Below are 72089 nucleotides of genomic sequence, written 5' to 3'. Positions count from 1 at the left end.
CACGCCACTGCCCCACGAGGTGTGGTGAGAGTTAAAGTCGCCACCGATGACCGCGTCGTGATTTAGGCGGTCTGCGAGGCGGCACACGAATTGGGTGTCCCAGCGTGCCGAGTAGTTCGATGTGCGCACGTACACGCTCGCGACACTGGTGTCCGTGCTCCCGATGCGCACAGTCAGGGCGACGGCCTCGAGGGTGTCACAGAGAATGTCCTCGATGTCCACTGGAGCGTGAGGGAGGTCGGCGCGCACATAAACCGAAGCCCGCGACGTGCCGGGAGGATGCGAGGGAGTGCTGCACCGGACTGCGCTACACTCTTCAAGTTCGCACTGCGTGGTGCTGTGATAGCCGACAAAACCAGGTAGGTTGAGTGTTCCGACGCGAGCGTAGGTTTCCTGCAGCAGCAAGACGTCGTACTCGCGTCGGAGGAGTTGGGTAGACAGCTCGGCGTGACGGCAGCGGAGAGAACGAACGTTCCATTGAAGAATCCGCGGCCGAAACACCTTGCCGCTAGCCATGTTGATTGAGGGCAGCGTGGGCGGCCAGGGCCGCGTTGCACAGCTCGAACACAGGGCCGGATTGCGGTATTGTCCCGATGAGGGCCTGCACGGCAGCGGCCAGGGCACTAATCACCATGTCCTTTTGCACCTCGCAGTCGGGGGCCGAGGGTTCGGCGGCCGGGGGCGAAACAACCGCGCTGTACGTCCGGCCCGGTTGCACTACCGAGGAAATACCAGTGCACGGTGCTCGAGCAGGCACGGCTTTTCCCTCGCTCTTAAGGTTCCTCTCGGCCTCACGACGAGAGAGGGGCGGGTCCGCAGAGGCCATGATTTCTAGCACCTTCCTCTCGTGTTGCCAGCGAGGGCATCGGGGCTCGGTGGCGGGATGTGGGCCGCCGCAGTGTAGGCACTTGGGGCCGGGTGCAACGCAGGCGGCGCGGGCGTGGTCGCCGCCACAGCGCGAACAGCGTGGGGAGCTGGTGCACGTCGCATGAGTGTGTCCGAAAGCGCCACAGCCAGCGCACTGGAGAGGGCGGCGACGACGACAACGTACAGGGCGGGTCTGCTTAAATAACGCCACCTCAGGTGGCGGTGCGTTACCCACAAATCGGAGAAGGACATTGCGTCCGGTACGGGCACAAGAGAGGATGGGAGCAGAGCTCTCTATGTTGTTTTTGAGGACCTCCTCGTCAAAAGCCGCGTCAACGCCGTGAAGTACGCCGGTACAGGTTCCTTTGTTGGCGGTCTTGGCGTTGACAGCCACATTCCCGATGCTTTCCACTGCCAGGAGGGCGGAGGTGTCAGCTCCGGGTGTGGTGTCAACCGCAACAACGTTGCCGCTGAAGTTAATGCGCACACGCTTCGTGCCGGGCACCTTCGAGAGCTGTGCTGCAATTGCGTCGCGGCTGAGGGAGAGGAAGTTGTTCTGCCTGCCCTTGGGGCGGTAGAGGATGGTGGCAGAGGTGCGGCGGGGCTCATTCGCGACCAGGTGTTCGATAATATCGAGTTGGTGCTGGCGGCGACCTGGTTTCTGGCGGGGCCCCTTTCCCTTGCTTGGGGGAGCTGCACTGGCTGGCTGCCTACTGGAAGGGGCATTTGTAGCTGTTGATGCCTGGCACGGAAATCCGTTTTTCTGCTGGTGCTTGCGTCGGGCCTCTTCATAATCTGCTTCGGTAGAGGCGTCCACCGTCAGTGGGCGCATGGGGCCGAAAGCAGAAGGAGGGTGTGGCGCGGTGCTAGCGGCAGAGTTCGGAGGAGCTGCGGCCGTAGCAGACGACGCGCCCGTGCTCTCCTTTGAGCGTGAGAGTGGAGGAGAGTGCTGTTGTTGTGGCGAGGAGGTGGGAGGTAAACAAACCACCCCATCAGACACCGGAGAGGCCGCTCTCTCTGGAGGACGGGTCGGACGGGTTGCGTGACCGGAAGAAGGTGGGGAAGGCTCGAGGAGGGTGGGATTTCCTGTGGCGGTCTGGGAGGCTCCCGCTTGCGCAAGAGACTCCAATGTTGCCTCGGTTGCCCTTCCAGTAGAGGTCATGCGCGTTCCTTCGCCTGGAAAAAGGGGAGAGACAGCACTACGTGCACACCCCTCTCCGAACAGGTCTTCTTGACGCCCGGCGCGGCAGGCTTGCACGGCCAGCAGGCAAGGGCAGAAAGTGGTTGCCGGCGGCGCAGAGTGAGCGCGCGCTCGCTTGGGGGGAGCTGCAAACGACGCCTGTTGTGTTGCTCGTTGGCGGCCTGGTCCGTCAGCGCAGATTCCGGTTCTGAAAAGGGCCAGACCCTTTGGGGAGGGCGACAGGGACGGAGAGGAGGACGGAGGCGTGTTGTGCTCCCAAGAGGAGGATGATGTGGGCGAGGAGGAATCGGTACTGGCCTGTTCCTCGCTGTCTGCCGGTGTTGATGCGACCGATTCTTGGTAGTCCTGCAGCTCAGCCTTGCTTCCCTCTTGTAGTGTGGGTACAAGATGGAGTTGGGAAGGCTGTGGTACTAAGGAAATGGCGGCGACGGCCTCCTCGGCTGCGGCCGTTAGCTTCGCGCTTTTCGTGGTGGCGGCCTTGATTTTTGGTGCCTGACGCCGGCGTGGTGGCAACAGTTTCCCGATCCTTCGTACATGGGGCCGAGAAGTTGGGGTGCTGGTAGATGAGTGCTTCTGAAGACGATTGGCAGCAGCCTTCAGTTTACGAGCCCGGGTAATCATCGGGGCCGCAGGCGATTGTTTGGGTGAGCTGGGGCGGCTCGTTGAGGTAGCATGCAGGCTCGCGCAGAGGGTGATCTCGTCAGGAGCGTCCTTAGAAGGGGTGTCCGTCATTACTGGTAGAGGCGATGGGCCGTACTAGGCGAGGTCATTACAGATTAAAAAAAAAAAGAACTAAGGGGAGATGAGAGGGCTCTACATTTCCTCAATATCTTGATAGCCCTGAACAGGGCTTGAGACAAAAAATGGCTCAATAGGACAAGGGAGGGAAGAAAAAATTAAAACGGCGCACGGGTGTGCGCAAAAGCTATCAAAATAAAAAACTGGGGGAGAAAAAAAAAAAAGGGAAGCATGGAAGCGCCCGTAAGGTACGGCGCCTCACTAGACGCTCGCGTGCTCCTCCAGGAAAACCGGTCGGGGACCGACCGAAAAACACGTCTGCTCTCTTCGGCGGTCGAGACGAGACTCCCTAGAGATTGCAAAGCACGCACCCATTGTACATATCCGCACATACTTCCTAGAACTACAACAAAAGTACACATGCCCTGAGTCATTTACAGATGCATCAAAGTCCAACACTTCTGTTTCAGACGCAGCCATTGGCCCATCCTTTTCAGATATTGGCGTCCTGCATCCTGATTCAAGCATTTTCACTGGTGAAGCTAATGCGATCCTTGCGGCTATTAAACACATTGTACATATAAAACCACAAAAAGTGGTAATTTACGCGGACTCTCTGAGTATGGTGAAAGCCGTCAAAACACTTAAAAATCACAAAAACCCTGTTCGTGCGTTCTTTTATTCATTGTTATGCGCAGCCTACTCATACAAGCAGCGTGTTGTAGTCTTCTGGGTGCCAGGGCACCGTGAGATGCAGGGAAACGTTTTGGCAGATCAGCTGGCTGCATCTGCCAGCAGCGATGGCGCTAATGTATCAATACCAATCTCTGCACTTGACGTGAAACCTTTCTTGAAACGAAAACTCAGAGGTTATTGCCAAAACTTGTGGGTTAGACACACAAGTAATAAACTACGTGTTAATTAGCCACAACCTCGTCATTGGCCACCTCTATCAAAATCGCGACATACTGAAGTGACACTCACAAGGCTAAGAACAGGGCATACATACTCTACACATTCATATATGCTGTCTGCGAGTGATCCACCATTGTGTGCGAGATGTGGAGAACCACTTGCAGTTCTCCATTTCCTCGTCCAGTGTAATGAGTTGGATGCTCTATGGAAAAAGCACTTATTACGGCCCTACCAACAGCAGCCCCCACTACAGCCTGGGATGCTTATCGGTAGGCATCCGATTTTTAAAATCCACTCATTCTTTACGTTTTTATATGATGTACGCAGTTTTCACTGCATATTTCAATGTCATCTGTAGCAGGACCTGTGGTGATTACATCTCCGCCATAGTCTTATTATCATGACCTTTTGACATTCACTCTCATTGCACATATTTCACGCCACTGTCAAGATTTTATTACTTACGTTTTTACTTGCATTAGCGCGAGAAATTTTAAGGCCTCTTTACAGCCACGCGTCATATCATTGTTCATATCTCTAGTTTATTGAAATGGCGATCTTCGGTCAGAAATTGGCCCTGGCGTCATTAAAAACCACTCATCATTGTCACAAGGTACCGTCTAAACATCAAAATGTTCTTCGATAACAAGATTTACGACAAAATATGGCCTCTCTCTGACTCTTCCCGAGAAATGCGAATGCCAAGAAGGTGGTCGATACCATGCATTCTTTTAGGTACGTGTGGAATACAAGCGTCGTGAGTAAATCACAACCAAAGGGAGTATCAGGGGTGCAGTCATGTTGCCAAAATTTGCCACGCTGGCTCACAGGCAACAAGCGGACTTTTATAGTTGTCCAGAGTTGCACGACGTGACAAGCGGCGGTGACGGAAGGGCCTCCGCGGCAGCAAATCCCAATGCTCGTCGTGGCCGCTTGTCACTGAAGCTGTAAAATTGCGAGCACGCAGTGGGGTCTTCAGAGAAAGAATAGCATCTTTCAAGCTAGGCAGCTTGGGCATAAAATAACATATGAAGTTAGGAGACAAATGTCGGGAACCGTCGCAGCCCTACAGATAGGAAAATACAATAAAGCTTGTTTCGAAAGTCATTTTGTAGTGACTATAGGGGTATTCGACAGCCTCCGAGACCACTTCTACGTGTGTGCTCGTCTTTGAGGCCACACAATATTTATTGTAGCGCGACGTTCGCATGCATTGATGAGCTTCCTGCAAGCTACACCACCAGAGTCGTAAGCACACGAAGGCAATGTGTCTATGCACACATTTTATGTAACACTTGAGAATCATTGGAGGAGCAAAATGTTGTTTTTCAAGTGGTCCTTCTGGTAAGCACACGCTCACTTTTTTAATGTTATATGAACGCAGGCACAAAGAGAGGTTGACTAGGCGGTGAGATCTTAAAATAACCCTCCTATATCATGATTCGAAAGTACACACAATATATGAACATAGAGGCAACAAGATAAGGAGTCCCGCTGAAGAGTAAAAACACAATAAACGCACGCAACTACACATACAATGCACAACGCAACATGGCAGTAGTTGTTTCAGCAGTGGACTACAGCATGGACCCGAAAAATAAAAATAAAAGTTAGCTACGTTTTCTTTTCGCCTTCGCACTATTTTTCTCTTACACACCTTACGTCACTCTTTCGCGAAAAACAGTCACAAGCAGTTGCTGCAGCAAAAGCCAAGCAATTATAGGTTAATGCAAGCAGTGAACGAAGCAGAAGTGTTTACTTAGAGACTACGTTCTAGCTTTAGTTAACAAATAATTTTTTTAATTCTCTACTCCTCTCTTATTACGCTCGTTAGAGTTTAAACAATTTGGGAACGGCCCAGATGACAGTACTGTGCATAGCTGCACATTTTTCAAAATCTCACTCATGCAGTGAATTCGAATACGTGTAGCAGCACAAAATAAACCTTACGCGAGCGGCGACTGAATTTTCTTGAGCCAAGAAGCAATTTTCTCGCTAACGTGCTGCGAAGCATTCTAAACAGTTTTCTTTCGTGTGAAGCAATCCAGAAAACAGTACGCGAAGAGCGCAAAAAAGACCTCTGCTTCGAACAGTACAATGCCAAATATGTTAGGTTAAGGCATCAATGGCAAGTGTAATTCGCACTTAACCAAGTCTTGATGGCGTTTGTACCTAGCAGCAGCCAAGCTGAGAGACAGACGTAACAAGCAAAGATGACGACGCACTTCGCGAACGTCATCGCACATCTTTCAGAGGTCTCCCTGCTGCTGCCTTTACTTCTTCATTTCCCTAAACGCTCATGAACAAGGAGCGTAACAACGTTGCCATCGAGTCGACGCCATGCGCACTTCCCTCGCTTTCAATTCATTCATGATCCCAGCTGATTTAATCCATGTCCAATCCCGACAATATCGCACAGTACAATCGCAAACAATAAAGACGAATTCAGGCTGCTTTCCAAGTAACAAAAAATTGGGGAACCCTTAAGCTTCGCCTATAGGAGTTGAGCGCGATAGCGAAATCCGGCCTCTATCGCACTCTTCAACCGCTAAGTGCATACTTATTCATGTTTTGTTACATACACATGCACGCACACAAACACGCACAGAGTAGATTGGACCAGCGCGCGCTATTATCGCCGGATGTTTTCGTCATGACACCTGTCAAACAAAATGCGTTAAAGGGGCTCTGAAATACTGTTTCAAGTAACTATGAAATGAATTCACTAGAAGAGCTTATTGCCTCACAGCTTGAACGCCGAAAAAAATTATAGGAATCCATCCAGTGTGAGTGAAGTTACCAAGGTTTGTCGCATGCTGCAATTACAATATATCTTCTCTCGTCGCGACGAAAGCGCTGCAAGCTAATCAGCGAAGGGTGGCAGGGCAAAGAAACTACCGCACCTCATGACTTTGAGCACTTTTTTTTTTCTTTGAATGCGTGACTTTTTCAGTGTGATCGCGCGCGGGCGCGTGAACATGTAGCGACCTCCCGCTGCCATCTCGGTAAGTTGATTTTTCGGTCACAGACGCTCAGACAATTTTTCGCTCACAATCAACGGGGCGGACGCCAGCGGCGGGTTTTCTGCGACTTGAGCTCTTAACCACTATCATGTTGAAACATATAGAGGTGTTATGTGCTATAAAAGGTGCTGTTGTAAATAACTAGTACGCGTGTTTTCTTGAAGCAGTTAGTAATGTGTTGCCGTCTTACGGCTGAGGTGAAGCTGCGTAGCTCCACCGCTTTTGACCCGAGTGACCATTCTGTAAGTTTTATGCGACTCTATGGCTTGAGTTTATAGCCACTGTCAATGACGTAACCCTCTGGTGACGCTGTGGTGGCGCTGTCCCTTAACGGAGGCATGTTGCAGTATGTGGTCTTGTCACGCTGGACTAGCTAGTGACAAGGCGGAAGCTGCGCCGGGTTGTGCGCAGTGTGTCGCCACATGGAGATATATTTTTCTCATTTTACGTTTTCGTTGAACTAACGCCGATTTTGTGTTCCAGCTCCTTTTGCTCACGGTAGTTAATGGGTGCTCCTTCATATTGTTACGGGGAAGATTTATTCACCGAGAGCTGGTCTTGCTAACGGCTTAAAGAGCGCACAGTCAAGCAGGCCAACGGGAGAAGCCCGAGAGTCCAACCCACAACAACCACGTTGTCGTCTTCTTCATTTGGGTGCCAATTCAGCTGTGTCGGGGCGACAGTTCCATACACGTATCATCACCCCGGCCCGTAAGGCACCGTCTCGGTGCCTGTTAAATGAGCGAGTCGGCGTTGCAGGGCTTGAGACGAGAAACGTGGACTACTTCCGTTCTGGGTGTAGCAGCTGATGAGTTTGTGGTAGCGGCAATCTCGTAGGTCACAGGTGTGACCTGACGAATGACTCGGTAGGGCCCAGTGTATCACAATAGTAGTTTCTCGCAGAGGCCAACACGTCGAGATGGGAGCCACAGGAGAACAAGAGATCCCGTAGAAAAAACGGCATCTCTATGTCGACGGTCATAAAGAGACTTCTGTGCTGTCTGCGATGACGATAACCGAGCGCACGGGTGATTTCATCCTGAGCGTACGAGGTGGTGGATGGGCGGTCTGATGAAAGCAGTGTGTCGAGGGGCAGTAAGGGATGACGTCCGAAGAGTACATAAAAAGAGGAGTAGCCCGCTGTTTCATGACGCGACGAGTTATAGGCGAAGGTTAAGAACGGAAGAGCTATGTCCCAATCAGTGTGTTCGGTAGATACGTACAAGGAAAGCATGTCCGTCAATGTGCGGTTTAGGTGCTCCGTAAGGCCGTTAGTCTGAGGGTGGTAAGATGTGGTGAAGTTGTGACGGGTAGCACAAGATCGGAATAGATCATCAACCACATGAGATAGAAAGTAGCGACCACGGTCTGTGAACAGGTGAGTCGGAGCGCCATGCTGGAGAATAATGTCGTACAGCAGGAAGTCGGCAACGTCGGTTGCGCAGCTGGTTGGTAGCGCTCCAGTGATTGCATACCGAGTGGCATAGTCTGTGGCCACTGCAATTCATTTATTTCGAGTTGTAGAAATAGAAAAGGGACCTAGAAAGTCCAACCCCACTCAATAAAATGGCTCGGCTGGAACTTCAATAGGTTGAAGTAGACCGGCAGGGGGAGTCGTAGGCTTCTTTCGGCGCTGGCAGAGGTCACAAGATGCGACGTAATGGCGAACAGAGCGGTACAGACCCTTCCAGAATACTCGTCGTCGAATGCGATCGTAAGTTCTGGAGACTCCTAGATGTCCAGAAGTTGGAGCGTCGTGGAATTGTCGCAGAACATCCTTTCGCAGGTGATGCGGAACGACGAGTAAACGTTCCGCTCCGTCGGGGTGTAAGTTGTGGCGGTAAAAAACGTTGTCTTGAAGCAGGCATCTGCTAAGAGAAGGGTCAGCATAACGCGATTGAAGACGGTCAATGATGGTGAGCAGCGATGGATCTCGGCGCTGTTCGTCAGCCACGTTCAGCAAGTCAGTGATGGCTAAAACGTAGGCATCGGATTCCAAATCAGTGGAGCTAGGTGGATCAACGGGGTGCCGGGATAAGCAGCCAGCATCGCTGTGCAGCTTTCCAGATTTGTAAACAACCGAGAACGTGTACTCCTGTAATCGAAGTGCCCATCGGCCGAGTCTTCCTGTAGGGTCCTTATGCGTCGACAGCCAGCAAAGCGCATGATGGTCCGTGATAACGGCGAACGGACGTCCGTATAAGTACGGACGGAATGTCGCAATAGCCCTAAAGAGGGCTTAGCGTTCCCGCTCAGTGATGGAATAATTTTGTTCCGCTTGCGACAAAAGACGGCTAGCGTAGGCTATCACACGAATGTTGCCATTCTGTATCTGAGCGAGTATAGCACCAATGCCATGGCCGCTTGCATCGGTGCGAAGCTCTGTTCGAGCCGCTGGATCAAAATGAGCCAACCGAGGTGGTAATGTGAGGGTGGTAATTAGTGACGCGAAGAAATGTTCTTGGTTCCTTCCCCAAAAAAAGGCCACACTCTTTTCGAGGAGATCCATGAGGGGCCTAGCAATATCTGCGAAGTTGAAGACAAAGTGGTGGAAGTATGAGCAGAGCCCAATAAAACTGCGAACTTCTTGTGTGGAACGCGGAACCGGGAATTCTCGGACTGCACAGACTTTGGCAGGGTCGGGTTGAACACCATTGGCATCAACAAGGTGGCCAAATAGATTGATCTGCTGACGTCCAAATGAGCATTTCAATCAATTCAGTTGGAGACCAGCGCAACGAAAAACGTCAAGAATTGCCGAGAGACGAGACAGGTGGCTTTCGAAGGAGGGCGAGAAAACTATTACAACATCCAGATAGCAAAGGCAGGTCGACCATTTGAAACCGCGAAAAAGAGAGTCCATCATACGTTCAAAAGTAGCCGGGGCACGGCACAACCCAAAAGGCATGACCTTGAATTGGTAAAGGCCGGCGGGTGTGATGAATGCTATCTTCTCGCGGTCGCGGTTGTCGACCGAAATTTGCCAGTATCCGGATCGAAGGTCAAGGGACGAGAAATAGTTGGCGCCGTGGAGGCAGTCGAGCGCGTCATCGATTCGGGGTAAAAGATAAACGTCCTTCTTGTTGATCTGATTCAGGTGGCGATAGTCGACGCAAAAGCGCCAGGTGTTGTCCTTATTTTTAACTAGGACCACAGGGGAGGCCCAAGGACTCCATGAAGGCTCATTGACGTCTTTACTCAGAATTTTCTCGACCTCCGTCTGCATTACTTGGCGCTCAGCATGTGACACGCGATAAGGGTGTTTGTGGAGTGGACTGGCGTCGCCGGTGTCGATGCGGTGGGTTACGGCACTTGTGCGGCCCAGGGGATGGTCGTCGACGTCAAAGATATCCAGGTAAGAAAATAGAACACCCCGGAGCGCCGCAACTTGGGAAGGTAAGAGGTCGCTGTATATAATTTTGTCAAGCAACGCCTTATTTTGCGACGTGATGACAGGTTTCGCCATGATCTTAGTGTCAGGTGTAAAAGAACACTTCGAACATTCATCAAGGCTGGAAAGATCGGCTAAAGTGATGCCTTGGGGAAGCACTTGGGTCGACGTAGAGAAGTTCAGATTTGGAAGTAGCACGGTGTTGCTAGTAACAACCACTATAGTATGTGGTAGTGCGATGTGGTGCGTAAGGGTCAAATCAATGAGGGGAGCTACCAGAGTCTCCATCAGGAACGGACAGGAAGGGCGACAGAGGAATGTACATAGCAGCCTGGGGCAGTAGCCGTAGAGACTCCATGGATCGTAGCCGAGTGCGACTTGAAGGAGTGAAATCTGAGCACAAAGGCAATTCGAGCCGTAAGATACCGGTAGAACAATCGATTAGGACGGAGTAGGCAGTTAAGAAGTCAATTCCAAGGATGACTTCGTGTGGGCAAGCATCGAGGACTGCGAAGAGAACGGAAGTGTGGTGGCCAGCAACAGTAACACGGGCAGTGCACATACCAAGCACCGATGTTCGACTTCCGTTGGCAACACGAACACTAGAGAACATAGCTCGTGTGAGAACCTTTTTCAGGCGAGATCGTTATGTAGAACTCATAACAGATACTTGGGCACCAGTGTCAATTAGAGCAGTAACGGCGTGGCCATCAACGAACACCTGAAGTAAATTGCGTCTTGAATTTGTAGCCGGTTGAGGGTTTTCGTTCCGAGTCGTCAATGCAGCGCCACCTCCAGGAGCTGCACTCGTCAGTTTCCCGGGGAATGGCCAGAATAAGCCGGTGACGGAGAGCGGCGGCGTTGAGGGGAGCATTACGGCCGACCCTGAGGTGACGGCGAGCGGCTAGACCAGTTTCTTTGGGCGACGACGTCAGCGTAGGACAGTTCGGAGCGTGAAAATGAACGGTGAGCTGAAGGGTCCAGAGTATGGTCATGCGGAAAACCGGGTTGGAAATAGTGTCCACGGTCCTGACGGCGATCGACATTACGAAAGCTTCGCCGGACATACCACCTGTTGCGGCAATGGCGGGAGATGTGCCCAACTCGAGAGCAAGAAAAGCAGATGGGTCGATCATCGTGCGTGCGCCACTCAGATGGATTTCGGTAGCGTGGTGAAAACCGAGGAGTCGAAGCTGCCGCAGCGACAAGTGGAGCAGAGTGGTGGTCAGCGTTGTGGACGGGAGTGCTCACGGGCTGCGGCATAAGTCTGGCGGGCTGGGGAACCTGGACGCTCAGGTTAGCAAACTCCTGACGTACGACAGCTTGAATAAGCGAGACTGTTGCCCAGTTGTCTTGCGCAGGGGGCTGATAGGAAGTGGGTGCCATGGCTTCCAGCTCCTGGCGAACAATCCTTGCGATATTGGCAGGAGGCGCAAGTGAACGGGGCGCTGCAGAATTCTCGCAAGACGAAGTCGCAGCAGTGTTTGGTAGTCTCGCGATGTGGTGGGTGATTCGCCTGCATTTAGCTTGCTCAAATCGCCGGCTTTCAGATATGATGGAGTCAACAGTGGTGCAGTTCTTGCACATTAGTATGTTGAAAGCATCATCAGCAATGCCTTTCAACACGTTGCTGATCTTGTCCGCCTCGGACTTGTTTTTGTCAGTCTTGCACAGTGCCAGTACGTCTTGGATGTCCGTGACGTACGACTCCGTCTATGATTGAGCCCGCGACGCGAGTTCCTGCCTGGCTGCCATCTGACAAACAACTGACCGACCGAACAAATCACAAAGCTTTTGCTTGCATGTGTCCCAGCTGGTTAATTCTTCTTCATGCGTCTCATACCAGGCGCGTGCCGTACCCCGTAGGTAGAATAGAATAATTGCCAGCATAAGCGTTTCGTCCCACCTGTAGTGTTTGCGGACGTGCTCGAATAATGCGAGCCATTCTTCGACGTTTGAGCTGTCCATTCCAGAAAACGTGCCAGGGTCGAGAAGATGGGGGGGAATCACAGGTGATGGAGCCGGTGCGGATGGCGAGGCCTGAGTGCCAGTTTCAGGCATCGCGGCTGGACAAAGCTGGCGTCCACCTCGGAGTTCCAGAGCCGGGTTGTGTGAAGACCCAGCACCTTCCACCAAAAGATGTTACGGGGAAGATTTATTCACCGAGAGCTGGTCCTGCTAACGGCTTAAAGAGCGCACAGTCAAGCATGCCAACGGGAGAAGCCCGAGAGTCCAACCCACAACAACCACGTTGTCGTCTTCTTCATTTGGGTGCCAATTCAGCTGTATCGGGGCGACAGTTCCATACGCGTATCAATATCTCTTTTGAAGCAGCTGCTGTGGGTGTGCAATAATTTAACGTCTTTGCAGGAATATGGCTTCAAGAATATAACCGCCATAGAAGAGGAAGCTGCCGAGGCCACAATTTTATCTTCCTATTTTCGTGTGTGAAGTCAAGAACTATGACCACTAGACGACCATGGTGGGAGAACTTTTACAGTTTTACCGCAAAACGAGCGCGGCGGTTTAAGACAAGGCACATGGATTACTTGTGAGTTTGCACAACATAAAGTTCTCGCGCTCTAAATGTAGCAACATGTAGTCGTACTGAGTTCATAGTGTTGAGTTCATATTGTGTCGAGGGTCAGAACATGACCGAAAAAGTTCTGTTAATTGACAGCAGACGATACGCCACGTTTCTGATGTAGAACGCTTTATTTTCTAGCAGTTTCGCCCATAATTCGCAACGGCATCAATATAACCAGAAGCAGGAGACAAATTGCATTATAGACACCACTTCAATCACTTAATACACACGTTGACGATTACACGTTTCAACTTCGAATGCACGGTGTTCCAAAGTTAATAGTCATGGCACTCGTCGGGATAAACGCTCCGTATTTCTTTGCCCGCCGCATACTCATTAAATTTCTCCAGACATGTCTCTTTGAAGCCCTTCTACTCATTAGTTCACAGCTCGTAACCTGGAATAAAATACATGTTAGGAAGAAAGTTAGACATTAGCACAGATAATTTCTTTGAACTCAAAATCTATTCTTGTATCAAGTGGTGGACAAAGTAACATTTTACAACTAAGGGAAAGAGGAAAATAGCTTTGTTGTAGAGTTCACTTTTGTTGTGACTTCATCCCGTCGCATGTTTTAGACATCACACTGATCAAAATTTAATTCATGTCTAAATTCTGAATTACCACTTGTTATAATTCCGCAGGAAAATCGCACTACAGACTATTTTATTGGCAGCTCAGTAACAGTACGACGATTTGTTATTTCAATATTTTCGCGATTAGAGTTTAGAATGGGGAAAGGAGAACACCATCTATTTCAATTTTTACCATTATTTCTTGTAATTGGGCTTCTCCAAGATCTCAAAACATAATAATGAGTAATGTCCATAGTGCGCTGTTCGGGATCTCTTGCTAATGCGCTCTGCCATCACTTTCTATGTTTTTTATCGTTTGAAAAAAAAATCAGTTCTATAACCACCTAAGTAATATATTCAAAGTACTTGCTCGGTAACACAGTTTAATTGTCTGAATTTTTCGATTTCTGGGGTTCGCATGCCGAAGTGACTATTACTGAATCAACAAGGCCTCCTTCGTAAATGATATGCAAATGCAATGCATGTTTTGGGTGTTCGACATCGATTTGACCTTCAATGTAGTGAGTGTATAATGATATGAACTGCGCATTTTAGAAGTGAAGCTCCTTAAGGCCTGGGTCTGTACATCCTCTGAGGTATGTAGTTGTAGTAGTAGTAGTAGGTAGCCAATCTAGTTTAGTTCTTGCAGTGTTCACTAGATGACGGTAGTTGATGCGCGATGGTATATAACTAGTAGCGGTACTTGTAGTTGATGAAGAGATTCGATATGTTATAAAACTAGGTGGTGGTACCTGTAGTTGATAATGAAAGATGCGAGCTGTTATAATAGGAATGATATCACATATGGCACGTTTCATTGGCGGAAGGCGATCGTTCGATTTAGTGTGGCGATGTACGCTAGGGGGAGCCTTCTAATAAAATATGTTCGCTGTGTGCGCACCGTAAAGCTGCACGACACCGCTACCAAGACCCTGCTGTACGAAAGCGAGAGGCCCAAGCGGCACGATGTGCACACACAGCGTTTCTCATGTCTTTAAATGATGATCTTCCCGGTGAATTACACGGAAGATTCACGGTTTATTGATGATTCTCTTCTGAGCTTCGCCCATTCATCATCATTCACCCCGTGCGTATGCTGTGATTTTTTGTGCACGTATGGCAGGGGCAGACTGCACCATCCGCTGTCACAAGGAGTATTATAAAAAAAGAAAATCAATCCCTATTCAAGTGCGTGATTCTGAAAATTCCCATTCAGAACGCACGTCTATACCTAAATCTAGCCATCTGATTTCACTTTCTTTCAAACACAACAGCACACCAGTGTATATGCTGTGTAAATTCTGTAAAAAAATTAAAGCTAAAAGTCACAGTTTCACGCATAGGCGAAGAAATGAACGCGAAAAAACAAACTGGAATGTCACAAGAAGAATGCGAAAAAGACCAAAGCCTCGAGAGTCCTGCTCACGAACAAATGACGCACAAACCCAACACAAACAGGACAAGAATGAACGTTTGCAGCTCGACACTAACGTGCTGTTCAAGCAAGAATGGCACACGCAACACACTCACAGGGTACCGACAAGACTATCGCGAACTAGCAACTGTCTTCATTTGTACGAGATCAGCGCACTCGCAAGGGCGTCTCCCCACCGCGGGGCAAAGTAAACGTGGGATAGGAGGGCTTGAGCGCGCTAATCGCAACGAGTAGGGCAGCACGTGCCCCGTTTGTGCCACTTCATTGGCAATGATAACATGTTCCTGAGATGCAAGTACTGGCTGTAGTTTTAGCAGCGCTAAAGGCGTGTTGACAGCGAGTGCGGAACATGCAAGCGAAAAGCGGATTTTCGAAGCGGTGAGGCGGCGAGCGCTCGATTGTTCTCACCGGTCGCGTTGCCTTCTCCCCGTTCTGCCGCGGGCACGCGACAATCCACCAATTAACGGTGGGTGTGTCGCCATCTTGCGGCACTACGCGATACTGCGCGCGCGCGTCTTGGGTGCTGACTGGCTGCGGCCAAAGCGGCCAACCTTTCTGAGAGGACGAAATCTGTCCTGGCGTCCTCCTCCCGAGAACCGACTGCGAATTCTCCGCTTTTGCGAATAATCCGCGCACGCTTTCCGGATCCACAATTCTGCTTTCCGGATTCGCGCTTGGTGTAAACTTGCCTTAGGTGGTGTATATCAATATGTTTCTGTTTGGAAGTTGAATGATATACCAGTCGTGGCTCAGCCATTATATCCGCCTGCTGCGGAGCTGAGGTCACTCGTTCGATTCCGCGAGCCTAGAGGACTTTTCTGAGTTACGTTTCCTTGTGGCTTTCATAGATATACAGGTGCATATACTTGGCGTGATGGCAGAAACAAACGGCGACGCAAAGAAAAATGAGCAGATGTGGTGCACAATTTTCCTTTCAAAATAACAGCATCTCGACAAGGTAGATGTGCATTGGAGAGCTGAAGGGAATGTTTAGAATGTATTATTTCAGGTACAATTTGCATTGTCTTCGTAGAACTGCCTATTACTTGAACGTGAGACGATTTCCACTTTGAAAACGTCAGGCGGTTGCAGTGTAGTCTGTTAGTTACATACCTTCAGTCCTTCCGTCTGTGCCAGGAATATAGGTTACATAGCAGCCTTCATCAGAGAATGCAACGATGTCCGTGTATTCTCGCTCATCTAAGGAGGACATGGACAAAAATGTAGTTTGTGTAACTTGGAAACAACGTATACACGTGCATATTTTCTCGATAGTAATGATCGTTCATTAGCAGGTGGAAGTACACGTTCAAAACACACGAAAATAAAGTTTATACTCTTTCGAGCCTTTCCGTTTTTGGACTAATGTTATCTTCGGAATTGAGTACAGAGGCATCGTGGTTAAGGTGAAAATCTGGCCATGTCCTGTTAGTACTTTGAGCAGGCCTGTGAAGTTGTGCATGCCCGAAAATATTTTAACCGCTATCCCTCCTAAAAAGAGCACATATAGATTTGATCAGTTGATAGTGAGGTATGACATCTCAAAACCACGATACGTGCACCCTAATACCAGCATACTGGCCGACAGAATTTTTGCTTCCATGGAAAAGGCAGCCGCCGTAGCCGGCATTCGATCACGCAACCTGCGGGTCAGCAGCCGAGCACCTTAGCCACTAGGCCACCGTGGTGGGGCAGGATCGCCCATAAGCAAGTGCAAAATAAGGAACAGGTGTAGATTAGTCGGTGGTAAACGTTGGTTCTTTATTCCTAGTTTCTTCCTAGAAAGATTTGTTTTATAAATTCTACACGTGTTTCAATATGTTTGCATCGTAACTTTGATTAAGTTGTTTATTTTAATATAGGAAACAATGCACAGCATGAAAATTAGGAAAGTTTCATTTCACATACATATGAATTTGCTGTATATTAGTGTAGGCGACATGTAAATTTTGTGTATTTTCCGTCGATAAGGCACCACCACAACATGAGCTTGACAAATGGTTGAAGTCTACTTTGTCCTTTCACGTAAAATACGCGTTCATTGACCACTTACGTCTTATTTGTAACAAAACGTGAAAAAGAGAAACCTATCACGTCTCCCATAGTGTTATTGTATACGTACAACAAGAGCGGTGTTCCATACGAACGCAGTTATCTGTAACAGCATCTCCTGCCTTGGAATGGACCCTTATAGGGTTCTTTATACAAAAGTGTCCTTAAAAACGTGAAAACCCTTTTGTTGTGTTTAGCACGTTTTGTCAGGCCCACAGTCGCAGAAGGCAGAATACAGGCTAAGAAACTGTTGGAGAGTGTATTAATAAATCAATTAGGTTGGTATAAAAATGCACGCAAAACTTTTATGCAAGCACAGCAACTATTTCCAGAGCAGCTTTTGCCTCAAGCAGATATTACCATAAGCGTTGGCAGAAATGTGATGAGAAAGATCAGATGGAAAAATCACTCAAAGATGCAGCCAGATAATACGAATGCAGTGGAAAGGTGAATGTTATTACCACAGGCCAATGTGCAGTTGCGAGATACTTTTTCTAAATACGCCAATCTTTCATGGGATACTTCAATGCGAAAATTTTAAACTGTCTGTCTTTCTGTTTGCCGATTTTCCTGTCTGTCAACCAAAACGGCTTGCATCTTTGCAATTTATTCCGTTTCTTTAATTCTGAAATACAACCCCATCTGCTGCGTCCATGAATATTGCTAGGGCTTCTGCATACGCCCTTGGGTGCGGCCCCGCCACGGTGGTCTAGTGAATAAGGTACTGAGCTGCTGATCCGCAGGTCGTGGGCCCGATTCCCTGCTTTGGCGGCTGCATTTTAAATGAAGGAAAAAATGTTGTAGGCCCCTATGCTCGAATTTGGGTGAACGGTAAAGCTAGATTCACAAGCGAGGGCGAAATCCCGCTGCTCCTTAGAGTAACATAAATCGACAAGAGTGCTCACTCGGGCCAAAAAGGGGCTGAGCTACGCAGCTTCACCCCAGCCATAAGATGGCAGCACATCACTTATTGCTTCAAGGAAACACGCGTACTAGTTATTCACTACAGTACCTTTTCGAGTGCGTTGTACGACTACGTGTTTTTTCGTATGTGATAGTGGCCTGAATCCGTCGTTATCGCCTGCGATTGTGCAGTGCGATAACGTCGGGCTGGGATTAGGCAAGCATCGGACGCGATAGAAGCGCGCATGATGTCGACGCGACGTCAACGTTGTCATGCTCCGCGTTCATGAGTATATGCGGCAATGAAAAAGTGCGGGCAGCAGCAAGGATATGCCATAAAAATGTGCGATAACGTGCCTGGCGTGCGTTATGGTCTTCGCTTGTTTCGGCAACCTCCCAGCTTGGCTGCTGGTATGTACCAATGCCATCAATATTATGTTAAACGCCTATTGCATGTGTCCTTGATGGCCTATCCTAACGTTTCTGACATAGTGCTATTAGGCGAAAAGATAATTTTTATGCTCTTCACTTCGCGTGCCATTTTCGTTAATTGCTTAACACGAAAGAAAATTGTCAGGAATGCTTCGCAGCACGTTTGCGAGAAAATTGTTTCTTGGCTCAAGAAATTGAGTCTCCGCTCACGTTGTTAGGTTTTCGATGAGCCGCTACATGTATTAGAATTCACTGCATGAGTGAGACTTCATAAAAAGTTCAGCTATGATCAGTATCGTTGCCTTTGCCGTTCGCAAATAGCTTGAAGCGCTAACGAGCGCAATAAGAGAAAAGCGGCGAATCTAGAAAAATGTTTGCTAGCTAAACCTAGGACGTAACTTTGAGCAAATGCTCCTGCCTTGTTAGCGGCTTGCATGACAACTCAAATTGCTTCGTTTTTGCTGCGGCAACTGCTCGAGGCCATTTTTCGCGAAAGAGCGATGTAAAATGTGCAAGAGTAAACTAGTGCGAAAGTGGAAAGCAAAACCTAGCCAACATTTTTCTTTTCTTTTCTCAGTTCATGCCGAAGTCAAGCACGAAGGCAACTACTGTCATGTCACGTTGTGCACTGTATGTGTAGTTCTGTGCGTTATTTGCAGTTTTATATTTCTACAGTTTTTGTTATATTGTTGCCTATGATCGATATGTGAGGTTTAACGTTCCAAGACCACTATATCATTATGAGAGACACCATGTTGAAGCGCTCCGGAAATTTGGACCACCTGGGGTCCAAATTGCCGGAAACTTGGGGTTCTTAAACATGTGCCCATATCTGAGCACAGGGGCGTACAACATTTCTGCCTCAGTCAGAAATGCAGCCGCCGCAGCCGGGATTCGATCCTGCGACCTGCAGGTCAGCAGCCGAGTACCTTAGCCACTATAGACCACCGCGGCGGGGCTATTTTTGCCTATTTGTTTATTCTTTGTGTGTATTTAGATTCATCATATGGCAGATGAATTTTCGCTTCTCACAGTGCAATGTACCCTTATTTGTGCCTGCGTTTATCAAACAATAAAAAGAAGGCAGGTGCATACCAAGAATACCACTTAAGATCAAAGTTTTAGCTCCTCCAATGATTCTCATGTTTTAATTAGGTCCTCACTTGGCCTTTTATATTATTCTATGACTGCTCAACTGACCGAATAGTCACGTGATTAGTTTAATTCGACGCAGCAGCGGAGACGTCATATGCACACATCCGGAGCTACCCTCGCAGAATCTTCTTGCATACTCTCGACTCCTATGCTTATGCAGCGTGCTTATGAAACCAAACAACGGTCGCCTCTTCCACTGTCATGCGAAACATATTTGGTCGTTGCCGCAAAACTAAAACACGTGGTCTTTAGGCCAGCTACCCGCTTCATACCCACGCCCATCGGACCAATGTTGAGAGATTTGACTCTAAATCCTCTTGATCGAGGGCAGACGACCGTGAAACGGATGGATAGAAATAGCTGTCACACATGTCCATCCGTGCCGTGAGCGGAGGAGAGTGGATGAAGCGAGAAAGGCAAGCTTCGATGACGTGCCCTTCACGTTATGCGCTGTCCGCTGCGAAAATATTTTCTCCGTTCATTCGTGTGAATCCACCTTGGAGAACCCCAGGTGGCTCAAATTTCAGAAGCCCTCCACTACCGTGTCTCGCATAATCATATGGTGGTTTTGGAACGTAACACCCCACTCATAAATGATCAATAGTCTTGCGCAGCATTTATTAAAAACCAAATGTTGCGCATAAGTGAGACATAACATCAACACGTCCAAAAACTTGGCGTGTTTCTTTGGGTTATAAATGTCATACATAAGAAACTCTAAGGAGGGTAGCGTTTATCACGCTAAGCTGACAACGCAACACTATGCACGAAAATGCGACTATTTTCTGCGCTTTCTTAATACTATACAGTGGTGGCACCTACCTGCTGCGCGTATCAATGCAGTTTACCGTCTCCAGAATAATATTCACTAATTTTCTCGCGCGAAACATGAAGTAAATAATTAATTGACTGTCCCCAGATGGCGACTAACGTCAATCGACGACATTTGCAGTGAAGCATGCAGATACAGGGCCAATTGTTTTAAATTTCGCGTTTTGTGGTTCTCTAACTCACCTGTGCAAATACAAAAACTTCTGAAGGCTTGGGGCAGTTATGTGGTCACTCAAGTTTCACAAATTCAGCTAGGAATTAAGGGGTGACAGCAAAGCAAAACTTACCCTGTGTCTTGTAATTCAGGGCATTTTCCTTGTTGTAACCATACATCTTAACAGCAGTCACTGTTTCATAATGACCATCGCTGAAAGTTTTGCCGAAGTGTGCAGATGTTAATTCAGTCTCAGTTACGAGACACAAAAAGTCGGACACGAATGCCCGTGTGAGACACTTGGTCATTCGTGACCAAATTCACATCTTTTTATTAAGTAAGAGTCACTGAAGTTTTTCATTGAAACTTCTAGAGAAAGATTGTATTGACTGATAAAAAGTAATACATTGCTTTCCCCGAAAATAGTGTAGGGCTTATTGTGCTACTATACAAAATGTTCTTCGCCGTTTCATCCCAGATATTTCTGGTATACCTACTCATTTATTACAAAGATGATAGGCATGCCACCCCCATTACGTGCGGCATCTGGCACCTGAGATGAACATAAATTTTCGAGCGTATTGTTCCTTAATAACTCAGGCCAATTCGTTACACCTCGAACAATTAAGGTATTGAGTACAACAATCATTCATTCTTCACGAGATATTAGTAGACCTATAAACTAGCTCTTCACACTTTTATCAATTCAAAAAACTGCGGCTACACCGCAATAATCTCGCAAAAACTAAATGAAGTAAGAAACCTGGAGGTCTTTCTAGTTATGTGTTCTTTCATTTCTCACTGTGTGTCTACATATTTTTTTCTTGATCTTTTTGTTTTTCCTTCCCCAAGGCGCCTATTTTGCATCTGTCTACTCGTCGCTTTCTTTTTTGTTCTAAGTTTCTGCATATGTATTTCTTTCTGTCTTGCTTTTATCTTCTATCTCTCTTCCAATTGCTATATTTCTTGTGTTTTTTTCTTCTTACTTTTATTCTTTCATTTGTTTATTCGTTATTCTTTTTCTTTTTTCCTTCTTGTCACCCTGCAATCTCTCGTTTTTGCCTGTCTTCTCTCCTTAAACTCCCACCTCCCGCCCATTTAAATCATACTACACAGAGCTATGCTATACTCAGCTAGCGCGTTTTGATAGCCGAGTTGTTCCGGCGCTCGCACTTGAATTATGCGGACACTTAGACTCCCACCTCGTCAGAGGATCATTTAGACCGAAAATTTTTTTCTTTTCCTTTCATTCTGCCTCTCCCTCTTTCTCTGTGTCATCAATTCAGAACGCTTCGTTTTAGCGAAAGCAAGTGATCACGTAAGTTAGTGAAGCAAGTGATGACGTAAGTTATTGAAGCAAGTGTTGACGCAAGCGTGTGATGAAACTCCGTCATCTTCTCTTTAGTATGACTACTACTCTCACACACACCAACACAATCTGCATTGGTTGTCTCATCCTTCACATATAATCACGCCGCTAGGTGCATGTGTTCTGAGAACAAAGAAACATACGTAGAAGAGGGCGACTTGTAACGCTTTTTTAGTGCCTGTTGATCAGCCCAAAAGTACGCATCCAACTCTGATATGCCTCCTTTGAGATGCCTAGGGCAATCAGCTCTTTCACCTTGCGCCACCGTCGAGCTAGAATCTTGCTCTGGTTGGTGCTAAACCTGACTTTAGGATCAAAATCACACGTGCCTGCTTGCCAAAACCAAACTCTAGCACTACAGTGATGCCGGCAGAAGGCATACATTCATTTAGGTTTCAATGAAGGCTAATGAGAAAACGACATGCGCACTGAAAATGATCGACCAACGCTAGGCTGCACTTTCAGTGCGAAAAGCTATGCTTCCTGCTGGTTGCTTTTTTAACACAAAACCGTTTCACGCCGGTGTAAACCACGGCTGCGCCGCCGTATTTCTGTGGCCGATATTACGTTCTAAATATTTGCTAAGGCATTCCAAAGAGAAAAACGAAAAGGAAAGGTTCTGTTAGGCGGCATCTAAACAGCGACCTCACAATTCGCAGCACATGGATCTAACAAGTGAGCCATGCAGCGTATGTTGCAAAGCGCCCTAACGCGAAGCCGTTTATACAACCGATACACCGTTTGGGGATCGTCTGAGCTCTCTACCTTTGGCGCGTTTTCATTGTCAGCAGCGAGATGGCGCAGCGTGCTCGCGTTGAGTAAGGTGCGTCTATGTGACGTATGAAGATAGCGATTGTTTGTAGAAGTAGAGGAAGAAGTGCAGAACGGAATAAACATGGTGTATGCGCCAGGCCACGTCACCCATTCATCGTAGCATCACACGAGTCGACAGGATGAAGACCTGGCGGCCACTTCATCAACCAGCCACCATCTTCGAACGTCTCAGCAAGACGCAGTGACCGAACGTGGACCACGAAAGTACATCCCAACACTACACCAAGACCAGCATCATGACAGCACCATCAGACGACCTTTACATCCCCAAGCACACCGGATCAGCGGACGACGGACCCGTACAGGACTGGTTCAACCTTTTCGAGCTCCACGCCGCCGCTGCATCCTGGTCGGAACCGGAGATGATCACCGACTTCACTGATTACATCTCAGGTGAGGCATTCGAGTTTTACCTCACCCACATCTTCGAGAACGATGAGTCTTGGCAAAAGATAAAAGAAGAAATGATCATCTGGTTTCAAGACTATAATCAAGATTCGGTTAGAATCTGCCATATCGATGCATTCAAATTCAGTAATCACATTCATACGCAGCCTTCACGCATTCGAGCACAGAGCAGAAGTTTACAATTCCCGTCAGGCGAAGTCAGCCATCTGCTCATAGAAAGACATCCGAGCCGTTTTTCTGCAAGGCCCAACCTTCCACTTGGTTTCGCATCTGCACAAATATCGCCAACGCTAACTTCTTCCATGCAAAACACAAATCAAGACAATATTCAAGCACCCAGTGTACTTTACTCTTCATCTTGCTTACGTAAGCCATCATATGGTTCTGTGCCAAGTAGCTCGTCTGGTGCTCGTCACTCTCATCGCACCCCTCAAGATATCGCCACATACGCAACAGACCACCTGAAATATCGGCCAAATAACTTTTCAAGCCACTGCCATTCCGAAAGCGGTTGTACTTCAGGAACGCTTGGCTCAATTCTCCCGCAAAGAAACAAACATACGGAATCGGAACCACGTCAAGCCATGTTTGCGGTGATGTCATCCTCAGGAACCGGAACAACCGAAAGTCGAAGCAGTACGGAGTCACTATTGTATGCAAGTCTCGCCGATGAAAACGAAAATGTATCTACTGCTTTCCTTTACACAAATCTTGCTTGCATCCCACTCGTAAATAATGCTGGCACTACCAACAGCGTCTCCTTATTCAACGACAATGACCACCCGCAATTTTCTGATCACCATCACCTAATCAAGAAAAGACGACGACGAATGAAAACTTCAACGGAAGCACGCTCCCAACTTGAACGACTTAAAAAATTAAGAACTTTGATCCAAGGGCCGTTTCAAGAAAAAAGACGTTTCATGATGAAGGAACATCGTCACAGACGCTCTCTGCGTCAGCAGTTGCACAGACGACAACACCACAGAAAACGCCCATTAATACGCGGAGCAACTTCTTGCACGCCGCCAGCACACAGGCATTTAGCCGTCACCATCTCTCAAAAAGCATGCATACTAGATACAATGCATCTGTCGCAGCCACGACTCAGAATCCAACGCATTAGGCATCCAACCTTCCAACGCTACAAGGACTCCCAACCTTCTTCGTTTTTCGCTACTATCCAGGCTGTGTCATCATCATTTTCCACGTCGAATGCATGGTTATGCTCTCCAGAACGCAACAGCCAACCTCGCCCACCTGAGGTCTCCTAGATCTCACTGGACTGCCTTCCCTGTGAATGTTTTTGTGCAAGTGCATGGAACTGCCGTGTTACATGGAACTACTCTATTTTATGATATTTTTTTCCTATGATGAGACACTACTTGTTCATGCTTCATAGTTTGTAGCTCACGCATTCTTTCGGGGGGAGGGGGAATCATGTGACGTATGAAGATAGCGATGGTTTGTAGAAGTAGAAGAAGAAGTGCAGAACGGAATAAACATGGCGTATGCGCCAGGCCACGTCACCCATTCATCGTAGCATCACATCTATATGTGCGCGCCTTCGCTTCTAGGTTGTAGACATCTTTTGAAAGACTGCGTGCCACCAGGCAGCCAAATTGGTTCAAAAGTATCGCGCAGTGCGCGAAGCTTAGCGCGGTAACGGTGCTGTAAACACGTTGTTCTTGACGTATTTATATCAGCTTATCGCCAGTACGACAGGCTCTGTGCCATTGTTTACTCGTACACACGCGAAAAGCCAGAGAATAATTTGCTTGCCTTGTAACTGAGAGCGAAGAAAAAAATGGGAAGTGCAAATGAAACAGGACGGGTGGCATCCGACCAACCGCGCGAATGTATGCGATAATAGTTTTTGACTCGCCGAACGTTTGGCTGTGAATTTTCTAATCGCCGGCAGTGAGATACTGTTAAAGAAATTATTGTAGCTTGTCTTTCTACAGCTGCATCACACAAGGACCGCGTGAAGCTGCTTTGAAAGTTGTTCAGATTTGCTTTATGCTTTGTGGAATGAATAAATGCTTCCGCTACCTTGCCGGAGATTTTGGATAAGCTTGGGCAAGATAAGTTATTTAGAGCTCATGCTAAATAAATAAGCTTAATCCAAGCAACCAATAATAATCTATGCAAATAAATTCTGATCGATACTCATTGATACAAATTAGGCCGCCACATTTAACCTGGGTAGCATTAGGAAAAGTGCAGTATAACACAGCCTTAGTTGAGCTTGGACGAGCCGATTAAACAGTAGTCGATAACAAACTGTACGATGCATATCTATAAAGTGAGATCAGGCAATAGTAGTGGAGATTGTGTCTGATTATGCTAATTCAGTCAAAAATAAGATGGCATAGCCATACAAAATATTACACCTGACTTGGCTCTGTTCTTTAACTAAATAAATGAATACACAAATCCTGGTTAAGCTAGTCCAGAACAAGTCAATATTGAGTGAATTGAGAATAACAGGGATTTTAGGTGACTGCTTGAGGTTACATTGAGCCCAGTTGAACAAATTCAAATAGGTTGACTTAGGATAATCCCAGACATGAACTGGCAAGGTCTGAGTACGGAGAGATTTCTTAGCCAGTTGGCTGACAGAGTATGGCTATGCTAAGGTAATATGCATTAAGGTAGCTTAAGCAAATTAAGCAAAAGTGATTTTGAAGTAAGCTGAGGCTGTATAGCCTGTTTGATGCCGGAGCACGATCACCCTAAGCCCATCTAGAATAAGTGTGATTAAGCTGATTCAAATTAAGCAAATCTTGAGCAAATCTATCAGTAAGTTTAAAGCACCGAGTCCTTTAGATAGCTGAGTATGACTACAATAAAATCTAGGACGAGTTAGGCTTGATGAAGCTGATCCCGAGTAGCGCGTAATCCTGAAGCACCCATTTTGAGCAAATTGACTTTTCCTAGTCAGTTGGATGATTTAGTAAAGCCACAAAATGATGTGGATTAAGCCGCTTTAAGCTAGTCTGCAATACGCCAATTACTAGACGGTGACTCTGGAATGAAATTGTTTTGACTGTCGGGTGCCTGAGCACCGTGAAGTTAGGGCAGCCCGGTTTGAAACGGATTAAGTAAATTCTAAAGAAATCAATTATGAGTGAGTTCAGATTGCTTGGCCCAGGGGTGTAGCCAGAAAAAGACACCCTGTGTCCATGCTGCCTCCCCAATATTTTGCCATGGCATAGAGGGCAAAGAAGATCAATTATAGGGGGTGCCTATCCAAAATCAAGAATGTGCCCCCTCCTCCTCCCGAAGAACATTTCTGGCTATGTCATCGATTTCGCCGATTGGATGGCTTATTGTGACAAGGCAATGTCTATTGAGGTGGGTTAGGCTACTCCACATTAGGCCAATTAAAAGCAAACAAATTTAGAGTATGTTGGGATTGCTTTGCCTGTTAAATACGGGAGCATGGTGATGTTAAGGTTCTCTGAATTAAGCTAGAGTATGCTCATCTAAATTACCTTTGGCTAATACAATTTATTTGCCATTACATATCGTTTATGTTAGCCGCACCCCCCTACCATAACAACTCATTACTGCTAGTCAGTGACATAAAAAATGCGTCATTCAAGCCCTGTGACTTGGTCTTGTGTCTCATGGCGCACATCACATGCAAGACATGATCGAAAGGTTAGGAGGAGTCAGTTATTCTAGTTGGTCCCCTTATATTATATGGTGTCAATTTTCGTATACACCTAGTTAACAAAGTGGCTGTTAGAGTTCCATGACCCGGGGATATATGTCATGGCCTACATGACCTGCATGACAAGGTTTTGTTTAATGATTTTTTATTATTATATTATGTTTAAGTTAAGAACTCTGGTTATCCATAATCTCTTATTATACCGTGTAAAGTTTTACACTGAAAAGGTAATAAAATTGCCAATAGAGCTTCATGACGAGGTCATATTTGTCGTCACATGCACAAAACCTCCTTGTTGCCACGGCCAGCCGTTTTTAGGGGCGAAGCTCCTTAGGGCGTGGACTGTGCGTGCCCTGTAGCCTGTATGTAGCCACCTCTAGTTTAGTTCTTGCAGTGTTCACTAGATGGCGGTACCGTCCCCTGTATGTAGCCACCTCTAGTTTAGTTCTTGCAGTGTTCACTAGATGGCGGTACCGTCTCCTGTATGTAGCCACCTCTCGTTTAGTTCTTGTAGTGTTTACTAGATGGTGGTACTTGTAGCTGATGATGAAAAGATGCAAGATGTTATAAACTAGAAAGCGGTACTTGTAGTTGATGAAAGACGCGAGATCTTATAAAATAGGAATGATGTCACATATGGCGCGTGTCATTGGTTGAAGGCAATCGTTCGATTTAGTGCGGCGACGTACGCTAGGGGGAGCGTTGTAATAAAATCCGTTCGCTGTTGGCGCGCGCTCGGAGTCGCCGGATGGATAAGGCTGCACAGCGGAGAGAGCGCAAGGCGGCAGCAGCGCGCGCTCGCAGACAGAATCCCGATGTGCGAGCGCGCGAGGCAAGGGACATCGCAAGCCATCCATCGTCTAAGAACAAATAAAAGTTGATTTGTGTATATACACACACAGCGTTTCTCACGTCTTTACATGATGATCGACTGGGCGAATTACACGGAAGATTCACAGTTTACCGATGAATCCCTCCGGAGCTTCGCCCATTCATCATCATTCACCCCGTGAATACGCCGTAATTTTTTTCATCTTACACTGTTATCATGACCTGTCGTTTTAGATATCCGTATAGTTGATAAGAAGGTCGTTAAAACATTATGACTGTGTCTTGAGTTCCAGAGCACACATGGCATGCATAATATAGGTTATGTGTTAAGACCAGTCATTCATGTTAGCCACAGGCTCCTAATTTTGTGTCAGTTTTTGTGCACACAATTGGTAACGTGGCCATAAGAGCTTCATGAGGGGGTTATGTATGTCTTGGCCAATATGACATGTATGACCAGGTTTTTATGTTATGATTAGTCATGTACATTTTCCTCATGCTCCTACCACACCATGTTCATTTTGGTATACATGAAGTTCGCCAAATGGCTGTTGTGGCTCGTTAACCTTGTCACGTATGTCATGGCGTCAGACAAGCAATTCATGATATTTTGTAATCAGCAGTTAAGTATGTTTTTACATGATCATATCATGCTATATCAAGTTGGGTACTCAACCTAAACAATCGGCCGTGAGAGCACGAGGACCTACGCAGCCAGTTAGGTACACAGACCGACAGATAGACTAAATGCAATTATTTCTTCAGCGAATGCTTCTTGCACAATTATTAGTGCCAAATAAGCTTGTTACCAACAATATATGTGCGATCCCTACCACCATGCAAAATAAACAGTCAAACTTGCGCGCATTTTCATCAAAGAAATCTTTCTCTCCATGCCAGGCAATGCCAGATAACATGAACGTTCGAACCAATATGGCGTCCACAAAAGCAGTGTCTCCTCCCTGTTCTGGTGGAGCACATGGAGGCACCCCAGCGTTGGGCGTGCTGCGATAGTCGCCTCTCGCGTTTCGTTGAGTGCCGCCTCCACGAAGCGTGGTATCACCTGCGCGCGCGCTTTTCAGACTCGTAATTCTGGAGGGTACTAAGGTCACTTCGCTTGCTGCCGAGGCCACGTTTACGGAAAGAGCATGCTGCTCGTACACAATGTAGCAACAATTGTGGCAGTTGTTCGCGCTTCTCTTGTTATTATTCTGCTCTTCTTCCGTGCGTGTTTTTTTCTGTTTTAACAGGGCACTTGTACGGGTTAAGCTGTGTGCCCCGCCGCAGTGGTCTAGTGGCTATGGTACTCGGCTGCCGACCCGCAGGTCGTGGGATCAAATCCCGGCTGCGGCGGCTGCATTTCCGATGGAGGCGGAAAGTTGTAGGCCCGTGTGCTCAGATTTGGGTGCACGTTAAAGAACCCCAGGTAGTCTAAATTTCCGGAGCCCTCCACTACGGCGTCTCTCATAATCATATGGTGGTTTTGGGACGTTAAACCCCACAAATCAATCAATCAATCGGGTTAAGCTGTGAATGTTGGTTGTGTGCACTCGTCTTCTGTATGCTCATTTCGTGTTTTGTTTCTGCTTGAGATGCGCACTTCAAGTTCCAAGCTGCTTGCCGTTCTTCGCGTGACTGCGCAATCGGTTACAGTAGCATTCATTCATTCGCCTTTGTTGCAAAATGATGGACAACCAATGCTCAACTACCTGCGTAAAAATATGTTTCCCTTACGTGTTACAGCAATTTTTAGATCAAGAGATCAGCCACGTTTTTCTTTACCTACAGATAGTACACGCTTCTGCGACAAAGTTAGTGTTCGCGCGTGGACACTTGTTTGTTGGACAAAAGAAGAAATGATCAATCATTACGATACTTGTTATTTCCATTTCTTAACGCAGTTGTTTATGTGTTTCGATAAGCTGAGGCATTTATGTGAGGCAAAAAGTTGACGACAATAGGTTGAGGCGAAAAAAATTTGAAAGAGATGTGTGTATGTGCAGCTTCACTTCCCCGCGACTGGCATGGCTGCCGCGAACAGTTGCGTGCAGTCAAGGCGGAGCATCGTACGACTGCCTCTCGAACCCGGAGACCGCAGAAGGCAGCGCGTGGGGGCGTTCCACAACAGCCGCTGCAGACAGGCTTCCGGTAATGGAGTGCTTTATTTCTATTATGGCTTCGGTGGGCGACATCGCTGCATAACTTAGTGATGACTTGTTTGGTGCGCGCACGGTGGTCACGTCTGTGTTGCCACGGTGGCCGCCGCGGGGCCTGTCGTCGCGCTGCTGTCGTTCTCTCGCCCTCACAATTTCTTCTATATCGCCTTCTTTCATCCTTTGCAGTGCTCCGCGTTCACTACCTTACGTCCTTTTTTGCTCTGTCTGTTACGGCGACGCCAACGCAGAAACGAATGTCCAAGAGATGCGCTCTAAAAGAGCTGACGCAAGCGTCATGTCAAGCCAACACGAAGTCTGCTTGAAGTTACGGCTGTCCACAGATGTGGCAACGTAATAATCGTCAAATATTGCTACATACACTGTCAGTACTTGAGTGCTGCGCAAATTACTCTACGCATTACAGGCGGCACGAACTAAACGGAATGCCAACAGCTCCGTAACGAAACGCGTATCTAGCTGCAGTGAACATGCCAACTTTGCATGTGCACGATATCTTACCGAGTTGCGGGCGCGCGTGATGGTGGAAGAAATCAAGAGTAGAGGGCAGTGGTCCGTCCTCTGTATAAACTGCTCGTTTGCTGTTTCGTCCTCATTTTCTCCACCGGTTGCGACGACGACGCTCAATGCAGAAACTGTCGCCTAAGAACTGGCCTCTAATAACTTGCGATGCGTCCGCTTAGGTCTGCTCGAAGTCGAAAATCACCTCTTCTTGTGTTTAGTTTAAATCCAAGTGTTAAACATCTCATTGCCACCACGCTCACTACCCAAAGATTCCCGTGACTAATGCATTTCTGTAACTCTACCAGTATCGAAGTCGTTGTAAGCTTACTGCAACTCATTTTCTTTTTGCACTGCCTCTGCAATTGCCCGTATTATGACCAATAATTGATGTGAACATGCCAAGTTGAATAATCTGACGTCAAAGTGGTAAATGTGTACAAACTAAAATGCTTTCAGTGCAGCCCATAGAACGTGCTTGTGCGAAGTAAGCGAGTTTGACTTTGCAGATATGACAAAAAAGACCAATGTACTTACGCTCCGTCATTATTCAAATACATAAAGTAGCCTTCAATGCCCTTGTTCTCTTCGTTAAAATCATCTGCCGCAAGAATCAGGCAAGTGAAGTTCTGGCCAAACACAGAATCATCCATGTAGGTGGCTGATACCATGCCGTAAATTTCGTAAAGGGCCCCCTTGATACTCTGAAATGAAACGCACCCGATAACACTGCAGATTGAATTCAACTAAAACAATGTCTCACCTAGCATTTTATTGGGGGCATGCCCCATGAAACGAGAAACTGGTTCGGAGGCTTTGGAGACAGTGTCAGAAGGGGTGATGTGAAAAATTGATATCAATCAATCACCCGTCTGATGTCTACAGTATTCCACTCCTTAGTAAAACTTCAGACAGCCTGATGGGTCATATAAATTTGCGGCATGTGATAACGTCATTGAATAATTTTTTTTTCTTTTTGAAAGGAAGGCCATTCGAAGGACCGCTCAAAGCCTGGCCAGTTGCGTAAAGGCCTCCATGGCCATTACCTCGAATGTTATTTATTTATTTATACATACTGTAAATCTTACAGGGATTATAACAGGTGGACAATCTAAGACAGTGATTAAGTACAGTCAATAGAACAGAAAAAATAAGAAGAAAGAGTCAACAAAACAACAACAAAAAATAAACAAAAAACTTATAAGCACATTCGTCAAAGTACAATCATATTTGCACTTTCCTTGAATAAGAAGAAAGATCACATAGCATGATATATGTTTGCGAGGCTATCAAGTCACTTTCTAGTAGTTTTGATAAAGTGGCTAAGGATGTGCTACTGGTAATGGAGGGGGAGAGCTTATTCCATTCTCTGATCGCAAGCGGGAAGAACGAGAATTTGAAGGCATCTGTGTGAAATCTGTAAGGGGCAAGCGTATGAGGGTACTTGTAGTGGGTAGTTCTAGTGGCGGATAGCTTTATGTAGCGGGACTTGTCTATGTTTAGGTGACTATGTAACAGTTGCTACATCAGCTTCAAGCGTGCCAATATCGCCTGGTTTTTATGATTAGTAGTCCGCCCTTCTTAAGCAACTCCGTAGGTGAATATGTTCGGTTACATTTGTTAAAGATGACACTAAGCACTTTTCTTTGAACACCGTCGAGCTTGCTGGTTAGTTTTTTGTGTACGGGAACCAGGCAGTGTTCGCGTACTCCAGCATGGGTCGTATAAGTGTATTGTAGGCCAGTAACTTTGTGTGTGGTGGTGCTTGCTGTAATCGCCTTTTTATAAATAACAGTCTTTTCAGCGCAGCTGATGCGATGTAATCAATATGAGCGTCCCACCGAAGGTCATGGGACAGAAAGACCCCTAAATACTTACGTTTCATGACTTTAGAAAGGGTAGCTGAATTGATGACATGATTGAAATTGGATGGATGCTTTTTTTCTAATTATGGATAACAGCGCAGACTTTTTTCGATGATGTTCATTTGCCTATCACTGCACCAGGCTGAACCGGCGTCTAGCGCTGTATTTAAGGCGATATGGTCATCGTGTGAGTAGATTTTGTTGTACAGGATGCAGTCATCTGCAAATAATCTGCAGATGACTGCATCCTGTACATGTGCAAAAGCACATCTACAGGATGCGTGTGCTTTGACTGCATGTGCAGAAAGCTAGCAAGCCGACTGAGGATAAGAAGAAGCAGTTTCTTTTGGCCACGACTTCCCTCTGGTGAAAGCAAAACAGACTTTTTGACTAGCAGCAAGCTGAATAACTCTCGTTCACACGGCTTGCTGGATGCACACACGGCCTGCTTTGCTTTTTGTTGTCATACGCTGATGACGCCAATTCGTAGAGCTGGATAGACAAGCTCAAGAACGTTTTTTTCTGTAGACTTTTGCACAAGTGCGTCACTACGACTACACGTCGTGGTTTAGGTAATGCGCCCTTTATTCTTTTCAGTTCCAGTGCAAACGCGCGCTTCTTAACGGGAGCCGTCGGTCCGCCTTAGAGCCGGTTCACGCTAACGGGAAGTCTGCCCTGATAGCGTGGTGTCATAGGCCAGCGGCTGGCAAGCTTCGCCGGCAAGTCATTTACGCCTCCGACAAACACGGCCGGACTTCCAAATGCAGTTGTCGACCACCTCGAATCTATCAAGCGGCCACCGTGCTCCCTGTAGCTTTTAAGCTCCGAACGCACGCTTCTATTCACTTTAGATTCGTCCTTTAGCTTCGACAACACAGTAGTCGAATTGATTAAGCACCGTTTTTTAAAGCCATACTCATAAAATTATATTTTGTAGGCTTAAGCAAACCTTTTTGAATCTCGGAGGGAATAGATTTCACTTTCATAAGATGTTTCTAATGCTGAATAGCGGGCGCCACTTATCCAAATGACTGCTTTGTTAGACGTTATTTTGAATTGCTGTGCGTTTTTGAAAAAATAGCGAACAGGCTACGTCACTCTATTCATTGCAGTCTGGGAACAACACGTACGTCCAATAAAACTTGTAGCTGGGCGAGTTGGTTCATAATACTGGGTAAACTGGTGTGCGCACAAAAAAACAGACAAACGACAGCAGAGAAGAGACAGGGACAAGCGCAGACTTTCAACTAAATTTAATTCTTCGTCAACCTTCAATTTACAGTCGCACAGAACATAGTCAAGTGGTCACGAGGACAGAACCTAATAGTTTACAACAGGCCACGCAAAAAATGACGCTCACTATCAAAAAGCGAAATGGATGTATCACTAACACAGGTATTGCCTCTAGCAGAAATATAAAACGCTTCCATCAGTTCCCGGGCTGTGGTATCAGCACTCCGACCCAAAATCCTAATCTCCGAGAAAATCGGTGAGCACGTGCAAGCTTTGCAATGCGCGGGCAAATGCGTGATCCCGTTATTTTTAAGTGACAGCTCATGTTCCCTTGCACGGTCGTTCACGCAACGCCCCGTATGACCCACGTAAAATTTCCCACAAGACAGCGGTATTTCGTAGACAACGCCCGTCGCACATTTCACATACACAAACGCGTGCTTCTTTCCGCAACCACCGGATCTCTTCTCGCCAGGGAAGATTCTGGGACAAAGTCCAGCCAACTTACGTGGGGCGGAGAACACGATCGGCACACCGTGTCTACTCGCTATCTTTTTGAGGTTGTGGGAAATGCGATGCATATAAGGCATCACCTCCGGACGCCACCTGCGACGCAGGCCAGGGTTCCCGCTGGAACGGACTGCTTTGGCATCACGCAGAAGCACTTCAGCGACTGCCGAGACTACCGTGCAAGGATACCCAGCGGCAATTAAACGCCGCACCTGATCATTAAAGCTTTCTTGCATTGCATGTGAGCATGACTTCTCAAGAGCGGACCGTAGACACAGTTTGGCAATCCCCCTTTTTACAAGTTTAGAATGCGCAGAATCATAGGACAAAAGGGCCTTCTGCGCACGGGGACAATAACGCCAACATAGGTGGTCATATAAAACGAGACGTAAATCTAAAAACTGCAACGAATTATCAGTAGGAAATTCATAGGTGAAGGTCAAGCCCTTACCGCACAGTTTAAATGCATTAAGAATAGCGTCAACAGAGTTGTCCAAAGAAGTAAAATGGGGTCTCTTTAAAAGAATTAAAAAATCGTCCACATACCTAAAAACTTTAACAACGCATCTATTATCAAGAATGCTAACTAAACCCCGATCAACATCCGCCAAGAAAATGTTGCATAAAACAGGCGCCACGCACGATCCAATACAAATACCTTCTCGCTGCAGATAAAAACCATCTTTAAATGAAACAAAGGTAAATCGAAGATAAAATTCTAGTAACGACATGAAATTCTCGACCGATAAGCCGGAAGCATTTTGAAAAGCTATGACTCCATTCGAATCAATGCAGGCACGAACAGACGCGAACAACTGCGCATGAGGAACGGAATAAAATAGATCCTCTACATCCACAGAAAACATAAAGTCCGTACAATTCTCGACCTGCAGAAACCGCACAACATCCTCTGAACTCTTTGTAGCGAAAGGATCCACAACTTTCAGCCCATTCAGTTCTTTGAGCAAGAACTGGCTAACTGAATGCTGCCATGAACCCTGCTCATTAACTATCGTTCGCAAAGGAACTCCAGGCTTGTGCGTCTTTGCAGTGAAGAAAACTTTGAGTGCATTACCTTTGCTTGTGCTAATATCTCTTGCCAACCGAACGAGTTCAAAGTCCTTGCACATGTTAACTGCTTTAGTTTTAACACGAACAGTACTGCTTTTAACAGAAACAAAGTTCTTAGAAATTGCCTTCATAGCCTTCTCAGCATACGAACCAGATCCTAGAACAACAAAACCGCCCTCTTTATCCGCTTGAAGAAGGCAAAGATCATTTTCTCTGAAATACTTCACCACCTGTTCTGTGGGATCCCGCCGCTGATGGCAGTTTGCCTTATGCACAGTCCTTGACAATGCGTCGACGCCCTCAAGCAAACAACGCACATACTGATCTTGAGGTGCTCTGGTTGCAACACGTCTGTTAAAAGCAAGCAATTCTTGAGGCGGCACAACTGGTTCATAGCTAAACTTGGGACCCTTCTTGAGGATGCGTTCCACGTGTTCCGGGATTTCCACATCATCTCCTAAGACGAGAACAGGTGACTCACCTCTTCGTTTGTCGGCTTTCTTTCGGATAACGTGAAGCACACTACTCAGGTAGGAGGCCCACCAAAACTCAACCATGCGAGCAGTGTACGCCCTCAGGGAACGCAACTCCACTTCTGCCTTCCAGGGCGGGTCACTAGCATAGCATAAGACACGCAGATAATCCTGGAGAAGCCGAGTTTGCCTCCAAAGTTCAGAGCGGATAAGACGACACACGCGATTGGCATGACCTGGCGTCGGTAACGCAAAACCGAACAGCCCCAAAACTTCTGCCGGTACCAGGCCTTTCCTTAAACAGAACGAAAGATATCTTGAACGGCAGGTAGTCGTGACAATGTGGCTCACCAAGAGATTGAAGGTTGACGACGAAGGAACGGACGAAACATTGAAGAAAGGGCCCGTTGTAGTAGAAATGTGGTTCAATAAAACTTGTAGCTGGGCGAGTTGGTTCATAATACTGGGTAAACTGGTGTGCGCACAAAAAAACAGACAAACGACAGCAGAGAAGAGACAGGGACAAGCGCAGACTTTCAACTAAATTTAATTCACGCATTTCACGGGATCACGCATTTCACGCATTTCACGGGTTCACGGGATCACGCATTTGCCCGCGCATTGCAAAGCTTGCACGTGCTCACCGATTTTCTCGGAGATTAGGATTTTGGGTCGGAGTGCTGATACCACAGCCCGGGAACTGATGGAAGCGTTTTATATTTCTGCTAGAGGCAATACCTGTGTTAGTGATACATCCATTTCGCTTTTTGATAGTGAGCGTCATTTTTTGCGTGGCCTGTTGTAAACTATTAGGTTCTGTCCTCGTGACCACTTGACTATGTTCTGTGCGACTGTAAATTGAAGGTTGACGAAGAATTAAATTTAGTTGAAAGTCTGCGCTTGTCCCTGTCTCTTCTCTGCTGTCGTTTGTCTGTTTTTTTGTGCGCACACCAGTTTACCCAGTATTATGAACCAACTCGCCCAGCTACAAGTTTTATTGAACCACATTTCTACTACAACGGGCCCTTTCTTCAATGTTTCGTCCGTTCCTTCGTCGTCAACCTTCAATCTCTTGGTGAGCCACATTGTCACGACTACCTGCCGTTCAAGATATCTTTCGTTCTGTTTAAGGAAAGGCCTGGTACCGGCAGAAGTTTTGGGGCTGTTCGGTTTTGCGTTACCGACGCCAGGTCATGCCAATCGCGTGTGTCGTCTTATCCGCTCTGAACTTTGGAGGCAAACTCGGCTTCTCCAGGATTATCTGCGTGTCTTATGCTATGCTAGTGACCCGCCCTGGAAGGCAGAAGTGGAGTTGCGTTCCCTGAGGGCGTACACTGCTCGCATGGTTGAGTTTTGGTGGGCCTCCTACCTGAGTAGTGTGCTTCACGTTATCCGAAAGAAAGCCGACAAACGAAGAGGTGAGTCACCTGTTCTCGTCTTAGGAGATGATGTGGAAATCCCGGAACACGTGGAACGCATCCTCAAGAAGGGTCCCAAGTTTAGCTATGAACCAGTTGTGCCGCCTCAAGAATTGCTTGCTTTTAACAGACGTGTTGCAACCAGAGCACCTCAAGATCAGTATGTGCGTTGTTTGCTTGAGGGCGTCGACGCATTGTCAAGGACTGTGCATAAGGCAAACTGCCATCAGCGGCGGGATCCCACAGAACAGGTGGTGAAGTATTTCAGAGAAAATGATCTTTGCCTTCTTCAAGCGGATAAAGAGGGCGGTTTTGTTGTTCTAGGATCTGGTTCGTATGCTGAGAAGGCTATGAAGGCAATTTCTAAGAACTTTGTTTCTGTTAAAAGCAGTACTGTTCGTGTTAAAACTAAAGCAGTTAACATGTGCAAGGACTTTGAACTCGTTCGGTTGGCAAGAGATATTAGCACAAGCAAAGGTAATGCACTCAAAGTTTTCTTCACTGCAAAGACGCACAAGCCTGGAGTTCCTTTGCGAACGATAGTTAATGAGCAGGGTTCATGGCAGCATTCAGTTAGCCAGTTCTTGCTCAAAGAACTGAATGGGCTGAAAGTTGTGGATCCTTTCGCTACAAAGAGTTCAGAGGATGTTGTGCGGTTTCTGCAGGTCGAGAATTGTACGGACTTTATGTTTTCTGTGGATGTAGAGGATCTATTTTATTCCGTTCCTCATGCGCAGTTGTTCGCGTCTGTTCGTGCCTGCATTGATTCGAATGGAGTCATAGCTTTTCAAAATGCTTCCGGCTTATCGGTCGAGAATTTCATGTCGTTACTAGAATTTTATCTTCGATCTACCTTTGTTTCATTTAAAGATGGTTTTTATCTGCAGCGAGAAGGTATTTGTATTGGATCGTGCGTGGCGCCTGTTTTATGCAACATTTTCTTGGCGGATGTTGATCGGGGTTTAGTTAGCATTCTTGATAATAGATGCGTTGTTAAAGTTTTTAGGTATGTGGACGATTTTTTAATTCTTTTAAAGAGACCCCATTTTACTTCTTTGGACAACTCTGTTGACGCTATTCTTAATGCATTTAAACTGTGCGGTAAGGGCTTGACCTTCACCTATGAATTTCCTACTGATAATTCGTTGCAGTTTTTAGATTTACGTCTCGTTTTATATGACCACCTATGTTGGCGTTATTGTCCCCGTGCGCAGAAGGCCCTTTTGTCCTATGATTCTGCGCATTCTAAACTTGTAAAAAGGGGGATTGCCAAACTGTGTCTACGGTCCGCTCTTGAGAAGTCATGCTCACATGCAATGCAAGAAAGCTTTAATGATCAGGTGCGGCGTTTAATTGCCGCTGGGTATCCTTGCACGGTAGTCTCGGCAGTCGCTGAAGTGCTTCTGCGTGATGCCAAAGCAGTCCGTTCCAGCGGGAACCCTGGCCTGCGTCGCAGGTGGCGTCCGGAGGTGATGCCTTATATGCATCGCATTTCCCACAACCTCAAAAAGATAGCGAGTAGACACGGTGTGCCGATCGTGTTCTCCGCCCCACGTAAGTTGGCTGGACTTTGTCCCAGAATCTTCCCTGGCGAGAAGAGATCCGGTGGTTGCGGAAAGAAGCACGCGTTTGTGTATGTGAAATGTGCGACGGGCGTTGTCTACGAAATACCGCTGTCTTGTGGGAAATTTTACGTGGGTCATACGGGGCGTTGCGTGAACGACCGTGCAAGGGAACATGAGCTGTCACTTAAAAATAACGGGATCACGCATTTGCCCGCGCATTGCAAAGCTTGCACGTGCTCACCGATTTTCTCGGAGATTAGGATTTTGGGTCGGAGTGCTGATACCACAGCCCGGGAACTGATGGAAGCGTTTTATATTTCTGCTAGAGGCAATACCTGTGTTAGTGATACATCCATTTCGCTTTTTGATAGTGAGCGTCATTTTTTGCGTGGCCTGTTGTAAACTATTAGGTTCTGTCCTCGTGACCACTTGACTATGTTCTGTGCGACTGTAAATTGAAGGTTGACGAAGAATTAAATTTAGTTGAAAGTCTGCGCTTGTCCCTGTCTCTTCTCTGCTGTCGTTTGTCTGTTTTTTTGTGCGCACACCAGTTTACCCAACACGTACGTCATAGCGTGAAAACGATGGAGCAAAAAGCAAGCAGCTCGAAGTGTCCCGCGGCAGACGCAGACGATGCGGAGAAGCGAAAGCAAACGATGTGGCTCAACCATGCCGCTTTTCGGTCGCTGATTGTCTACGTCACTCTCCGGTAAACGTAAAATGGCGAAAAAATGGCTCTCGGACATATTTTTTGAGCGGCGAAGAACGGCAGACAGGCGCGAAGAAAACAGCCGCACATGGCTGCCTAAGAACGTCAAATGGCGAGGCATTCTCACCGCTAGCGTGAACCGTCCCTTATCGTGCAGAGAAAGGACATGACGTAACGCTACAATATGTGTAGCACTGCTTGCATCACGCGGGCTTCGCAGCGCTTTCCTCCATATAAGTGATAGACGTCTGCCCTCACCAATATTATACGCCTCTCAGATTTCTTCCATCTTGCTGCTTCTTTGTGGCTCGACGCCATACTGCTGCCACGTCACTGAACAGCGCGTGCAGTAGCATTGCAGCGACGCTGCTTCATTGGTTGCTCGCATAGCGCCACGAGTGGCGACACGCTCTCTGAGAGCGCCAAATATTTCACAGAGCCAGCGGGACCGTCAACATGGTGAACACCAGGAATGCAAGACATGGCCTTACAGATATCTGCAGAAATGGACATAAAGTTACTTTGTATGACTTCTGTCATGAGACACTGCATGAGGGGCTATCTCTCCATGACCACAAAGCACACGCGAAGGCTCAGCGATAGGGGAGAGCAGGAGAGGGCTTAAGAGATGATGGTGAATAGCTGTATCGGGTGCGTCTGGCTGGCTTGATAAAATATAGGAAACGTTGGTTTAGGTAGCGTTTACCATCTGCATTCAAACGCCCTGTGTGTCTTTGAAATTTAGTATTCTATATCATTTATGCGAAGAAAGATACGCAAAGCACCAAAAGGGCATGGGGGTAAATAAGCGCTTGCGAACAAACAGAACACTCTCATGCGTGTTTCCCACGCAGGTTCGGCTGCAGCTTTTTCTTACTATAAAAGAAGGATCAAAAAATTTTAAACGACCCTTGCTTTTGCCCGCGTGTGTTTCTATCCCCCATATTTCAAAAGGAGACCCGTCTACCAGCTCATTCTGATTATGTCAGTGGTTTTACATCTCAACATCAACAAATGATTACATAAGCCACTGTACAAAAGGACTCCATAAACATGGATCATGTCGTATTTATCGCACACTACTTCCGCACTGTTCATGGCCCGCTGCCTTATCTGCATCAACGAAATCCGTGACCACAAAAAACAAGCGACTTTCGGGTGAGGAGCCGAATACCCTAAACCACTGCTTCATCGGACCGCATGTCTAACAACTCAATCAGTTCATTCTAATTATACCATGGAGACAGAATGTGACTTAAAAACACCAAAATGCAACTCGCAAAAGCACCGAATTCATGTGGCTGAAAATGATGGCTAGACCAATAGCACCATTCTCTACCTAAGCAAATGTAGCATGAAGCATTTTAATACGTGACCCTTCAGGCGCGGCCGCCTTGGATCGCATTGGAGCACTTGCTGTCTATTTTAATTTGGATCGCTTGTTTTCCATTTCTATGAGCGATCCTTCGCCACTGGTTATCGCTTAAATAGTTTCTAAACAGCCTAAAGTTTTCAAACAAGATGTGATGCGTCAAATGCGGCGTAATGTGCCGTAAAAAAGAACGGTGTGTCGACAGGATAAAACGCGGAACGCTAGCATTCCTATTTCTTTAAAAAAGAAAACATTGATTGATTGTTTATATGTGAGGTTTAACGCCTCAAAACCACTATATGATTATGAGAGACGCCGTAGTGGAGGGCTCCGGAAATTTAGACCACCTGGGGTTCTTTAACTTGCACCCAAATCTGAGCACATGGGCCCACAACATTTGCGCTTCCATCGGAAATGCAGCCGCCGCAGCCGGGATTCGAACCCGCGCCCTGCGGGTCAGCAGCCGAGTACCTTAGCCACTAGATAAAAAAGAGAAAACACCTCCCTAACACAATATAACCCTTGTGTAAATATTGTAGCCAGTGCAAAAGCTTTTACCTCCCAGGCATCTTGGTTTGCCCCATTGGCAGCTTCATCTGCCTAAACTGGCTTATCTCCTTTAACCTGGCTGAGGACCAGGGCGAATGCAAGAGAGAGTACAAGAAGCTTCATGCTGGCTTCCTTCGAGGCTCCCCTGATGGATTGAGTGCTTCTTGACTAGAAGCTTCGCAATTTTTACACGCTGATACTAAGCTTTAATAATAGTTTAACGGGAAAAGGCTGTCGCATTGATGAATCACCGTTGTTATTTCTAGCGTAATTTGGTCGTACAATATCAGTAATGTTAACTGTGTCATTAGAAGTCTGCTGAAATGAATTGCTTTTTTTGCTACGTGGTTGCGCTAGCGATTTTTCATAACGTACCGATGTTCCCCTGTTGTCGTTGTAGCACCCTAAGCTGGACGGTGCGCCAAAGGAAGATTGTGCGACCGCAAAAGAAAGAAAACAAAGACGGTGCTTAGAGGTGGTACGTGAAGCTGAGGCTCGCGTTCACTGCGGCCATCAATTGTCGTTCAGGCGTCTCTTTCTTTCGCTCTTGTGGCGCAAGCCAACGTCATTTTATTTGAAGTCTCTGCAGGGGCGTCAGTGCAAACAGGCGTTTGGTGCGTAGTGTAACAACGGACCTGAGCTAACGGGAGGAGCGGGTTGACTTCCTCCCACACTTAGCCATGCGTGGCTCAGCCGTGTCAGGGGAAAAGGCGATCCTGGGGTTGAGCCGACACTGGGTGATTGGACTTTTAAAGTCCCCTGGCAGAGGCAACACACCCTTCGGCCCTGGCTTCACGTAGACGGCACCCCTCGGCTAACCCACCCAGGCGAAATCTGCAGTCGCCTTTTCCTATCTCTCTCCTCTCTCATCTTCATCTTTATATGTTACTTTTATCTATCCTGCATCTTCTATTTTTCGTTTGCTTCCAAATTTCCTGGCAGCAGGGGTTAAACTAGTGTATTACCCAACCTTGGGTAGCTATATCTGGATATAGCAGCGATCTATGACTCGCGCCTTCAAGTGTTCTACCTTGTAGCGTCCCCCTGGTGGGCTTGGTGGTGGGAGGTCACCATTGCTGGCGAACTTTAAATGCTTCAGATTGCAAAATCTTCCCCTTCTCAATGATCAGTCTCTGAAAAAGATCCGCATGGACGAATGCTTCCAGCAAATCAGAACCGATTGTGACCACTTTCAGCGCTTTCCAATCATACACTCTCTTGCAGATGACGTCTCTGTTGCAGGAATATTGGTTTTCCTGATGGCTACAACCGTTGCTAACCTAAATGGGGAAAAGTACGGCGCAAAGAAGCTGTCAACCTGTGATATTCTTGTTTAAAGTAAGCCAGAAGGAACACGCCAACTCCCTTCTGAAACAAAAGCAATTTGCCCAACTGGACATGTCCTTCACCCCCTGCCGTGGTCTAAACACTGTTCAAGGCATCATTTCACAACACGATCTGATTTGAGAAACCGTAACTTACCTCCTTGAAGGCGTTCGAAAGCAAGGCGTGGTCGCCATTTATCGGATCACAATCAGGCGGAACAAAGAAGAAGTGGTGACGCCCCATATAATTTTAACATTTACCCGCTCCATCCTGGCCGGCTCTGTGAAAGCTATGTTCCTCCACTGCAAAATCTGCCCCTACATAGCCAATCCTAGAATGTGCTACACAATGCCAGAAATATGGACATGGGTTGAACACTTGTCGCGAAAAACAAACATGTGAAAAATGTGGTGATCATGAGCACCCAACCGAAAGCTGTACCTCCACGCAAACAAAGTGCCCAAACTGTCACGGGCTGCACACAGTGCACTTGCAGACATGCGCAATGTTCAAGACGTAAACAGAAAGTATACAGATAAAGGCAACAAAAACATCACATTCTCGAAAGCCCGTAAAAAGGTCTCGCTCTTCTCTGGAAGATCGCACGCTGAAGCAACGCGCTTGGATGTCGGGTGGCATATAGTGACGGTGGGCACGCAGTACAGCTTTGCTGATGTGTGCGCATCTCGGCCCTTCACCAAGCAGCCACAGGCTGCACCAATGTTCGAAGTCCCGCAGGTCAACCTTCATGAGACCTCGCAGACAACACAGAAAATCCAAATGCTGCAAGTCAATCTCCATCAGACTTCAGGGATGACACAGAGAACTGAGAGGGCATCTGTTCCTTTTCAGCAACTCTCATCAACCTCCGAGTGTTCGCAGGGGGCAATGAATGTTACACCGGCATCCTCAGCGTCTCCCATGCTGACAGAATTCAGCCTAGTGAAGCGGACCCCCATGGAACGTCTCAGAGAGAAGAAACTCTCTCCTGTTTAGGCGCCTGATAAATGCGGCGAAATCTGAGTACCTCTCCTTCCTTTCTTCATTCTTAAAAAATGGCAGCAGAGAGTATCATCGCCTTGAACTGCCCAGGTTCACTGAAGAACCTGGACGGCATTTAATAAATACTTGCACAACACCAACCTAAAATACTTTGCCTGCAGGAGACACACCTATACTCAACACGCACTAACTTTGTAAAAAGATGTGGTATACCGAAAGAGCAGGCACGGCACTGCCCATTCATACGGCAGTGTCACTATCGCGGTGCAGAAAGCACTCCCACCTCAAAGCCTCACTCTGATTGATATGTGGGGTTTAACGTCTCAAAACCACCGTATGATTATGAGAGACGCCGTAGTGGAGGGCTCCCGAAATTTTGACCACCTGGGGTTCTTTAACGTCCCAAAGCCTCACTCTGGTTACTAACATAGAGGCAGTGAAAATACGAACCCTTATCTTTGGACGAATGACAAATGTGTGCTCATTAAATGTCCCTCCTGACAAATACCTATATACTAAAGAGTTTGAAAGACTTCTCGACAGGTCTTGCACCCATACCTCCTGGTTGGAGATTTTAATGCGCTACACCTCTATGGGGGTGCAGAAAAAGAAATTGTCGAGGCTCCCTAATCTAAAACTTTTTCTTCTCCTCCGGCACCTGAATATTTAGGAAAGGGCATCCTGTGGGTTGAGCCGACGCTGGGTGACTGGACCTTTAAGGCCCCCGGCAGAGAATACACACCCCTTTGGTCCCGGCTTCACGTAGACGACACCCCTGGGCTGACCCACCCAGGGAAAATCGGCAGTCGCCTTTTCCTATCTCTCTCTCCCTACATCTTCGTCTTTCTTACTTTTTTAGCTTTTCTGTCTACTTCTCTCTTCTGCTTACTTTCAATTTTCTCGGCGGCAAGGGTTAACCCTGTGCAAATAGCCTACCTTGGTCTAGGTGCATTGGGTTATAGTAGCGTTGTACAAATGGCGTCTGCAAGTTTTATCATCCACAAACTTGTAGCGTACCCCCGTTGGGCTCCATGGTGGGTGGCCGCCAACGCATCTGAAGAAAATTAAACTGGCAAGCATAGAGCGTCTCTCTTATTAGGTAATCGGACCGCCTTAAAGCGCGTACGCACTGATGACTTAGGCTTTCTCAACCAATCAAATGAAAACTTCGCCCATTTTTATGTTATACATAGTGAGATAAGCCGCAAGCAAGCCAGAACTGTATCCCCCTTTGTAGTAGCCAGATGTCTCACAGAAACTCTTGGAGCCGGGTACAAAGTTACCAAAATGGCCAGTGGAGACCTCCTCCTTGAAGTTCGAGAAAAAGAACAGTTTGAAAAGCTACAGAATCTATCAACTTTTGGTGACACTCCCATCACTGTAACGCCACACAGATGTATGAACACAACCCGTGGAGTAGTATGTGATGCTGATCTGCTCGGCTTGACCGAAAAGGAACTTCTGGAGGGGTGGAAGAGTCAGAATGTGACCAGTGTACAAAGGATCATTATTAGAAGAGACAACAAGGTAACACCAACAAAACACCTAATACTCACGTTCGCTTCCAGTAATCTGCCAGAAAGTATTCAAACAGGGTTCACGAAGATGTCTATCAGACCATACATACCTAACCCACGTCGTTGTTTTAAATGCCAGAGGTATGGCCACGGCTCACAAAGCTGTTGTGGTAACCAAACTTGTGCACAATGTGGAGTGTCAGGCCACAATTTTGACAATTGCAAAGAACCATCACACTGTGCGAACTGTGGCGGAAATCATGCCGCATATACTCACTGTCTTGCTCATTTTAGAAAAAAGAAAAAAGAAATCATCACAATGAAAATTAAAGAAACTATCACATTCAAGGAAGCAAGAAGAAGAGTGTCGCCATTTTATGGCGCTAAATATGCTGATGCGGCGCGTCAGGGGGCAACGCCGCACCAGCCCTCACCACTCCTACGGCCAGCGCAGAGCGAGCCGTCGGCTGTGGCGCCTGCCCACAAGGCGGCAGTAGTTCAGTCTACTCCGCCTTCTAGCGAATTGAGGCTGGAGACTCCAGGGTCCTCTGGGCTCAAGGCCTTTCCTCACCAGGCGAGGCCTAAAATCCGAACCACCAGCTCGCATGTGCGGGATCCCAGTGCCCTTGAGGAAGCAGTGGATACAACGGTACCCTTGGTACCAAATGTGCAGCGTGGCTTCTTGGAGCGCGCCAAGAAAAATAAAAAAAACTAATAACGGGGCCGGGCGACCGTCCTGCCACCTGAATTAACAAGCTCACTCTTACGCTGGACACTCTTTGTACACACAGCAGCATCTCTCTTGTTTAAATATCAGACAGAAGTATTACAGTGGAACATCCGAGGCCTTCTTCGAAACCTCGATGACTTACAAGAACTCCTCCATGAACACAATCCAAGAGTGCTGTGTGTACAAGAGACACACTTAAAACGAACAAACACAAACTTTTTACGTAACTACGTAATCTTCCGAAACGATAGAGATGATGCCATGCCACCATCCGGTGGTGTAGCAGTTATAGTTAATCAAGGTATAGCATGCACACAATTACCCCTTCAAACTTCCCTCGAGGCGGTTGCTGTTCGAGCAGTTATTCTAAACAAACTTGTCACTGTCTGCTCTTTGTACATACCTTCAAACCACCGTCTTGAAAAACTTCAATTCCTGTCTTTAATAGACGAACTACCTGAACCTTATATGGACATTGGGGACCTGAACGCACATAATGGTCTGTGGGTGACTCTCGCTGTGATGCACGACGTCGTCTCATTGAAGAATTCCTCATTTCATCAGGTGCTTGTCTGTTTAATAGGAAAGAGGCAACATACTATAACCTTGCCAACAAAACTTACTCTTCCATCGACATCAGTATCGTATCTCCTTCACTTGTACCATTACTTCAGGGGAAAGTCATAAAGAATCCGTACCGAAGTGATCAGTTTCCTTTAGTTTTGAGTACACCACTAATATATGAATGTCCTCCACATGTTCCCAAATGGCTGGTAAACAAAGCCGACTGAGAACAATTTCAAAAGATTACTCACTTAAGGGCGCCCCGGCAGAGGCAACACACCCCTTTGGCTCCGGCTTCACGTAGACGGCACCCCTGGGCTGACCCACCCAGGAGAAATCGGCAGTCGCCTTTTCCTATCTCTCTCTCCCTACATCTTCGTCTTTATCTCTTACTATTCATCTGTCCTGTCTTCTACTCTCTTCTGTCTACTTCCAAACATCCTGGCGGCTAGAGTTAACCCTGTGCAGATAGCCTACCTTGGTTTAGGCGCATTGGGTTATAGTGGCGTTGTACGGCTGGCGTGTGCAGGTTTCAGCATCCGCAAACTTGTAGCGTGCCCTCGGTGGGCTCCGTGGTGGGTGACCGCCAACGCTGCTGAACAAAAATAAGACAGGCATGCATAGAGCATTTCCCCTACTGTCTGATCGTACCGGCTTAAAGCGGGTACGCATCGATGATATAATTTTTTCAACCAGCCAAAACAAACATAACCTCACTTTCATGTTATCCACTGTGAAAAAACTGAAAAGCAAGCCAGGACCGTCTCTCCTTTCCTAGTTTCTAGATGTCTTACTAAAACTCTTGGCACAGGATACAAGGTAACCAAAATGGCTAGTGGAGACCTTCTCCTCGAAATCCGTGACAAAGAACAATTTGAAAAGCCAGACCGTCTTTCAGATTTCGGTGGCATACCAATAACCATGAAACCACATAGATCAATGAGCGCAACTCGTGGAGTGGTATCTGACATGGACTTACTTGACTTGACTGAGACTGAACTTTGGAGGGGTGGAAGAGCCAAAATATCACTAATGTGCAGAGAATCATCATGAGAAGAGATAATAAGGAGACACCGACAAAACACTTAATACTCACGTTTGCATCCAGTAAATACCGGAATCTATTCAAACAGGGTACACGAAGACATCTATCAGGCCGTACATACCAAACGCTCGTCGTTGCTTGCAATGCCAGAGGTATGGTCATGGCTCTAAAACCTGTCGTGGTCGCCAGACTTGTGCACAATGTGGAGTCTTAGGACACGTGTCTGAGAACTGCAAACAACCGCCACACTGTGTAAACTGCGAAGGAAACCATGCCACATACTCACGCTCCTGCACATACTGGAAAAAAGAAAGAGAAATAGTTACGTTGAAGGTGAAGGAGAACACTACATTTAAATAAGCATGGCAAAGAGTCGCTCCATTTTATGGACCTACATACGCTGATGCGGCGCGTCAGGAGGCACAGCCGCACCAGCCCTCGCCACTCCTTCGGCCCGCGCCTACCGAGCCGTGGGTTGCGGCACCTGCCCCCAAGGCGGCTGTAGCCCAAACTACACCGCCTACTCCCAAACAGAGACCAGAGACTCCAGAGCCCTCCAGTCTCAAGGCCTCACCTCACCAGGCGAGGCCCGAAATTCGAATTAATTGCCCGCACGTGCGGGCATCCAGTGCCTCCGAGGAGGCAATGGATAAGTCGGTACTCTTGGTGCCGAAAGAGCGGCGTGGCTCCTTGGAGGGCGCCAAGAAAACAGAAAAGCAGATAACAGGGCCTGGTGACAACCCTGTTAAGTGAACTCAAACTTCCTGTCTAAACAGCCACTCACTTTTCGTACACACAGCACTATTTTACATTCACCATGAACACTCAAATTATACAATGTAACGTCAGGGGCCTTCTCAAAAACCTTGACGACATCCAAGAACTCTTACATGAACGCTCACAAAAGATGCTCTGTGTACAAGAAACACACCTTAATTCAGAACACACAAATTTTCTTCGTAAATACGTTATTTTCCGAAAGAAGCGTGTTGATGCCAAGACATTATCCGGAGGTGTTGCCATCATAGTGAATCAAGGAATTGCATGCACACACTTACAACTTCAAACATCCCTTGAGGCAGTGGCTGTTCGAGCAGTTCGTTTCGATAAACTGATCACAATCAGCATTATTTATTATCCTCCTAGCTATAAGCTGCAAAAACGCGATTTACACTCTCTCATTGATGAACTTCCGGAGCCTTATGTTCTTCTTGGAGACTTTAATGTGCATAGCAGGCTATGAGGTGACTCTCGGTATGACGCGCGAGGTCGACTGATCGAACAGTTCCTTATCTCGTCGAGCGCGTGTCTCCTAAATCGAAAAGAACCAACCTATTATAACCTCGCTAATAACACCTACTCCTCCATAGACCTGAGCATAGTATCTCCATCTCTTTTGCCTCTACTCCAGTGGAAAGTCGTCAGTAATCTGTACGGAAGTGACCACTTCCCCGTAGGTTTGAGCACAACGACAGTAACTGAGTGTCCACCACGTGTTCCCAAGTGGCTCATAAACAGAGCCGACTGGGAACAGTTTTATACTATCGCTTGTCTAGGTTGAAATGACATCTGTACTTTGAACATTGATGTTGCTGTGAACTACTTCACAGCGTTTTTGATTGATGCTGCAACAAAATGCATCCCACAAACAAATGGACACCCTGGAAAACGATGTGTGCCATGGTGGAACTCTGAATGCTGAAACGCGCGCAAACAGCAAAACAGAGCTTGGAGGCTGCTTCAGAACTCACCGACAGCCGAAAATCCTGAAACCTTCAAGAAAATAAAGTCTAAAAGGCAGGAGAACGCGTCGGCAGGCCAGACGAGAAAGCTGGCAGAAGGTTTTATTAGGGGTTAATTCATACACACAGGAGGCTAAAGTCTGGAACATGGTCGGTAGGATAGCAGGAAAACAAGTACACACACTTCCACTCGTAAACACTCAGGGTGATACCTTGGAAGATCAGGCAAACTTCCTCGGTGCACACTTCGAACAGATATCCAGCTCGTCCCACTATACTGACACTTTCCAAAAATACAGATCAAGAATAGAAGGGCAGAAACTCGAACCCAAGTCCACTAGATACGAGGCATATAACCAAGCTTTCAGTCTAGCTGAGCTCCGAACATCTTTAAACTCCTGCAGTACTTCTGCCCCAGGTTCTGACCGTGTGATGTATGAAATGTTAAAAAACCTACCAAACGAAACCCGAAAAACCTTAGTTTGTTTGTACAATGCTATTTGGTCTTCTGGCACTATTCCTACCTCCTGGAAAGAGGCTATCATTATTCCCATTTTGAAAGAGGGCAAGGACCCTTCTTTAGCTTCGAGATATAGGCCTATAGCACTTACAAGCTGCTTGTGCAAAGTCTTCGAAAAAATGATAAACTGCCTACTTGTACATTTTCTTGAAAAAAATAATTTTCTCCACCCATTTTAGTGCGGGCTTCGAGAAAGTAGATCCACCACAGACCACCTTGTTCGTATCGAGGCAGAGATCAGAGACGCCTTCGTCCATTAACAATATTTTCTCTCTGTGTTCCTCGATATCGAAAAGGCTTATGATACAACATGGCGTTTCGGAATTCTAAGAGACCTGACCCACCTCGGCGTGCGCGGAAGAATGTTTCAAATAATTGAAAGTTACCTGTCAAACCGGACATTCCGTGTCCGAGTGGGCACAGTTCTTTCCCAAACATTTGTCCAGGAAACAGGCGTGCCACAAGGTGGTGTGCTTAGTTGCACACTTTTTTTTATTAAAATGAGTTCTTTGCACTTGTCCATTCCCCGCAATATGTTCTATTGTACATATGTCGACGACGTTCAGCTTGGCTTCAAGTCATGCAACTTGGCCATCTGTGAGTGGCAGGTTCAGCTGGGTTTAAATAAGGTCTCCAATGGGGCAGATGAAAATGGATTTCGACTTAACCGACAAAAAAGCACGTGTGTTTTGTTCTCTCGAAAGAGAGGCATGCACTTGGAACCTGACATTCAACTGAACGGGCAACGCCTGTCCGTCAAAGCCGAGCATAAATTCTTAGGCTTAATATTGGACAACAAGTTGACCTTCGTACCCCACATAAAGTATTTAAAACAAAATGTTTTAAAGCCATGAATGGTATAAAAGTGTTGTCACGTAGTACGTGGGGTAGTGACAGGAAATGCCTCATGAACCTGTGTAGAAGCCTTATTTGCACCCGCATAGATTATGGGGCCATTTTTTTTCAGTCTGCGACTCAAAGTGCTTTGAAGTCTGGACCCCATGCTCCATTTGGGCATCCGCCTTTCTACTGGTGCTTTTTGCACCAGCCCCGTAGAAAGCCTTTATGTTGAGTTAAATGAGTGATCGCTTGATCTGCAGAGAACTTACATGTGCTTTGTTTATTTTTTTAAGGTGAAAGCAGACAAGAAGCACCCATCATACTCTACTATTAATGATTCGTCGAGCTCAATTCTGTTTAGAAACAGGCCTTCAATGAGGCAGCCCTTCTCATTTCGCCTGAGGATTCTAGCTGAGGAAACTGGAGTCTCACTTGAACACAGTATAATGGCTCCTGTAGCACACCCGCCACCGTGGCAATGGCAGACTATAGACTGCGATGTGTCTTTTTTAGAAGTGACAAAACACTCGCCTATTGCCCATATCCGAACATACTTCCTGGAACTTCAACAAAGTTACACACGTACTGAGCTCTTTACAGATGCCTCCAAGTCTAACACCTCTGTGTCCTACGCTGCTGTCGGCCCATCCTTTCCGGATGCTGGCCCTCTATATTCAGACACAAGTATCTTCACAGCGGAAGCTTATGCGATACTCGTGGCGGCTAAACACATCAAGCAATTACAAATACAAAACGCAGTAATTTACAGACTCCCTCAGTGTGGTAACGGCTCTGCACACTCTTAAAAACACAAAAACCCAGTGCTTGTCTCACTTTACTCCATTTTGTGCACACTCTACACACTCAAACAACATGTTGTAGGGTGCTGGGTGCCAGGGCACCGTGAGATTCAAGGCAACGTGAGGGCGGATCAGCTCGCTTCATCCGTCTACAAAAGCACTGCCTCTACACCCATATATATTCCGGCCCTTGATAATAAGCCGTCTCTCAAACGTAACCTCAGGGTATACTGGCAGAGCAAGTGGGATACACACGCACAAAACAAGCTACACGTTATTAAGCCACACCTTGGCCATTGGCCACCAGTATCAAAATCACGTCTAACAGAGGTAACACTAGCAAGGCTCAGGATAGGACACACATAAACCACACACTCATATCTTTTGTGCGGTGGCGATCCACCATTGTGTATCAGATGTGGTGAAGCAATAACGATCCTACACATGTTATTCCAGTGGAAAAAGTTACAAACTCTAAGAAAACTGCATTTCCCATTACCCTACTGACAACATATACCTTTACACCCTGCAATGTTCGTTGGTAGGGAACCGCTTTTTAGTCATAAATCATTGTTAGCGTTTTTAAAAGAAATTCGTAATTTTCATATCATATACCCGGGCATTCCGTAGCACGACCTCTCCAGAGAGGTTTTTGCTGCGGTGGCTACACAAGAAAGCACTTGCCTCACGGCCCTTGGACGCAACGGTATGAACGAGTGAGGCACTTGTGCTAATGCCATACATATCCACCATCGTCTTCTATTATTACCAACTTTTGTCATCTATTCACACCACACACACCTTTCACGGCATGGTCATGATTTCATTACTTGTATGTTCTTACCCGCCTTACCGCGAAAAGTTTTATGGCTCTTACACAGCCGCTTATCACAATCATTGTTCATATTTTTAGTAAGATCAACTGGCGCTCTTTGACCGTGAAATGGCCCTTGCGCCACAAAAAATCAAACATCTTCATCATCATTACTCATTTAAGTTGGACTGACATATGCGAATTCGGCATCGATGAAGCTGTGCAGTACTTCACGGCTTTTCTTACTGACGCATCAACCAAGTGCATTCCACAAACATCTGGACTGCCCGGCAAACGACACGTCCCATGGTGGAACACTGAGTGTCATAATGCGCGAACGGAACAAAACAGGGCATGGAGGTTGCTGCGGAACTCGCCGACAGCGGAAAACCTTGAGAGCTTAAGAAAATAAAATCTTGAGGCAGAAGAACGCGTCGGAAGGCCAGAAGAGAAAGCTGGCCCAAGTTTTTATCTGGGATAAATTCATACACAGATGAGGCTAAAGTATGGAACATGGTTCCTAGGGTAGCAGGAAACAAGTAGCAGGAAAACAATTTATACTCGTAAACACTCAGGGTGATACCTTGGAAGTTAAGGCAAACTTTCTCAGTGCACACTTCGAACAGGTGTCCAGCTCGTCGGACCATACTGACACATTCCGAAACTACAGAACAAAAATAGAAAAGCAGAAACTCGAACACAAATGCACTAGATACGAGGCATATAACCAAGCTTTCAGTCTAGCTGAGCTCCGTACATCTCTAAACTCCTGCCGTACTTCTGCCCCAGGTTCTGATCGTGTGGCGTATGAAATGGTAAATAACCTAGCAATCGAAACACGAAAAACCTTACTTTGTTTGTACAATGCTATCTGGTTTTCAGGCACTATCCCTACCTCCTGGAAAGAGGCTCTGATAATTCCCATTTTGAAAGAGGGCAAGGACCCTTCTTTAGCTTCGAGTTATAGGCCTATTGCACTTACAAGCTGCTTGTGCAAAGTCTTCAAAAAATTGATAAACTGCCGACTTGTACAATTACTTGAAACGAACAATTTGCTCGACCGATTTCAGTGCGGGTTCCGAGAGAGTAGATCCACCAAAGGCCACCTTGTCCATATTGAGGCACGGATCAGAGACGCTTCGTTCATAAACAATAATTTCTCTCTGTATTCCTCGATATCGAAAGGGCTTATGATACAACATGGCTTTTTGGAATTCTAAGAGACCTGTCCCACCTTAGCGTGCGTGGCAGAATGTTAACCATAATTGAAAGTTACCTGTCAAACCGGACATTCCGTGTGCGAGTGGGCGTGGTTCTTTCCCAAACATTTGTCCAGGAAATAGGCGTGCCACAAGGTGGTGTACTTAGCTGCACACTTTTTCTCAATAAAATGAATTCCTTGCGCTTGTCCATCCCTCGCAATATGTTCTATGGTACATATGTCGATGACGTCCAGATTTGCTTTAGATCTCGCAATCAGGCAATATGTGAGCGGCAGGTTCAGTTAGGTTTCAACAAGGGCTCCATATGGGTAGAGGAAAACGGATTCCGACTGAACCCACCAAAAAGCACGTGTGTTTTGTTCTCCCGAAAGAGAGGCATGCACTCAGAACCCCACATTAAACTGAACGGTCAACGTCTGTCTGTTAATGCGGAGCATAAATTCTTAGGAATAATCCTGGACAACAAGTTGACCTTTGTACCACACATCAAGAATTTCAAAACAAAATGTGTAAAAGCCATGAATGTTTTAAAAGGGTTGTCACGCACTTCATGGGTAGTGACAGGCAATATATGATGAGCCTGTATCGAAGCCTCATTAACACCCTCTTAGATTATGGGGCCGTTGTTTATCAGTCTGCGACTCGAAGTGCTTTGAAGAAGCTGGACCCCGTGCACCGTTTGCGCATCCGCCTTTCTACGGGTGCTTTTTGGCACAAGCCACGTAGAAAGCCTTTACGTCGAGTCAAATGAGTGGTCACTTCATCTGCAGAGAACCTACATAACTTTTGTATATTTCCTTAAGGTGAAAGCAGACTAGAAGCGCCCCTCATACTCTACGGTTAATGATTTGTCGAGCTCTATTCTGTTTCAAAACAGACCTTCGATGAGGCAGCCCTTTTCAGTTCGCCTGAAGGGACTAGCTGAGGAAACTGGAGTGTGACTTGAACACAGTTTAATGGCTCCTGTAGTATGCCCGCCACCGTAGCAGTGGCAGACTATAGGCTGCGATGTGTCTTTCCTAGAAGTTACAAAACGTGCACCTATTGCCTATATCCGCAACTACTTCCTTGAACTTCAAAACAAATACACACGTCCTGAGTTCTTTACAGATGCCTGCAAGTCTAACTCCTCTGTGTCCTACGCTGCTGTCGGCCCATCCTTTTCGGATGCTGGCCCTCTACATCCAGGCACAAGTATTTTCACAGTGAAAGCTTACGCGATACTTGTGGCGGCTAAACACATCAAGCAATCACAAATACAAAAAGCAGTAATTTATACGGACTCCTTCAGTGTGGTTACGGCTCTGCACAATCTTAAAAAAAACAAAAAAAACTGTCCTCGTCTAACTTTACTTTATTTTATGCACACTCTACACAGTCAAACAACATGTTGTAGTGGGCTTGGTGCCAGTGCATCGTGGGATCCAAGGGAACGTGAAGGCGGATCAGCTCACAGCATCCATCCACGAAATCGATGCCACTACACCCATATCGATCCCGCCCCTTGATCTTAAGCCGTCTCTCAAACGAAAGCTCAGGGACTACTGGCAGAGCAAGTGGGATAGACACACAGAAAACAAGCTACACGTTATCAAGCCACACCTTGGCCATTGGCAACCAGTATAAAAATCACGTCTAACAGAGGTAACAGTAACAAGGCTCAGGATAGGACACACATACACGACACACTCATATCTTTTGTCCGGTGGCGATCCACCATTGTGTGACAGATGTGGTGAAGCATTAACGATCCTACACATGTTAATCCAGTGCAAAGAGTTAGAAACTCTAAGAAAACAACATTTTCCATTAGCCTACTGACAACATATATCTTTACACCCTGCAGTGTTCGTCGGTAGGGAACCGCTTTTTAGTCATAAATCAATGTTAGCGTTTTTAAAAGAAATTCATAGTTTTCATATAATACTCCCGGACATTCCGTACCACGATCTCCGCAGAGAGGTTTTTGCTGCGGTGGCAACACAAGAAAGCACTTTCCTTACGGTCCATGAACGCAAGGGTATGAACGAGTGAGGCACTTGTGCTAATGCCATACATGTCCACCATCGTTTTTTATTATCACCAACTTTTGTCATCTATTGACACCACACACACCTTTCACGGCATGGTCATGATTTTAATACTTGTATGTTTTTACCCGCCTTACCGCGAAGAATTTTATGGCCCTTATTCAGCCGCTTATCACAACCATTGTCTATATCTTAATAAGATGAACTGGCGCTCTTTGGCCGTCAAATGGCCCTTGCGCCACAAAACATCAAAAATCTTCATCATGAATATTTAACAAAAAAGAACCAACTTACTTATACGCAGCGCGCAACTCATACAGAGCAATAGATATTGGCACCTACTCTCCTTCACTCATGGCAACCACTGAGTTGGCAGGTAATAATAACCTCTACGGAATTGATCATTTTGCTGTGTGTCTAAAACACACAGCAAGTACAAGTAACACGGCTGCAAATGTAATCAGGTATAGAGAACAGGATGCTAACTGGATAGATTTCCGAGAACTTACAAAACTGTCGCGTTCCTCTATTGAAACCTAGGCATTGATGACTGTGAAGCATTGGTCGTACTTCATAATATACAGGCCGCAGTGCAATCAATCCCACAGATATCTAACAAGATGCGAAACAAATGACAGCCCTGGAGGAATGCGGACTGCAAAAATGCTCGTGAGCACCAAAACAAAGCTTTGTCGATATTTTGCAGGTACCCTATAGCTGACAACTTGATGAATTTCAAGTGTGCAAAAGCAAACGGTAGGCGTATCCGTCGAGATTCAATGCGGCAGTACTGCCAGTTCCTTCTCTCGTCAGTTAACTCTTACACTGATACACGTAGGGTGTACAACATAGTAAGAGCACTTGAAGGGCACAACACTCATTCGCTGCCTGTCATCAGTACTGCTGGTGATACACCGGAACACCAGGCAGATGTCATGGGCCAATATTTTGAGTACATCTTTAGCTCAGCACAATAAACAAACTCCTTTACACGACACAAGCTTACTGAAGAACGTAAGCCTATTTGTGATAAAAGTCCATCTGCAGGAGGTTACAATACTCTTTTTACAATACACGAACTGAAGGCAGCGCAGGCAAGATGTGGCAACTGAGCAGCAGGCCACTTACACGAACACTTACACGAACACATGATTGATGCTGTTCTGTTACTGTTCAACAACATCTGGTCCTCTGGGCGCCTACCTAAGGCCTGGAAAGAGGCCGCTATCATACCCATTCTTAAACCAGGAGATGAAGCCACACTTGCTACTAGTTATAGGCCTATTTTTCTGACTAGCTGCTTGTGCAAGGTGTTTCAAAAACTGGTAAACCACCGCGTTATGTATTACCTTGAATGCAATGGCCTCCTTGACCTTCGTCAAGTTGGACTCAGATCAGGCCGGTCGACAACTGACCAACTGGCAGCATTCAAATCTTGTCAGGGATGCCTTCATTCACAAACAACGCTGCTATTCTGTATTTTTCGACCTGGAGAAGACTTATGATACGACATGGTGCTATGGCATTATCCGTGACCCGTAATATCTTAAAGTGCGAGGTAACATGCTGAATACAATTGAAAGCTACCTCTCTGAATGTACGTTTGTGGTTCTTGTTAGAAATGCCCTTTCAAAGCAATTTACGCAGGAAAATGAGGTCTCCCAAGGTGGCGTTCTTAGTGGCTTGCTTTTCATTGTTAGAACTAACTTTTAAGCACTGTACTGACTCAAACAACTTCCTACTCTGTATATGAGGATGGCGTTCAGATCAGCTACAAATCATTCAACCTAGCCATCTGTGAACGTGAAATTCAGTCGGCAGTAAACAAGTTTTATCCCCGCAGGGGCGCCTGCGTAAGTAGGCGTTTGGTGTGTAGCGACACCACAGACCCGAGCTAACGGGGGAGTTTCTACTCCCTCCCACGCCTAGCCGTGCGTGGCTTTGCCGTGTCCGGGGAAAAGAGGATCCTGGGGGTTGAGCCGACGCTGGGTGATTGGACCTTTAAGGCCCCCCGGCAGACGCAACACACCCCTTTGGCCCCGGCTTCACGTAGACGGCACCCCTGGGCTGACCAACCCAGAGGAAATCGGCAGTCTCCTTTTCCTATCTCTCTCTCCCTGCATCTTCGTCTTTATCTCTTACTATTTATCTGTCCTGTCTTCTACTCTCTTCCGTTTACTTCCAAACTTCCTGGCGGCTAGGGTTAACCCTGTGCAAATAGCCTACCTTGGTCTAGGCGCATTGGGTTATAGTGGCGTTGTACGGCTGGCGTCAGCAGTTTTCAGCATCTGTAAACTTGTAGCGTCCCCTTGTTGGGCTCCGTGGTGGATGGCCACCAACGCTGCTGAACAAAAATAAGAAAGGCATGCATGGAGCATTACCCTTACTGTCTGATCGTACCGGCTTAAAGCGGGTACGCACCGATGATATAAACTTTTTTAACCAGCCCAAAGAAACATATCCTCACTATCATGTTATCCACTGTGAAAAAACTGAAAAGCAAGCCAGAACCGTCTCCCCTTTCCTGGTTTCTAGATATCTTACTGAAACTCTTGGCACAGAATACAAGGTAACCAAAATAACTAGTGGAGACATTCTCCTCGAAATCCGTGACAAAGAACAATTTGAAAAGCTAGACCGTCTTTCAGATTTCGGTGGCATACCAATAACCATAACACCACATAGATGAATGAACACAACTCGCGGAGTGGTATCTGACATGGACTTACTTGACTTGACTGAGACTGAACTTTTCGAAGGGTGGAAGAGCCAAAATGTCACTAATGTACAGAGAATCATCATTAGAAGAGATAATAAGGAAACACCGACGAAACACTTAACACTCACAATTGCATCCAGTAAACTACCGGAATCTATTCAAACAGCTTAAACAAAGACATCTATCAGGCCGTACATAAAAAACCCCCGTCGTTGCTTCCAATGCCAGAGGTATGGCCATGGCTCTAAAACCTGTCGTGGTCGCCAGACTTGTGCAAAATGTGGAGTTCTAGGCCACGTGTCTGAGAACTGCAAACAACCGCCACACTGTGTAAACTGCGAAGGAAACCGTGGCGCAAATTCACGCTCCTGCACATACTGGAAAAAAGAAAAAGAAATAATTACGTTGAAGGTGAAGGAGAACATTACATTTAAGGAAGCACGGCGAAGAGTCGCTCCATTCTATGGACCTACATACGCTGAGGCGGCGCGTCGGGGGGCACCGCCGCACCAGCCCTCGCCACTCCTTTCGGCCCGCGCATACCAAGCCGGTGGTTGTGGTACCTGCCCCCAAGGCGGCTGTAGCCCAAACTACACCGCCTACTCCCAAACAGAGACCAGAGACTCCAGAGCCCTCCGGTCTCAAGGCCTCACCTCACCAGGCGAGGCCCGAAATTCGAATTAATAGCCCGCACGTGCGGGCATCCAGTGCCTCCGAGGAGGCAATGGATACGTCGGCACCCTTGGTGCCGAAAGAGCGGCGTGGCTCCCTGGAGCGCGTCAAGAAAACAAAAAAGCAGATAACAGGGCCTGGTGATGGCCCTGATAAGTGAACTCAAACTCCCTGTCTAAACAGCCATTCGCTTTTCGTACACACAGCACTATTTCACATTCACCATTAACACTCAAATTATACAATGGAACGTCAGGGGCCTTCTCAGAAACCTTGACGACATCCAAGAACTCTTACATGAACACTCGCCAAAAGTGCTGTGTGTTCAAGAAACACACCTTAATTTAAAACACACAAATTTTCTACGTAAATACGTTATTTTCCGAAAAGACCGTGTTGATGCTATGACATCATCCGGAGGTGTTGCCATCATAGTGAATCAAGGAATAGCATGCACACACTTACAACTCCAAACATCCCCTGAGGCAGTGGCTGTTCGAGCGGTTCTTTTTGATAAACTGATCACAATCTGCACTATTTACATTCCTCCTAGCTATAAGCTGCAAAAACGCGATTTACACTCTCTAATTGATGAAATTCCGGAGCCTTATGTTCTCCTTGGAGACTTTAATGCGCATAGCAGGCTATGGGGTGACTCTCGGTATGACGCGCGAGGTCGACTGATCGAACAGTTCCTTATCTCGTCGAGCGCGTGTCTCCTAAATCGAAAAGATCCAACCTATTATAATCTCGCTAATAACACCTACTCCTCCATAGACCTGAGCATAGTATCTCTTCTCTTGTGCCTCTACTCCAGTGGAAAGTCGTCAGTAATCTGTACGGAAGTGACCACTTCCCCGTTGTTTTGAGCACAACGACAGTAACTGAGTGTCAACCACGTGTTCCCAAGTGGCTCATAAACAGAGCCGACTGGGAACAGTTTTATACTATCGCTTGTCTAGGTTGGAATGACATCTGTACTCTGAACATTGATGTTGCTGTGAACTACTTCACAGCCTTTTTGATTGATGCTGCAACAAAATGCATCCCACAAACGAATGGACACTGGAAAACGATGTGTGCCATGGTGGAACTCTGAATGCCGAAACGCGCGCAAACAGCAAAACAGAGCTTGGAGGCTGCTTCGGAACTCACCGACAGCCGAAAATCTTGAAACCTTCAAGAAAATAAAGTCTCAAGGCAGGAGAACGCGCCGGCAGGCCAGAAGAGAAAGCTGGCAGAAGTTTTTATCAGGGGTTAATTCATACACACAGGAGGCTAAAGTCTGGAACATGGTCGGTAGGATAGCAGGAAAACAAGTACACACACTTCCACTCGTAAACACTCAGGGTGATACCTTGGAAGATCAGGCAAACTTCCTCGGTGCACACTTCGAACAGGTATCCAGCTCATTCCACTATACCAACACTTTCCAAAAATACAGAACAAGAATAGAAAAGCAGAAACTCGAACACAAATCCACTAGATACGAGGCGTATAATCAAGCTTTCAGTCTAGCTGCGCTCCGAACATCTCTAAACTCCTGCAGTACTTCTGCCGCAGGTTCTGACCGTGTGATGTATGAGATGTTAAAACACCTACCAAACGAAACCCGAAAAACCTTACTTTGTTTGTACAATGCTATTTGGTCTTCTGGTACTATTCCTACCTCCTGGAAAGAGGCGATTGTTATTCCCATTTTGAAAGAGGGCAAGGACCCTTCTTTACCCTCGAGTTATAGGCCTATAGCACTTACAAGCTGCTTGTGCAAAGTCTTTGAAAAAATGATGAACTGCCGACTTGCACATTTTCTTGAAACAAATAATTTGCTCAACCCATTTCAGTGCGGGTTTCGAGAAAGTAGATCCACCACAGACCACCTTGTTCGTATCGAGGCACAGATCAGAGACGCCTTCGTCCATAAACAATATTTTCTCTCTGTGTTCCTCGATATCGAAAAGGCTTATGATACAACGTGACGTTTCGGAATTCTAAGAGACCTGTCCCCCCTTGGTGTGCGCGGAAGAATGTTTCATATAATCGAAAGTTACCTGCCAAACCGGACATTCCGTGTCTGTCTGGGCAGTGTGCTCTCCCAAACATTTGTCCAGGAAACAGGCGTGCCACAAGGTGGTGTGCTTAGTTGCACACTTTTTAATATTAAAATGAATTCTTTGCACTTGTCTATTCCCTGCAATATGTTCTATTGTACATATGCCGACGACGTTCAGCTTGGCTTCAAGTCATGCAACTTGGCCGTGTCTGAGCGGCAGGTTCAGCTGGGTTTGTGTAAGGTCTCCAAATGGGCAGATGAAAACGGATTTCGACTTAACCCACAAAAAAGCACGTGTGTCTTGTTCTCTCGAAAGAGAGGCATGCACTCGGAACCTGACATTCGACTGAACGGGCAACGTCTGTTCGTCAAAGGCGAGCATAAATTCTTAGGCTTAATTTTGGACAACAAGTTGACCTTCATACCCCACATAAAGAATTTAAAATTAAAATGTTTAAAAGCCATGAATCTTATAAAAGTTGTTCACGTACTACGTGGGGTAGTGACAGGAAATGCCTCATGAACCTGTATAGAAGCCTTATTCGCACCCGCTTGGATTATGGGGCCATTGTTTATCAGTCTGCGCCTCAAAGTGCTTTGAAGATGCTGGATCCCGTGCACCATTCGGGCATCCGCCTTTCTACGGGTGCTTTTCGCACCAGCCCCGTAGAAAGCCTTTACGTTGAGTCAAATGAGTGGTCGCTTCATCTGCAAAGAACCTACATGTCCTTTGTATTCTTACTTAAGGTGAAAGCAGACAAGAGGCACCCCTCATACTCTACTATTATTGACATGTCGAGCTCCATTCTTTTTCAAAACAGGCCTTCATTGAGGCAGCCCTTCTCAGTTCGCCTGAAGGGTCTAGCTGAGGACACTGGAGTGTCACTCGAACACAGTTTAATGGCTCCTGTAGCATACCCGACACCGTGGCAGTGGCAGACTATAGATTGCGATGTGTCTTTTCTAGAAGCTACAAAACATGCACCCATTGCCCATATCCGAACATACTTTTTGGAACTTCAACACAAATACACACGTCCTGAGTTCTTTACAGATGCCTCCAAGACAAACTCCTCTGTGTCCTACGCTGCTGTCGGCCCATCCTTTTCGGATGCTGGCCCTCTACATCCACACACAAGTATCTTCACAGCGGAAGCTTACGCGATACTTGTGGCAGCTAAACACATCAAACAATCACAAATACAAAAGCAGTAGTTTATACAGACTCCCTCAGTGTGATAACGGCTCTGCACAGTCTTAAAAAACAAAAAAACCCTGTCCTCGTTTCACTTTTCTCCATTTTATGCACACTCTACACACTCACGCGACATGTTGTTGTGTGCTGGGTGCCAGGGCACCGTGAGATTCAAGGCAACATGATGGCTGATCAGCTTGCTGCATCCGCCTACGAAAGCACCGCCATTACACCCACATCAATCCCGGCCCTTGATCTTAAGCCGTCTTTCAAACGAAAATTCAGGGACTACTGTCAGAGCAAGTGGGATACACACACACAAAACAAACTACACGTTATCAAGCCACACCTTGGCCATTGGCCACCAGTATCAAAATCACGTCACACAGAGTTAACATTAACGAGGCTCAGGATAGGACACACATACACGACACACACATATCTTTTGTCTGGCTGCGATCCACCATTGTGTGACAGATGTGGTGAAGCACTAACAGTTCTTCACATTTTAATTCAGTGTTAACAATTGGACATTCTAAGAAAACAACACTTTCCTTCACCCTACCGACAACATATACCTTTACACCCTGCAATGTTCGTCGGTAGGGAACCGCTTTTTAGTCACAAATCATTGTTAGCGTTTTTAAAAGAAATTCATAGCTTTCATGTCATATACCCGGGCATACCGTAGCACGACCTCTCCAGAGAGGTTTTCGCTGCGGTGGCTACACAATAAAGCACTTGCCTCACGGCCCTTGGACGCAAGGGTATGAACGAGTGAGGCACTTGTGCTAATGCCATACATGTCCACCATCGTTTTTATTATCATTAACTTTTGCCATCTATTCGCACAACACACACCTTTCACGGCATGGTCATGATTTTATCAATTGTATGTTTTTACCCGCTTTACTGCGAGGAATTTTATGGCCCTTATACAGCCGCTAATCACAATCATTGTCCACATTCCTGTCTCATGAACTGGCGCTCTTTGGCCATCAAATGGCCCTTACAAAACCAAAAAACACTATATATCATCATCATCATCAGTAAACAAATTTTAAGCTGGGCAGAAAAAATGGTTCGAAATTTAACTGTGGCAAAAATGTCTGCCTACGTGGCCTGAGGCTTATCCCAAACATTTTTATTATTTGATACAACATTGCTTCTAAGAAGAATCTTAAATTTCTAGGTGTTTTAATGAATAAATAGCTCTGCTATGTTCAACATATCAAGCAGCTGCAATTAAAATGCTTGAAAGCCTTGATCTTGCTAAAGCTTTTCTCGCATAAGTAATGGCGTACAGATCGTGACTGCCTAATAAACCTTCTCAGCAATGTGGTGCTCGCACGTGTCGATTATGGCTCGGTTGTATACGAATCAGTGTCGCGATTTGTACTCAAGATGCTTGACCCAGTGCAACACCTTGGGCTTCGGCTGGCCAGCGGTGCTTTTCAAACCGGCCCAACAGCCAGCCTCTAGATTGAGACAGACCGGTAGTCATCAGAACGACGATAGCAGCTAACTAGCATCAAGTATGCTACCAAGGTGCTTTCCCATGTCGACCACTCATCTCGTGCGTTATTTCAGGATATATCAAAGGCCCACTTCTTTTTGAGCCGACCATCAGCTACGCCACCATCTCCCCTCACAGTGGACCCACACCTTGAAAACCTGCATATACCAGTCTTTATACTTCAACAAAGCTGTCACATGGAAACTGCGGTGCCGTGGGAATAGCGGGCTATCAATTGTTGCTTGTCATTCCTAGAGGTATGAAAGCATGGCTTCCCAGTCGCAATCGATCAACACTTCATTTACTTCCAGGCTAAATACAGGCGTGCTAAGTATTACGCTCATGCCTCCAAGTCCCCCACAGCCGCACGTGCGGCACATGGTCCCGCATTCACTGAATCTCCCGCGCCTCGCCGTGCGTGGCTGAGCCGTGTCCGGGAAAAGGTGATCCTGGGGGTTAAGCCGACGCCAAGTGATTAGAACTTTAAGCCCCCCCCCCCCCCCCCCCGGCAGAGGCAACACACCACTTTGGCCCCGGCTTCATGTAGACGGTGCCCTGGACTCACCCATCCAAGGAAAATTGGCCGTCGCCTCTTCCTGTTTCCTTCTCTCTCTCAATCTTCATCTTTTTTACTACATTTGATCTTTCCTGTCCACTCCTCACTTCTATTTACTTTCACGATTCTCTGCGGCAAGGGTTAAGCTGGTGTAGATATCCAACCTTGGGTAGATATAGTAGGTTATAGCGGCCATGTACGGCTGGCGCTTGCGTCTTCTTCGCGTCTCGCAGCATCCCCTTGTTGGGCTCGGTGGTGAGTAGCTGGCATGGCTGCCGAATAAGCTACAAAATTAATGGGAACTCTTCGCCCTCTCACAACCGATCGCTTCTCCATGAAGTGGTGCACCGATGCAGTTTTTGAGTATTTACCGAACAAAAAAAATAACTTCCCGAAATACCACATGATCTACTGCGAAAGTACAGAAAAGAAAGCTAGAAGCATTTCACCTTTTATTGTGTCTAAATGCCTTATAGAAACGCTAGGCGCGGGCTACAAAGCCACAAAGACCGCCAGTGGACACCTGATACTCTATATAAAAGACTACGCACAGTACCAGAGCTAACATCATCTGGTGATCAGCCTATCACAATCACACGGCATCGAACCATGAACACCGTGAAGGGTGTTGTATCAGATGGATACCTGATGGACCTCTCTGATGAGGAACTTCTTACAGGTTGGAAAGACGAAAATGTCATCCAGATGCAGCGAATCAAAATAAAAAGAGAAAAGAAAGAAACCCCAACGAAACACGTCATATTCACTTTCGAATCTAGCACTCTCCCAACTGAAATAGCAACAGGATATCTTAAATTGGCAGTCGGAGCATACATACCCAAACCACGGCGCTGCTTTAAATGTCAGAGGTTCGAACACGGCTCCCAGAGCTGCCAAGGACAGCTCACCTGCGCGAAATGCGGCACCAAAGGCCATACTGCTGACGATAGCTGTAAGTTGCAAGTCCACTGCGAAATCTGTGAGGGTGACCATCCCGCATATAGCAGGTCATACGTGGCCTGGAAAGGAGAAAAAGAAATAATAACCACAAAGTTTAAATAACATTAGCTTCCATTAAGCGCGGCAGCGCGTTTCCCCGCATTTTGCTGGGTACTAATCGTATGCCGAAGTGGTGCGAAAGGAGTCAGCACCACTTCGGTTTTCGGCAATGCCTTGGAGCACGCCTAGCGTGCCGAGGCAAAGGCCACAAGGTCCCACAGGGGGAGAAGCCTCGGCTGAACTACCCTCTTTGAATAAAGCCACACTGAAGGCCCCTGTGGAACCTGGCAGCAGCCAGGGCACCACACAAACTAAAGAGGTCCCCTCGACTTCCAGCCCGATGGGGTTGAAGGCTCCGTCTGTCACGACGAAGCCTACAACGAAAACAACATTTTTCTGTCTTCTCTTCTGAGGCGATGGACACATCCACTGCACCGGGGCAAACTGCGCCAAAGGAGCGGCGAGGTTCCCTCGACCGCTCTAAAAAAGACAAAACGGTAATTACAGGGCTTTCTAAAGGCTCTGTAAGATAAGTCACTTTTCTCTTTAGACACCAGCCACACTCATTTCATACACACAGCACTTCTTTACTCACATAATAGAGACACAAATTATAGAATGGAACGTCAGAGTACTACTTCGAAACCTTGACGATGTCCAAGAACTTCTACATAAACATTCTCCAAAAGTGCTGTGTGTACAGGATACACACCTAAAATCCAAGAATACAATTTTTTTGCGTCAATATGTTGTCTTTTGAAAGGACAGAGATGAAGATGTGGCCCATAATTAAGTCCATGAATAATAAACTCCATGCTATTAAGCCGCAACTAGGTTATTGGCCGCCACTATCAAAATCAAGACACACAGAAGTAATACTAACAAGGCTTAGAACAGGCAATACACAATCTACACATTCATTGCTTCTATCTACCGGCAATCCACCATATTATGAGAGATGTGCAGAACCCCTCACGGTTCTCCACATTTTCGTCAAGTGCAATGAGCTGGATGCTCTAAGAAGAATGCATTTTTCACTGCCCTACCGACAGCAGCTCTCTCTACACACTGCGATGATCATTGGTAGGGATTCGCTTTTTAAACTGCAAACACTTTTCACGTTTTTAAAAGATGTGCACAGCTTTTGCCCAATATTGCGAGGTCTTCCGTAGCACGACCTCTGTACCGTGGTCGTGGCTGGGAGACCACATCTTTATTATGGTTTTATCATTATGACATTTTGCCATCCACTATCACTGCACATATCTCACGCCACTGTCATGATTTTATTATTTCCAAGTTTTAACCCACCTTAGCACGAGGAATGTTTAAGCCACTTTTCAGCCACGCCTCATATAATTGTTCATATCTGTAGATAATTGAAATGGCGCTCTTTGGCCATCGATTGGCCCTTGCGCCATTAAAAACTACTCAACATTATCATCTTCTGGTGTTGTAGCCATTATTGTTAATCATGGAGTAGCATGTGCTCAAGTACCACTGCTAACATCCCTAGAGGCAGTGGCTGTTCGAGCTGTTCTATTGAATAAGCTCGTCACCATCTGCTCTCTATACATAACGCGGCAACACCATCTGGAAAAACATGAATTCCAGTCGTAATAAATGTGTTACCAAATCCTATCTGGTTCTAGGGGACCTGAAGGCGCACAGCGGTTTACGGGGTGACTGTTGATGTGATGCACGAGGTCGTCTCATCGAACAGTTTCTCTGTTCATCAGGTGCTTGTCTGTTGAATAGGAAAGAGGCAACATGTTATAACCTAGCAAACAAAACATACTCCTCCATAGACCTCACTATTACATCTCCTTCACTTCCACTGCTACTCCAATGGGAAATATTATTAATCCTTACGGAAGCGACCATTTTCCTGTCATTTTGAGTACACCAACATCTTACGAATGTCCTTCACGAGTTTCCAAATGGCTGAAATACAAAGCCGTCTGGGAACAGTTTTATGACAATACTCATTTATGTTGGACAGCCATATGTTGGTTAAGCATAGATGAAGCTGTGGAGTACTTCACAGCTTTCCTTCTTGACGCAGAAGCTAAATGCATCCCGCAAACATCTGGACTGTCTGGCAAGCGACGCAAACCATGGTGGAACACCGAGTGTCGTAATACGCGAAAGAAGCAGAACAAGGCATTGAGGTTGCTTCGAAATTCACCGACAGCCGAAAATATTGACAGCTTTAAGAAAATAAAATCTTAAGGCAGGAGAACGCGCAGGCAGGCCAGAAGAGAAAGCTGGCACAAGTTCTTATCAGGGATCAATTCATATACACAAGAGGCTAAAGTCTAGAACATGGTTCGTAGGGTAGCGGGAAGACAAGTACATTCACTCCCACTCGTTAACACACAGGGTGACAGCCTGGAAGATCAGGCGAACTTCCTCGGTGGCCACTACGAGCAGGTGTCTAGCTCATCACACTATACTGAAGCTTTTTAAAGATATAAAGCAAAGATAGACATGCAGAAACTAGAACACAAGTGCTCAAACTACGAGGCATGCAACTAACCTTTCAACTTAGCTCAGCTACAAACATCAATAAACTCCTGCTGTAATTCTGTTCCAGGCTACGACCGTGTCGTGTATGAAATGTTGAAAAACCTGCTGCTCGAAAAGCGAAAAATATTACTCTCCATATACAATGCTATCTGGTTTTCTGGCGTCATCCCTGCTTCCTGGAAAGAGGCTAATATTATTCCCATTTTAAAAGAGGGCAAAGATCCTTCCTAAGTTTCATGTTTCAGGCCCATAGCACTTCATCATCATCATCAGCCTGACTACGTCCACTGCAGGACAAAGGCCTCTCCCATGTTCCGCCAGTTAACCTGGTCCTGTGCTTGCTGCTGCCAATTTATACCCGCAAACTTCTTAATCTCATCTGCCCACCTAATCTTCTGTCTCCCCCTAACCCGCTTCCCTACTCTGGGAATCCAGTCAGTTACCCTTAATGACCAGCGGTTATCCTGTCTACGCGCTACATGCCCTGCCCATGTCCATTTCTTCTTCTTGATTACAGCTATGATATCCTTAACCCCCGTTTGTTCCGTAATCCACTCTGCTCTCTTCTTGTCTCTTAAGGTTACACCTACCATTATTCTTTCCATTGCTCGCTGCGTCGTCCTCAATTTAAGCTGAACCCTCTTTGTAAGTCTCCAGGTTTCTGCTCCGTAGCTAAGTACCGGCAAGATACAGCTGTTATATACCTTCCTCTTCAGGGATAGTGGCAATCTACCTGTCATAATTTGAGAGTGCTTGCCGAATGTGCTCCACCCCATTCTTATTCTTCTAGTTACTTCAATCTTGTGGTTCGGCTCTGCGGTTATTACCTGCCCTAAGTAGACATAGTCTTTTACAACTTCAAGTGCACTAGTACCTATCTCGAAGCGGTGCTCCTTGCTGAGGTTGTTGTACATTACTTTCGTTTTCTGCAGATTAATTTTAAGACCCACCTTTCTGCTCTCCTTGTCTAACTCCGTAATCATGAGTTGCAATTCGTCCCCTGAGTTACTCAGCAATGCAATGTCATCGGCGAAGCGCAGGTTACTAAGGTATTCTCCATTGACACTTATCCCTAACTGTTCCCATTCTAGGCTTCTGAAAACCTCCTGTGAGCACGCGGTAAATAGCATTGGGGAAATTGTGTCCCCCTGCCTTACACCCTTCTTGATTGGTATTCTGTTGCTTTCTTTATGAAGCACTATGGTAGCAGTTGATCCCCTGTAGATTTCTTCTAGAATGTATATATATACTTCATCAACGCCCTGATTCCGCAGTGTTTGCATGACGGCTGATATTTCTACTAAATCAAACGCCTTCTCGTAATCTATGAAGGCTATGCATAGTGGTTGGTTATACTCTGAGCATTTCTCTATTACCTGATTGATAGTATGAATGTGGTCAATTGTTGAGTAGCCTGTTCGAAATCCTGCTTCTTCCTTTGGTTGATTGAATTCTAATTTTTTTGTTTACTCTGTTAGCAATTACCTTTGTAAATAGCTTGTAAACTACAGAGAGCAAGCTGATCGGCCTTTAATTCTTCAAGTCCTGGTTATCTCCTTTCTTATGTATTAAGATGATGTTAGCGTTCTTCCAAGACTCTCGTACTCTTCCCGTCCGGAGACACCTCGTAAACAGGGTGGCTAGTTTTTCTAACACAATCTGTCCTCCATCTTTCAACAGATCTGATGTTACCTTATCCTCACCAGCAGCTTTGCCTCTTTGCATGCCCTCCAAAGCTTTTGTGACTTCTTCTATCATTACTGGTGGGGTGTCATCTGGGTTACTGCCAGTTCTTATAGCAATAAAGTCGTGGTTGTTCCGGCTACTGTACAGATCTCTGTAAAACTCCTCCACTATTTTAACTATCCTATCCATATTGATAGTTATTTTTCCTTCTTTGTCTCTTAGTGCATACATCCGATTTTTGCCCATCCCAAGTTTCCTCTTCACTGCTTTGACGCTTCCTCCGTTTCTCAGAACGTGTTCAATTCTCTCTATGTTATACCTTCTTACAACGTATACGTTACGTCTATTAATCAACTTCGAAAGCACTGCCAGTTCTATTTCGTCTGTTGTACTTGACACTTTCATGATTTGACGCTTCTTAATTAGGTTCTTCGTTTCATGGGAAAGCTTGCCAGTGTCCTGTCTACCTACTCTGCCTCCAACTTCCACTGCACACTCCGTAATGGTACTCGTCAGATTATCATTCATTGTATCTACGCTAAGGTTGGTTTCCTCACTAAGAGCCGAGTACCTGTTCTGCAGTGACACTCTGAATTCCTGTACTTTCCCTCTCAGTGCTAGCTGATTGATTGGCTTCTTGCTTATCAGTTTCTGTCGTTCCTTCTTCAAGTCTAGGCGAATTTGAGACCGTACCATTCAATGGTCACTGCATCGTACCTTGCCAATCACTTCCACATCCTGCACGATTCCAGGGTGTGCACTCATTATAAAGTCTATTTCGTTTTTATTTTCGCCATTAGGGCTCCTCCATGACCACTTGCGGTTTTCTCGTTTTCGGTAGAAGGTATTCAAAATCCGTAAAATATTGCGTTCTGTGAATTCTACTAGTAGCTCTCCTCTGGCGTTCCTAGTACCGATGCCATAATCTCCTACTGCCTGGTCTCCAGCCTGCTTCTTCCCTACCTTTGCATTAAAGTCGCCCATCACTATAGTATACTGTGTTTTTACCTTACTCATTGCCGATTCCACGTCTTCATAGAAGCTTTCAGCTGAAGCGTCATCATGGCTGGATGTAGGCGCGTAAGCCTGTACTACCTTCATCTTGTATCTTTTGTTCAGTTTAATTACGATACCTTCCACCCTTTCATTAATGCTATAGTATTCCTCTATGTTGCCAGCTATGTTTCTGTGAATTAGGAACCCCACTCCCAGTTCTCTTCTGTCTGCCAAGCCCCTGTAGCAAAGGACGTGCCCATTCTGTAGCACCGTATAGGCTTCATCTGTCCTCCTAACCTCACTGAGCCCTATTATATCCCTTTTAACACTCTCTAGCTCCTCGAATAGTACAGCTAGACTTCCCTCACTAGATAAGGTTCTAGCGTTAAACGTTGCCAAGTTCAGGTTCCCGATGCACTTACAAGCTGCCTTTGTAAACTTTCTAAAAGATGATAAAGCGCCGACTTTTACATCTCCTTGAAACAAACAATCTGCTCGAGCGATTGCAGTGTTGATTTCGAGAGAGTCGATCTACCACCGACCATATTGTTCGAATCAAAGAACAGATCAGAGACGCTTTCGTCCACAAACAATATTTTCTCTGTGTTTCCCTCGATAAAGAAAAGGTCTACAAGACAACATGGCAATTTGGCATATTAAGAGACTTGTCTCACCTCGGTGTGTGCGGTAGAAGGTTTTTCATAATCAAGAGCTACTTGTCCAATAAAACATTCCGTGTCCGACTGGGCAGTGTTCTCTCCCAAACATTTGTCCAGGAAAGGGGAGTACCGCAAGGTGGTCTACTTAGTTGTACACTTTTATCATCAAACTGACTTCCTTGCACCTCTCCATCCTCGCAATATGTTCTACTGTACGTATGTCAACGACGTTCAGCTTGGATTTAAGTCATGCAACTTGGCAATATGTGAGTGGCACGTTCAGCTAGGTTGAAACAAGGTCTCCAAATGGGCAGATGAAAACGGATTCCGACTTAACCTACAAAAAAGCACGTGTGTCTTGTTCTCCCGAAAGAGAGGCATGCACTCGGAACCTGACATTTGACAGAACGGGCAACGTCTGTCTGTCAAAGCTGGGCACAAATTCTTAGGTCTAACCTTCAACAACAAGTTGAGTTCCATACCGCACATCTAGTATTTAAAAACAAAATTTTTTAAAGCCACGTATATTCTAAAAGTATTGTCACCTACCACGTGGGGTAGTGACAGGTAATGTCTCATGAATTCGTATAAAAGCCTCATTCGCACCCGCTTAGACTATGGAGCCGTTGCTTATCAGTCTGCGACTCCAAGTGCTTTGAAGATGCTGGACCCCGTGCACCAGTTGGGTGTTCGCCTTCCTACGGGGGCTTTCCGAACGAGCACTATAGAAATCCTGTAGTGGAATCGAATGAGTGGTCACTCAACTTACAGAGATGTTACACATGTCTTGTGTACTACGTCAAGGTGAACGCAGACAAACAACACTCCTCGCAGCTCACAATCGATGATCAGTCTTATTCTGCCCTGCTTCACAGCCGTCCTTCAATGAGGCAGCCCTACTCACTTCGTGAGAGTGCTCGTTGAGGAAACAGATGTGCCACTTCTGGAACACGGTTTGATGGCTCCTTCTGCATATCTACCATCGTGGCAGTGGAAGCTTATAGGCTGTGACACATCACAAAGCATGCACCTGTTGCACACATCCGCACATACTTTCACGAACTCCACCGCAAATACAGTTGTCCCGAATTCTACACCGATGCTTCCAAAATGGACACTTCTGTATCGTACGCTGCAGTTGGCCCATCCTTTTCAGATGCCGGTACTCTTCATTGTAACACAATCATCTTCACTGCAGAAGCTCATGCATTACTTGCGGCTGTCAAACACATCAAATAAATTAAACTACTACGCGCATTGATATACAAAGATTTCCTAAGCGTGGTAGAAGCTCTCAAAACCCTGAAAAAACACGAAACTTCTATCCTTGTATCTCTTTACTCACTCCTATGCACAGTTAACGCCCTCAAACAGCATGTCGTAGTGTGCTGGGTGCCAGAAAACCGCGAGATAAGAGGGAACGAATTGGCGGACGACTTGGCTGCATCTGCCCAAAACAACGCTGCTACCGATACATTTATAGCTGTCCCTGCGCTTGACCTGAAGCCCTTCCTTCGACGGAGGCTCAGGTCGTGT

The 72089-nt window shown here is 46.4% G+C and overlaps 1 protein-coding gene across 1 annotated transcript; it reads right to left on the bottom strand.

The window, feature by feature from the left end:
• Positions 1 to 12831: 12831 nt before the first annotated feature.
• Positions 12832 to 40984, bottom strand: LOC142769132 (female-specific histamine-binding protein 2-like). Its single transcript, XM_075872082.1, has 5 exons — positions 40830 to 40984; positions 30593 to 30759; positions 20393 to 20472; positions 15846 to 15932; positions 12832 to 13119 (listed from the first exon to the last, which is right to left on the bottom strand). The coding sequence occupies exons 2-5, from the start codon at positions 30724 to 30726 to the stop codon at positions 13106 to 13108; spliced, it is 315 nt and encodes a 104-aa protein (XP_075728197.1). The 5' UTR covers positions 30727 to 30759; positions 40830 to 40984; the 3' UTR covers positions 12832 to 13105.
• Between the last annotated feature and the right edge of the window lie 31105 nt (positions 40985 to 72089).

Source organism: Rhipicephalus microplus, chromosome 8 (genome assembly GCF_043290135.1).
Source record: "Rhipicephalus microplus isolate Deutch F79 chromosome 8, USDA_Rmic, whole genome shotgun sequence".
NCBI classification, from domain to species: domain Eukaryota; kingdom Metazoa; phylum Arthropoda; class Arachnida; order Ixodida; family Ixodidae; genus Rhipicephalus; species Rhipicephalus microplus.
Note: the sequence above shows the minus strand (reverse complement) of the source record. Positions and strands in the feature narration are given on the sequence as shown.

What these genes read in the sequence shown, in the direction of transcription:
- LOC142769132 (XM_075872082.1), bottom strand. Translation starts at nt 30,726, where the DNA reads ATGGTATCAGCCACCTACATGGATGATTCTGTGTTTGGCCAGAACTTC. An exon ending in TATTTGAATAATGACGGAGC is followed by an intron (nt 20,473 to 30,592) that starts GTAAGTACATTG and finishes CAAAACTTTCAG; the next exon opens with CGATGGTCATTATGAAACAG. An exon ending in CCTGAATTACAAGACACAGG is followed by an intron (nt 15,933 to 20,392) that starts GTAAGTTTTGCT and finishes TGTCCTCCTTAG; the next exon opens with ATGAGCGAGAATACACGGAC.